A 60,948-nucleotide genomic window follows, 5' to 3' on the forward strand; every position below is an offset into this window, starting at 1 on the left:
GCAATTTGAAGGAGCTTTATCGATAATGGTAACCTCAGTAATAGATGCTGATGAAGTACCAGTCCTTTTTATATCTCTATCCATAGTAATCATGAGAATGCTCAGATGGGATTGGAAAGGGATTATTGGGCTAATGGATTGGAAGGCATTGTTGCTGATCTCAAACTGCTGAAGTGTAAAGTAGTCAATTAGAAGCTATGTTTCACAACTGAAGACAAAGTGGTCTCATTGCTGAATTACCTCTAGCTAGAGGGCCATATGCAGTCACCCAAAACTGTATTTGCAAATCCTGGTTAAAACGTCTTCCAGCTGCATCATCTGATTTCAGTTTACTTGCATTTTGATAAAGGAAACACAAAAACATTGATGTATGTCAAAAGTGAGTAAAGATAGTTTTTGAGTATATATGAGGGTTTGCTTGAACTACTGTACATTGCTTGCCTGAATAGGCTGAATGAGTAACAAGAGCAGGTTTTCCTAACTAATTCTCTACACATGTGAAATACTTTCTTGCACCTAAAGAAGATATACAGGGATGAGGAAATAAAGCACAGTAAGTTGGTCTATGGATAAATTTGTGCTCAACTAATGCGGAAGGTGTCCTAGTCTAGTTTTAAAAAGTTTCTAGAAGACATTAAGTAACTGTTGTCTTTTAATTCTTTTTCCAGACTGGCAGGCTTGTGGTTACAATTTATTGACATGATTAACCTCCTTTAGAAATGATGTGTGATTTATTCAAAAGAAAAAAAAGTTTTTAAGTCTGAGAAGTGTCTATGTGTTATCATGCCTGCATATCAAATTGCCTACATTGTAAATAAATGGTCTCCAATAATAAATGCAATAATTTATTAGTAAGCATACTATTTCAGTTGCATTAACATGATGAAGATGACACAAACATCAGGACAGATGATAACAAGAGTCATGCTATATGTCAGAAAAATATACTGGGGGTTAAAGTGATGGTTTTAGAAAAGACAAAGGATCACATAAAGAAGAACTAAGGAGATATAAACAAGCAAGATGACAAATCTGAATCTTCCTCCTTCCAAGGCCATTAATAAGTTGGGAACACAAAGAGCAAAACAATATTCTTGGTCCATCTGTTTGATTTACCCCTTTGCAGAGGTGATAAGATGCATGAACTGGCCACTCATGTCAGTATCAAAGAGTCCACCAAACAATCCAACCAACTCCAAACTTTGGTTGATATGTAGATGGAAAGCTGTTATCTCTGAGATTATGCAAAGCAACGAAGCACCAAAAAATCAATCAAACCTCTGAAGCATTATTAGATTTCTCTGAAGTGATTCAAAGGCACCTGATCCAATTCTATGTCTCTGATCCATTTGAAGAGTTGGTTGAAAAAAGGGCTTCTCATCTGGTCATGCCTTTTCAAAGTTTGCACAATCCAAGTATGGCACGCAGAATTATAATTTTATGTTCCATAGACTCAGCTGTATTGAGTCTGTCACATGCCACAAATCTGGAGCTTTCCTAACAACTCAGTTGAAATTAGAAGCTATAGTAAACCCTATGAAGTAAGTGGGGAAAAATCCTATCTTTTCAAAGTTTTTCTTCTCTTTGTAATTTTTTTCCCATTGGGCCAAATACTTCTCACTTTTTTTCCTATTTACCTAAATTATTCCCAGGCTCATCAGATGAAAAAAGAATCAAATGTTATGTTTGAGTTCAGTTTTTTTCCCCTCTCATTCTGGCAGCTAGCCAGAAGATCCCAACCTTCTTGGAATAGTCTTAATATTATTATTTTCCATCCAGATTCAGTCAGAAGGAACCACATTAGAAATAATAACGTTTGATTTGGAAAATAAAATATGCCAAGCTGAAAAGCTACAGAAACCATTCCTGACCCACTGGTGGGGACTAGTATTTCAAACCTTAAAAAGAAGAACGGAAAAATAAGAATGTGAAAATCTAAGTAGAATTGATGGAAGAAATTATTTATTTTTTCCATTATCTTCATCAGTTCTATATGGCTAGTCACTTGACAAGGGATCTGTGCCTTATTTACAATTGCACAAAGAAACACAAAAAGATGCTGTAGTGGAGCAGAGAATCAAAGAAGGCAAAACCATATGGCCTTTGAAGGCTAGAGACAGAAAAAAATATGGTTAGGGTTAGGATTACGGTTAGGGTAGATGGCAGTCCTTTTTGAATACTACAAGGATGCAGAAAGTCCTCACCTTCTTCTCATGAAGTGCTTAAAACTACCTTATTTTGACTGGGTTTAAACCTTAATTTAAGGCTTAAATCCAGGAACCCCACACTGGTACTTGCCTAGCAGCTGCACTATGCTAACTTGATGTAAAATCCCAGTGGAAAGTAAACTGGATGAGTCCAGATTCCATAAAAAATTATAACTGACCTGATACAAAAATTAGTCGGTTTCGATGCCAGATGCCAAAGTGCTGGAAAACTTTGAATTGGGTTAGCCCCTTGCCTGGCATCTGCCAAGACCCTCTGTTTAGAGTATGAACAGTAAGCAGGGTGAACTAGAAATTCAGGTAAATGAGGGCGGATATGATATTGTTGCCATTACAGAAACATGGTGGGACGAAACCCACAAATGGAACACACAGCTAGAGGGATTTAAATTATTTAAAAGAAATAGACTAAACAAAAGAGGAGGTGGAGTTGCTCTATATATAAGAAATAACTTTATCTCTACAGAAATAGAGCACAACAATGATGAAAACTGTAAACTTGAATGAAAAAATGACATTGCCATAGGTGTATACTATAGGCCGCCCAACCAAACAGAGGAAATAGATGAACTTTTTGCTAGTCAGTTAACTAAGGTATGTAGGAAGCGCATCACAATAGTAATGGGGGACTTTAATTACCCTGATATCAACTGGGAGACAAATTCTGCACTAAGTGGAAGATCTAACAGATTCCTGACAAACCTAGCAGACAACTTTCTCTCCCAAAAAGTAGAGAAGGGAACTAGGGGATTAGCCATATTGGATTTAATTCTCACTAACAGAGATGAAATGATAGAAAGTGTCAAAGCCACAGGAACCTTGGGGGGAAGTGATCACGCAATATTGGAATTCAACATTATGGAAGCACAAGCAATAGAATACAGCCAAACTAGAATCTTGGACTTTAAAAGAGCTAATTTCAATAAACTTAGAGAGACTTTGGGAAGAATTCCATGGATGAGAATCCTAAAGGGGAAAACAACTCAAGAAGCTTGGGAAATTTTGAAAAGTGAGATAATAAAGGCCCAGTCTAGTACAATACCAACAAAGAAGAAAAATAACAGCTTTCAAAAGAAACCAGCATGGCTGCATAAAGAACTCTCTGATAAACTGAAAGATAAAAAGGACAAGTATAAGAAGTGGAAAGAGGGGCACATAACTAAGGCAGAATATCAGCAAACAGCCTGTGCCTGCAAAGGTGAAGTGACGGAAGCTAAGGCTCAAAATGAACTAAGGCTTGCGACCAAAGTCAAAAATAACAAAAAAAGCTTCTTTCAACATATAAGAAACAAGAAAAAAGTTAAGGAAATGATTGGTCCATTAGTGGGGGAAAGTGGCAACAAGGTGACAAGCAACAGGGAGAAAGCAGAACTATTTAACTCGTTTTTTGCATCTGTCTTTACACAAAGGGAAAAAACAGTCCAACCTACCAAAACCAGTGCCATAAAAAACAGAATAGAAATGCAAGTTAAGATAGGAAAGAAAATGGTACGTGAGCACCTGTCCAGCCTAGACGAGTTCAAATCACCAGGACCAGATGGATTACATCCCAAGGTTCTCAAGGAACTGGCAGACGTGATCTCAGAACCACTGAACTATATTTTTCAAAGATCCTGGAGCGCTGGGGAACTATCAGAGGACTGGAAGAGAGCTGATGTAGTTCCCATCTTCAAAAAAGGGAAAAAAATAGATCCAGGAAACTACAGACCTATCAGCCTGACCTCAATACCTGGGAAGATTCTGGAAAAGATAATCAAACAACAAATCAGCAAACACCTTGATGCGAACAAAGTTATCACTAAAAGCCAACATGGGTTTGTCAAAAACAGATCGTGCCAGACAAACCTTATTGCATTCTTTGACCAAGTGACAAAACTAGTGGACCAGAGGAATGCTGTAGATATAATTTACTTGGATTTCAGTAAGGCATTTGATAAAGTAGATCACAACCTACTACTTGATAAGATAGAAAAATGTGGGTTAGTTAGCATCACCACCAGATGGATTCGTAGCTGGCTGACAGGCCGTACTCAGCGCGTGGTCCTCAATGGAACTGCATCTACATGGAAGGAAGTGTGTAGTGGGGTGCCCCAGGGCTCTGTTCTGGGCCCAGTGCTCTTCAACATCTTCATCAACGATTTGGATGAGGGGATAGATGGGGAACTCATCAAATTTGCAGATGACACCAAGCTGGCAGGAATAGCCAATACTCCAGAAGATAGGCTTAAGATACAGGAGGATCTGGACAGACTTGAACACTGGGCACTATCTAACAAAATGAAATTCAATTGTGAAAAAAGTAAGGTTCTACATTTAGGCAGGAAAAATCAAATGCACAGGTATAGTATAGGTGGTACCTTGCTTGATAGTAGTAACTGTGAGAAGGATCTCAGAGTCCTAGTGGACAATCACTTAAATATGAGCCAGAAGTGTGCTGCAGCTGCCAAAAAAGCCAACACAGTGCTAGGCTGCATTAACAGAGGGATAGAATCAAGATCACCCACCCCGTATGGGGACGCGTCACATGCTAAGCAAACTAGTTTAGACTCCTTGAAATGAGTGATGGTGGAACTGACTGACAGAAGTGACTTCAGTTCCTGAAAACTTTTTTCATGGATGCTAGTCCACTTCCAAGAAGCATTTTTATCTAAGAGCCTGTGAAGTGGCTCCGCCACTGTGGCCTTGTTAGGAAGGAACACGTGGTAAAAATTAAGGAGGCCCAAGAATGCCTGTAGCTCTCCTTTTGTTTTAGGGCTAGGTGCCATCTGAATGGCTTTTACTTTAGACTCAGCGGAGTGGATGCCATCAGCATCAATGCGAAACCCCAAGAATTCAGTTAAGGGAACCCCAATACTGCACTTACTCTTTTTAAGTTTGAGGCCTGCTTCTTGCAGCCTTTGCAGGACAGCTCTAAGCCTCCTTGCTAGCCCTTCAGTGGGTTCTCCGGCAATAAGCATGTCATCAAAATAGGGGCAGACCCCTGGAATGCCCTTGAGTGTACATTCCATGATGCCCTGAAAAATTCCCGGGGCTACACTGACTCCAAATTGCAGGCGCTTTACTTTAAATGCCCCCCGTGGGTTACGATTGTTTGTGCTGCGGCCATGGCCTCATCAACCGGCAGTTGCTGATAGGCTTGAGCCAAATCTAATTTTGCAAAAATGGTGCCACCCTGCAAGGATGCCAGGATGTGGCTTACCACTGGGACTGGGTATGTGTGTTGTTTGAGGGCCGGGTTAATTGTGCATTTATGATCTGCACAGATTCTGACTTCCCCGTTGGCTTTTAGTGATGTTACAATAGGGGTTTCCCACTCCCCACCATCTACTGGTTGCAAAATGCCCTGTTCCACAAGTTTAACTAATTCAGTGTCTATTTTGTGCTTGAGGGCAAATGGGACCCTCTGAGGCTTAATCCTGACTGGCACTACATTTGGGTCTAGCTTGAATGCTATGGGCGGGCCCGTGTATGTTCCCAGAGCTGAATCAAATACATCTGTGAATTCCTCGCATATTGTCGCAAGACTCGTGACTTGTGTCTGGTTGATTCCAGTTACCTGGATGCCTAGCGCATCAAACCAATCGAGCCCAATTAGGCTTGTTCTCTGGCCCCCCTACTACGACAACATCCAGGTGCCCTGAAAACCCCTTAAATTTAACAGTTAGAATGGCTTCACCCTTGACTGCAACTCTGGCATTCTGAAAATCAGTTAGAATGATGTCAGGGCCTCAGCTTGGCCCATTTCTTACTACGACTGCAAATGAAATTAAACGTTTCAAGGGAAATAATAGAAATGACAGATTCTGTGTCCAGCTCCATCTTACAGGGGACCCCTTGCAGCTCCACCTGAAGCCTATACTTGGGCTTAATTGGGCGGCGGGCCCCGGTATGGCAAACGCTCCTGCGGCTGGAGCAAAACCCCACACTGTACGGCCCTGGGGCCCCACTACCTCTCCTGGTCAGATCTTCCAACTGGTGATTCACTGGCCGATCCCTCTGGCGACCTCTGCAGACGGATGCAATGTGGCCGGTCTTCCCGCAGGCCTGGCACGTGGCTGTCCAGAACCTACAGTTCAAACATGGTGGCCGCCACAACCTGGACATCTAGGTAAGGGAATCTGCCTTGTAAGTAGTCTCTTGCTGTTTGTTGCTGCGACGCTGATGGTCGGGCTGTCTGTGTAATTTGTTGACTTCTGTGTTTTCTTTGGGGTCTTCTGTGTGCTTGGCATCCTTGAGGTGGACGGCTTCTTCGCGTTGCACCGTTTTGGCTGGCTGAATGGCTCTTACGGCCCTGCCGGTGGCTTTGTCCGCCATGACTTCCTTCTGTGCATCCGAAAATGATAGGACCTCATGGGTGAAAAGCTTCTGCTGCAGCTTACGGTTGCAAAGGCCGCAGACAAGCTGGTCCCGTAATCTCTCCTCAACGTCGGAGAACTGGCACAGGCGTGCGGCCTGCTTCAAGGCCGTGATGTATTCGGATGCAGTCTCACCCATTTGCTGTATTCTCTGCTTGAAGGTGTAGCGCCATGCAATCCCCGACATCTTTGGTTGGAAATGTTCTCCGAGCTTCTTTTTCAAGTCTGCGTAAGATACGGACTCCAGCAGCGTTGGCTCGAACAGGTTTTTGGCCAAGTCGAACATTGCTGGGCCGCACACACAGAGTAGCGTGGCAGCCTTCAGTCTGACCTCAGAGACCTGGTTCGCTCGAAGGTAGTTCTTGACCTGGGACATGTATGAGGGCCACTCTTCTGGCTGCTTGATGTTGAATTCTCTCAGCTTTCCGACCTTAGGCATTCTGCTGGTCTTCGCGGCTGGTTCTCAGCGTCTTTGAATCCTGCTCCTCTGTTGCCCAGGGACTGGTCCTCTGAGTGCATGGTCGCTAGCGTGGCTGAGCTAGCTGACTGTGCGGAGGGAATTTGCTTTTCCTGCCAAGCGTGCGCTGCCTCTCCCCTAGTGACTTTCAGGTTCGATGGAGAAGCAGAATCCCACCTTCGTCTCCAGTGTTGTGTACTGGGTTCATTCTGCAGGAATGAAGACGAGGTGAGTGAGTTCAGCAAGATCATGGTTTATTGCTTGCAGGATCTGAACTAGAGAACTGGGCTTGCAGATGCAGCAATTTATACCCTGGCCCCTAGGCGGCGGCCAATAGGTTTGAAGCAACCTATTGCTGCCCTAGGGGCAACCAATAAAAGCGCTGGAGATGGGTTGTCTGAGGAGCTGGGAGCCGTTAGCTAGCTTCCCTGCTCAAACAGCCTTCCAGCAAATACCACGTGGTGTTCCCTTAACAAAGCAATCCCAATACATTACACAAGGAACATTTTATGAATACATGTTTCCTAACAACCAGGTGGAGCCAAGGAAATGTACTTTTTGTTATGACCATTTTGTATTGCTGTCTAGTATTGTTATAGCTTGTTATTGTGAAAACCATGTTATTCTCTAGCCCAGCTGTAGGCAACTTTAGCTCTTTTATGATTCGTGGACTTCAACTCCCAGAATTCCTGAGCCAGCTCATTCTGGGAGTTGAAGTCCACGAGTCATAAAAGAGCCAAGGTTGCCTACCCCTGCTCTAGCCTATCCTGTTTGGCTATAGTTCTGAAAAATTATTGTTGTTGTTTGAACTGTATAAAGCTTGCAAATTTCTCAAATCACAGGATGCAGTCTGCTTATTCAGACACTTACCTGGTGCTCCAGATATTTTTTGCAAAGGGAAATGTTTGTTTGTTTATTTGTTAAATCTTCATAAATTCTCCATCAAATTCACAAGCAGTTGTAAAAGAAACACAAACACAAAGAGAGAGGAATATGCATACATACGGTTTGATCCCTCTCTTTTTTTCCCATTGGCCTTAGGGATACTCAACTTCACTTTTTTTCCTCCTGGAGACTTAGAAATGTGTGACTTCCTTCAATTTTTGAGCCTTGCCTACCTTTTCATCCCTACCAAGTGAGCCAGGTCTGGACATTCACATGCATCTGGGCCACATCCTTAGCTTGCCACTTCTATTTTTTAGTCTCTGTATTTCCCTTAATTTCTCCACGTTTCTCATCTTCATTCTTTCCTGTGTAAAATATGCCATCCTTATTTCCTAAATTTCCTGGTTCCACCTTTAACCTTCTCATATGTTAGTACTTAATTCCAAATGACTGCATGATCTGGACTCTTGCCAAAGACTCTCTTCCTTCAATGGCCTCTTCAGAAGCCGCTTCCTGGATCACTCACAGTCGAGTTCTACCACCATACAAATAGCAGCTGTCTTCAGTAAATCCAAATTAAAAAGCATGGAAGGTGATCCTCATCATCTGCTCCTTTTGTTACACAATTTCATCTCTATTATTATTCCTACCGTCACAATCTTCAGTAGTCAGCTTCTATAAAGTAGTAAGAATATTTGCTTATCCTGTTATAGAAAATGAGCATGATATGCTACTTTTCAAGGGAGAAATGCTGAAACAGGTGACACTGGCCAAAATGGTCCGTGTGGAGCTTTCACACCAAAATGTTATGATTCTATCCAACCAATACTAAGAATTATGCATTCAGTAAGGAACACATTCTCTTGCTTATCTGAAAGCAACCAGGAAAAATACTTAGATTTTCAGTTACATAGGCATAGAAGTAAACAGCCTGGAGAATTATCATAAATATCTGAACAAGAAAACTTGCATTTGAGAAAGCCCACAGTAATTGATATTACTATATTTTATTATTTTTACTTTGTCTTGGTGTCTGAAGATGTTAGGGCTCCCCCTAATGGTGTTAAAGAAGATTCATAAACTGTAAAATGTTCCATGGAATATAAACAACCAACCAAATAGGAATTCTCCATTATGTATGTTTTCATTTTCATTTATACAGCCTGTGATTTAATTTTCTCTCACATTTTTTGTTTCATGTATATTTGTACATAACACCCTTTTTTGTTGAAAATGCATCCCCTTAAGGTAGCTGAGCTATATCAGCTACTTAATATCTATTTTTCACTCTCCTAGGCCTAATAAAATATTTTAAATATGAGATGATTAATCCCCTGTAAATCATCTCTTTAAATGAAAAATCAAATGAATAATGTGAAGAAGTTCTATGATCAAATTGGAAGCATGGGCCAATGAAATTGTCTTTCAATGATTTTTCAGGAATGCTTGCAAAAATCTTGGCATACAATTTATTTGAATTCCCTTTGCCCTCCCTCATTTTTGCATTTCAGCTCTCAAGCCTTTGAGGGATGCCATTAGGTTGTCAAACATGATTGACAAAAGGATTTTATATCAGTCATTCACTGCAATGCTCTGTTAATTCTTTGCTATAATCTCCCATGCCCGCAATTAATCTTGGAAACATTAACTTTATACTCGGCTGACTTGTTCCTGAAGAACATACAGGTAGTTCTCGACTTATAACAGTTCATTTAGTGACTGTTCAAAGTTACAACGGCCCTTGAAAAATGACATGATCGTTTTTCACACTTACGACCATTGTAGCATCTCCATTATTATATGACTAAAATTCAGAACCTTGGCAACTGACTCATATTTATGACAGTTGTAGTGTCCTGGAGTCATGTGATCAGCCTTTTGACCTTCTGACAAGCAAAGTCAATGGAAGAAGCCAGATTCATTTAACAATGTTAACTTAACATGTTACTAACTTGACAAATGCAATTACTCACTTAACAACTGTGAAAAGAAAAATTGTAAAATAGGGCAAACTCACTTAACAAATGTTTCACTTAGCAACATAAATTTTAGCCTCAATTATGGTTGTAAGTCAATTGTGGTTGTAACATCTTTACAACACTAAAGCTGGTGCTGTATGGCTATATTTTCTTTGCCACATCCCAGCTTTGATAATCTTTCCAGATACAGGCATTATTCATGAAAAAATGAAGGTTTCAAGTGCAAAGAACACCCTGCTGCTAATATTAATAGCACCTAGTTTTATATACCACTTCATAGTGCTTTATAGCTCTCTCTAAGCAGTTTACAGAGTCAGCTTAATTGCCCCCAACAATCTGGATCCTCATTTTACCAACCTTGGAAGGATGGAAGGCTGAGTCAACCTTGAGCTGGTCAGAACTGAACTCCTGACAGTAAGCAGTGAGTTAGCCTGAAGTACTGTGTTCCAATCACTGTACCACCACAGCTCTTGATCTCAAAGAGAAGATTTGGAAGTAAGGCAGGATTAAAATGGGAATGATTATTTGGTAGGGATAGTTAGCCTGCAACACAATCTTATGCAACCATTAACATTACAATCTGGGAGTCATTTGCATTTCTACATCTCGACATGCACCAAGATTATTTCAACAGTTTTAGACCCTGCTCATGTCTGGAATTACATACTTTATTGTAATGCATGTAATGGAGTTTCCCAAGCTTTGGTCTTCATGGGCTGATGTATGTTATATCCTGTCTCCATAATGTAAAAAATAGCATAGGTGGAGGCAATGACACAAATTTGAAGGAGAAAGGAAGGGAAGGAAACTCTGACTGAAGTTAGGAGTGGGAAGAGTGCTAATGCTTCATATATTGTTCCCTGGTGAGGTTTTGGATTTGAGTTCAAACCCTATTACTATAGCCTTCTGATATAGACAGATGTTGAACTGCAGCTCAAAAGATGTTAAAAATCTTTCCCTAGGAAGTATTTGGCTGGGAAAACAAAGAAAAAGGATTTTTTTTAAAAAAAATCAATCGAAGATTTATTTGTAACAGAAAATCTTTATGCAGGCCATCCTCTGACATCCTTCCCCAATTGTACAAAGATTTCCACCCTATTGGGGAGAAAAATGTATACGTGTTTTGATTGCTAATATATTTCAGGTGTGAGGAAAGATATCAGGTTGTGGGTTGCAGTGGCCACAACTACATATGACTTTTCCTGGAAGGAAGGGTATCTGTTCTCACCAAAAAAGGTCGTCTATATATTCTCTTAGAAGGGAACCACATTTTTAAAACCATTTCCAAAATCTGCCAGTAGACTTTCTTCCTTCATTATTTTTGCCTGCATACCAAGTGAATGACATGCATTAGTAATCCCTCAGTAGGACAAAGATATAATCCTGTACATAACTACACAGGAGATGGACAGAAGGAGAAAAGCATACATCAAGCGCAACAATATCCCCCTTCTCGGTGTAACTAGGTTCATTGGAGTATGATTCATGCATACAGCAGTGAGGGATTTGATTGAAATTTAATGATTTAGAATTTTAAATTAGTATGCAGTATCAAAGCTTTGTTGTTGTTGTTGTTGTTGTTGTTAGTTGCGAAGTTGTGTCCGACCCATCGCAACCCCATGGACAACGTTCCTCCAGGCCTTCCTGTCCTCTACCATCTTCATCAAAGCTTACTAATAGCTATTTTGTGCATCATTTCAATTTTTTAAAATTTCCTTTTTGTTAAGATTTCCCTAAATAAAATGTCCTTTCTGTTCTCAAATGGGCTTTGTTTCATGATTTTTCCTCAATATGGACATGAATTATTTTAAATACTGAAACAAGGACCAACAAAAGCCACTGAATCCTATTGTAAACTTCCCAAATGAGATACAGTTGGTTCCCATTTAATGACCACAATTGGGATCTGAAACTCAGTCATTAAGTGAAACAGTCACTAAATGAAACTGTGACTGTGTTTATGATCTTTTTTCTTCGTTCCTTTGCTTTACAGACTGGAAAGATCATCAATATGAGGACTGGTTACTTTTTCATCACTGTCACTCATAACCATGAACAGATGCTAAACAAGGCCTATACTTTGTTTGCTGTGCGGCAAGAATGGAGAGCATGTGTAACTCACAGTTAAGATAGTGAGATCTTAGTATTCACTGAGCCTGGTTCTCTTCTTGCAAATGTTTGATTACCAAACTAGATATCATGATCAGGACTTTGACATCAGAGAGTGTGGTTTGCTGGCTGGTTCAGCTGCCACACATAAAAATCCATTGTATTAACCTCAGCTTGGTCCTGATTTGCTTCCTCTCTTGTGGTCCTTGGGTATAATTTGAGGATAGAGAAGACACGTGTAGTATCAACCACAAAATGGAAGCTCTGCCCCTTTAAACATGCATGTGTTGCTAATGACTATACAAAAGGGGCAGGGCCTTGAACATGTAACTGAAACCACCATCTTTACTTTTCTGATCCCCCTCAGATACTCCTATGTTCTCGCCTTTAAACTTAACTGGGTTTATACGTCAATAATTCTGCTACAGTTCCTATACTGTATAAAGGAAACCAGGGATGTTTTTCATCGAATAGAAATATTCTTCAAAATGAGATCTACATCATTTTTTTAAATAACCCAACAGATTTGCTCAACCTCTGTCTTCTCTAATTTAATGCCCTCCAGATGTGTGGGGATTACAACTCCCCAAATTCACAAACAGCCAGTTTTGAAGTTGCAGTTCCATTATATCTGAAGGACCCCAGACTACAAAAGATGTCTCTTCGCTAAGCAACCAGCTCAGGGTTTGGATATATCAGAAAGAATGTTGCTTGGTTCCCTTTCTTAAGCAAACAGATGTCTGGTGAGAATTGATCTTTTCTCACATAACAGTTTCCGGCTTTCCTGCCCCAAAGGGATCTCCCTGGACCCCATTTTGAAAACTACTTTGGGAGCGGAAACTGAAGGAAACTGAACTAAAATTATTACTTACCTCTGTCTATTATTAAATTATCATTTTGATTATTACTGTCTGTTACAAAATTGTTGGCTGAGACCCAAACAACTGTGTAATAAGTCTAAGGGTCTTACGATCTTGCTTTTTTCAAGTATCCTCTTCAAATATATCTGGCAGGGGGGAAAAAGTGTTTGTCATATGCTGAAAAACTCAGCCTTTAGGGAAAAAAATGTAAAAAATCTGTCTGACTTCTGCTCAAACTTAGATAAACTTATAATTAGTTCGAGTTGTTCCTTTTTATCCTCTCCTCTATTTTGGATTGTTGTACAGTTGTCTCATTAGCTACCTGTCATATGAGAAAGTTCAAATACAATATAGAATCTAGCTAAACAGAAAAAAATAGCTATTAATATCTTTTTTAAGATATAAGGTTAAGAACTCACTATGACTATATTCCCACATATGATAGCTTACCTATGGTAACAAACATGCTTTAACTGATTCTTTTTTCATGACATCCAGAACTGTAATCAGATTTCACAGGCTGGATTTGTATAAAACTCTAAGCTAAAATGTAAATTAGCCAACTTGTGGTTCAAAGGTTGGCTACTTCATGGAAATGTTTAATAGGGATGCTCCCAATAACCATTTTTCAATGCAGAAATCCAAATTAAGGCAACTCCAATGGATGGTTGGTCTAACCACTGCCTGGACACATTCAGTGGAGAATTTTATCTCTTTTCTGAATACAGATAGTTCTAGACCTACGACTGTAACGGGGTTATATGTTATAATGGTCAGTGGTCGACCTTATTTTACTATGCTTTTTGCGATGGTTAAATGAACTCTGCAATCTTTAATAATCAATGGTTTGCTATGGTCACGGTTTTACTGAAAACTGGAAGTGCAAAACTGTCATAAAACACTGACAAGTAGGATGCTACAAACAGCCATAAATGCTGCCAAGTTGCTGAGTGCTCAAAGTTTGGTCGTGTGACTGCAGATAGGGATAGACCATTGAAACTTCAAATCTGGGTTGTGAGTCCCCCTTGTTGGACTGATTGATTGAACAGTTACTAAGATACTGGTCATAAGTTGAGAACTACATGTAATTGGTAAATGCTCCTATTATAAGGTTGACTTGCAAAGGGAAAGTTTGCATTGGAGGCTTGAGATTGTAACTCCAGGGGTGCCAGACTAGGAAATGCCTGTGTTACTTCAGGCAACATAATGGGAACGGAAGTCTTCTCTTCCCTGCTTCAAAATTGACATCCTTCCAAGCTTCTGAGACTAGATCAGTCTTTCTCAATCTTGGCAACTTTAAGATTGCTGGACCTCAATTCCCAGAATTCCCCAGCCAGCATGGTGAGTTGAGAAAACTGGATTAGATGCTCCTTGCTTCTGGTTTCCAAATTTCAAATCTATTCACCAATTTCTTACACTTGTTTCTGTCTTCTTCTTTTTTCATTTGCAACCCTGAGATTTTGTGTTGAAAAAGTAGGGCAATGACATCTAACATTAAGTATATGCTGCTTTTTCATAAGCACATTCAGACATATACACAAACAACCCTCTTGGAAAATATCACGTATAGCTTCTTACCATGACTCTTGATCTTAATTTAGAAAGTCATTTTTGGAGCTTTTTGGGAAAATCAGCACTTAATGAAATGCTGTTTTAGGCCTTATTATAAACATAGGAAATTGTGCTAGGGCAAAAACTCACTTCCTAACAGAAGATATTTGTTTGCTTCTTTTGAACAGACAAAAGAAAATCAGCCTTTTAAAGTGAATTGCAAAGGATGTGATTCTTTAATCCCCAAGAGCCATCTAGTGGAAGTTTTTAAATAATGCATCTTGCTTGTTTCAATAAGCAACCAGCTTGAGTGATGTCCTCACATAGTCAGGTGTATAGTGGCTGCTATCAACTCTGGTATACTGGTTACCCACAGTTTTTGCAACTCAGATCAGGGGCTCCAAGTAAATTGCAATCACACTTTCAAGACCTGCTTTTTACCACTTTGTGGTGCTTAGGACAATACAGTTGGACCATTGATAGTGCTTTCACTGACTGCTCCTTATCATGATTGTTACTTCTATAGCAACCATATATACTTCTGTAGGGACCAGGGAAAGTAGGAAAGAGGATACAGAATTTCATTCAGTCAGGAATTAGGAAAAATTTCCCAAGTTATGAAAGAAGGAGGAACAGTATCAGATGCAGTTGTGAGACTTTTGCTGAGATGCAAACCTTTAAAATATTGCTTCCTGCCATTACAGATAGATTTGATACGTTGTTGAATCATTTTCAAATAACACATAGATTTTTCTCTGTCTCTCCCTAACCTGGTTTCATCATTTCTGTAACTGAGTCCATCCACCTTGCTGCTGGCCACTCTCGTTCTTCACTTTCCTTCTAGCTATTAGTTTTTTTTTCCAAAGATCTGGGTCTTTGCATAGTGGTCCAAAGTAGGATACTTTCAGTCTGGTCATTTGTGTGTCGAGTGAGAAATATGGGTTGATTTGTTCTGTCAAAGGATAAGGGAATTAAATGTGTAATTCTAAAACAAGCAAACCTGATTTACACAACATGCTAGAGCATGTCTAATTACTTTGGGATTAGTGTGATGCTTGAAATCGTTTGCTTGTTTAATTATTTATAGTGCTTATAAGCCATTCCAGTCAGTCAACTCTGAGACTCCCCAATAAGTAATTGGAATTAAAACAAACAATACAAATCAAGATAAAAATAATATTATACATTGTAATTGTTCTTTTGACCAGGAGTCACGACCAAAACAATAACTTCAATGCATTGTTCCAAAGGATATTTATAACAACACAAACTCTCCCACCAGGCTGTCAAGGGTCTTGTATCCTAATCTTCCCTTCGCTTTCTTCTTGATATCATTTGCCTCTGAGAATTAGCAGAAATTTATTTCACTCCTTTCGTGTTCTTCCCCACATTCCATTCCGGAACTCCTTTCGAATGTACTTTTCACATCCTACTTCACTATTTTCATTACATTTTGGGCCACCTAAGGGAAGTCTCAGTCCTTCAGTAAAAGAATTCTTAGGGTGTAACATCTTGGGAAACCCAGAGTTGGTTTTCATCTAAACTGAGATTAGTAACCTCAGATTGCACTCCAGATCAAAATGCTACCAAATGAACTAAAACCAATTGGGATGATGTAATCAGTAATAAAAGGGACGCAGTGGCTCAGTGGGTTAGGACGCTGAGCTTATTGATCAGATGGTCGGCAGTTTGGCGGGTCGAATCCTGAGTGCCGCGTAACAGAGTGAGCGCCTGTTACTCGTCCCAGCTTCTGCCAACCTAGCAGTTCGAAAGCACATAAAAAATGCAAGTAGAAAAATAGGGACCACTATGGTGGGAAGGTAACAGCATTCCGTGCTCCTTTGGCGTCTAGTCATGCCGGCCACATGACCACGGAGACGTCCTCGGACAAGCGCTGGCTCTTCGGCTTTGAAACGGAGATGAGCACCACCCCCCAGAGTCGGAAACGACTAGCACGCATGTGCGGGGGAACCTTTACCTTTACCTAATCAGTAATAATTATTAAGGCATGGCTTTGTGCCTTATTAAATACATAGTAGTGCCATATTAAATACATATTAGAATCATACGTTATGCCTGCTGAATTCCCAATATATTAAGAATACTCTAATATATTTGCAATATACTTTTTCCTTATAAGGCAACCTTTGTATGAAACCTGTGACTTATCAATTATTCATGCTTATTACTGGTAGACAGTTTGAACCTATTATAATCTAACTCTCTGTCCACTAAATCATACCAACTTCCAGTAAATTCATTAACAAAAGAAACAAAGTCCAAAACAATCTTGGTTTTTCAATCTTAGAGAATGTACTTAATCACCCGAAAGTCAAATGTACAATAGGTACTGTTCTTTTGTCCCTGAGAGAAAAAGTTGATTACGCTTTCTAGTTGCTTTCTAGAAGCAGACCAGTGATCAGAAGAATGGAGTTGAAATCTTCATCTTGAATTAACCCACTATGCATTAGGCTATTTTACCAATATTTTGCCTGAGCAATGTGGATAGAGTGCTAATTGTACCAAACCAGTAAAGGCTGTATATTTTTATTAAGGAAATTTCAAATTAATGAGTTAGGAAGTGTAGTAGATATATTATTCCTTGAAAGTAATGCTTGAGATGTATAGCAATCTGTTTGGAATGTGGATGCCTTAGGATGGCATCCATTGATACTCCACTAATAAAAAGCATTTCAATAGTAACAAAGGAGGCACTGTTCAGCTGTCTCTCTTTGCAGTCTAGTGTTGCATCCACTAGCTCTGCTAAAGAGGTTTTCCCCAATTTTCTTGCCTCCTTAATTACATGATTGCACATGATTGCTGGCTACAGAGCTTCAGATGATTGCTTCCAGTTCACAGAGGATGGGGTAGAGGGCACCTTAAATCATTAGCGTAATGTGAGGAGCCATGTAAATTAATTTAAATAAATAAATATTTATCAGTACCTTAAAAAAGCATTATTCTAAATATTGCTCTTTAACTCTACATCTGTTCTTACGACTAAAGTATTACAGAAGAATCATATATTTCAGGGATTACTCATTTAAAAGGAATCAAAATTTTAAAAGTATCTCTCTTACAACTTTTCATTAATTAGGAAATAAGAACTGCATAACATTCTAGTTCTCTTTTGCATCTGATGTATTTAAAGTAGAGGTGGGAAACATGATCTTTCAGATGTTTCCAGAAGCCCAGCCAGCATGGTTAATAATGAGAGATGCTCAGAACTGCTCAGGACATCTAGAAGGTTTAGATTCCCTACCCTGCATGAAATAAAAAAGTTTCATAGTAAATTATACAGTAAGTATGTCCTATGCCTTAAATGTGGGATATAAAAGGGCGGGAGATTAGTATTCCATGTGTCACAAGCCAAAAAAGCAAAAAGTTGCCTTGTAAAGTCACCACTGCTTTTCAATTTCTGCAGAATCACCCAAAAGAGGCTTTCAGTATAGAAAGCAGCATTCTTTTTTCTCAGATTATTCCTTTTGTCACTTTTACTCAGAAATATAGTAAAACTTTGAATAAGGAGTTTGCATAACATTGCATTTCCCTTAATAACCAATGTTCTGTACACAACTGCACAGCCTCGTGATTGGCTAATCCAGCCGGCGGGAATTCCTGGACACCGGGTTGGGTGCCTGAGGCAAGGCGGGAGATTCCAGTCGGCGGATTGGCTAGCGCCCGGCACTTGCCAGACATATAAGCAACACAGGGCCATGTGGGTTCAGTTCTACCACGTGCAGCTAAAATAAACAGTCTAAACCCTGAACCGTCTCTGTGTTATCTGTCGCCTGACCGGACACAACAGTGGCAACGAGGATGGGATTGCGGCAGAACAGTGGAGAAAAGGACGCGTGAGCAGGAAGCACGTGGAGCGGGAAATTCAAATAGCCATCAGCAGCACGAGTCTTCAGCCCAGCGGCACAGAATCGCGGATGGGAAGCAAGAATGGCTTAAGTCGGCTCGGTGAGAGAATTCGACCCCAGACACCTGGAGGACTGGGAGGAGTACGTCAGCCAGGTCGAGGGGTACATGTTAGTGAACGGCATAACCGAAGACCGGAAGAAGGCTGCCGCACTACTGACAATCAGCGGTACACCGGTTTACCGGGCCGCCGTTGGCTTGTGCCAGCCGGTCGCAGTTGCCAGTGTGTCATATGCCGAGCTCTTAGCGAAACTCAAAGAGCACTTCACACCCAAACGATCGGAGCTTTTCTGGAGAAGAATCTTCAAGAAAAGGAACCAGAAGCCGGGGGAATCCATAACAGAATTCGTGGCTGCAGTGAGGGAAGCCGCACTCCGTTGTAAATACGACAATCTGGAGGTGCGAATTAGGGACAGAGTGGTCCTAGGGCTACGTGATGAACAATTGCAAAACAGAATCATTGCAAAGCCCACGGGAAACTTACAAGAAGTTCTGGATGAACTACTCACTTACGAAGCCACGGGGCAACGCGACCCCCCCACAACAGCAATGGCGCAGCGGGAGCCATCAACCAAGAGTGCCTTGTGGATGGTGGGGTGGAGGACTACCCGTGGGAGACGGACATCAATGACATCACCCGGAGATTCAGAAAAATCCCGGCGAGGACAACCCGATCGGAAGGCGCTGACCGTCCCAGGAGACCACCACCACTGCAACTGCACAAATCACCGAGAGAGGCCCTGAACTGACAAACAGACCCCCCAGATAATGTCACCAAGGATGCTGAGATGGTCAATATTCCTATCAGCATAGTGATATACATTTTCCATCAATTATAGACCGGGGAAAGAAATGGGCCATGCAGATGCCTTAAGCAGGCTACCCCTACCTGACACCGACACAGACCCAGCACCAGTGGGACAATCCTCACATTACAAGAACTCCCAGAATGCCCACTAACAGCCAAAGATATTGCCAGTGCAACCAGCAAGGATCCAGTACTAAGCAGAGTAGCAGCATGGGTCCAAGGGGGGTGGTCAAGGGAAATCCCAGATCTACAATTCCAGCTGTATTTCAGGAGAAGGGATGAAATGTCATCACACTTAGGGTGTTTACTATGGGGGAACAGGGTAATAGTGCCAGAGAAACTTAGAGACAAGGTCGTCTGCGAATTACACGAAGGGCATCCGGGTATCGTACGCATGAAAGCTCTGGCCAGGAGTCACCTGTGGTGGCCAGGGTTAGACAAAGCAATCGAGGAAAGGGTAGCAGGGTGTTATCAATGCCAAAAGTCAAGGCCAGAACAAGCCCACACACCAGTACACAGGTGGGAGGCGACACACAACCCCTGGTCCCGAATACATATAGATTATGCGGGGCCTTTCCAGGGTCAGACATTCTTAATAGTAGTAGACAGCTATTCCCAGTGGTTAGAGGTAGTGCCTGTTAAGAGCATGACATCAGCAAAGACAATACAGGTCCTGAGGGGACTCTTTGCCACTAATGGGTTACCTGACGTAGTTGTATCTGACAATGGCCCTCAATTCACATCTACTGAATTTCAGGATTTCCTCAAGGCCAACTGGATTAGGCACGCAACATCGGCACCCTTCCACCCCTCCAGCAACGGATTGGCAGACAGGAACATGAGGACAACCAAAGACACACTGCGCAGGATTATTGTTGGGGACTGGCACCAAAGACTGGCACAGTTTTTGCTGGCACAGCACACAACACCGTGCACAGCAACTGGGAAAAGCCCAGCGGAAATGAGGTGGGGCAGGAGACTGACAACCAAATTAGATAGACTCCACCCAGATAGGATAACAGCTGAAACTGAACAGGACTGCTTGGCCAGATCATTGAGCATTGGGGATTTAGTGTGGGCCAGGAACTACAGCCAAGGGGATAAGTGGACACAGGGAGTGGTAATAGACAAGCTGGGGCCGCTATCGTACATCATAGAGGGGGAAGGGGAACGCCAGGTCAGGAGACACATTGACCAACTCAGGAAAAAAGCCCCTGAGAACACCCCACCGGCACCCAGAGAGACTCAGCCGTCGCAAAGCCACACACACTACGAACCACTCCCATATCCAACGTCTACACCCCAACCTAACCCAATGGGCAGGGCCGGACCAACAGAGGCCGGATCACCAAGGTCCACTACAAGGGGGTCAGAGTCTACAGAGCCAGCCACAGAGACAGTGCCAAGGGATCATCACAACCAGCGGGGCACCAGCAGAGTGGGGAGTTGCAACAGCCCACAAGGCCAATCCAGGAGAGAGAGACTAGGCCGGACAGTCCACCAGGGAGATACCCTGTCAGAGAACATAGACATATCCGGCATATCTAAGGGACTATGTAAGGAAATAATCAAAGAGACCTTGGAGACCTGGGTATTAGGGGGTTCACAATTGGGGGGAAGGGGTGTTCTGTACACAACTGCACAGCCTCGTGATTGGCTAATCCAGCCGGTGGGAATTCCTGGACACCGGGTTGGGTGCCTGAGGCAAGGCGGGAGATTCCAGTCGGCGGATTGGCTAGTGTCCAGCGCTTGCCGGACATATAAGCAACACAGGGCCATGTGGGTTCAGTTCTACCACGTGCAGCTAAAATAAACAGTCTAAACCCTGAACCGTCTCTGTGTTATCTGTCGCCTGACCGGACACAACAACCGAAGTTAAGCTTTGTGGCAGAGATTATAACATAGAAAGTAGAATGACAAAAAGAACCTGAACCTTATCTGAGAAATCTGCACCCAGCAGATTTCTGGGTTTTAGAAAAATAAATTCTAAAACACAATTCCTTGGTGGAGCAGTGGGCTAATGCCTCCTTAAGTAACACCAGCTGCCTGCAATTAGTGCAGGTTCGCATCCCACCAGGCTCAAGGTTGACTCAGCCTTCCATCCTTCCGAGGTAGGTAAAATGAGGACCCAGATTGTTGGGGGCAATAAACTTTGTAATAATGCCGCTTGGGGGGGCGAAAGCCCTAATAATAAGCAGGCATATACATAGAATGAAGGCTATTGCTAAGCACATTGATTTGTGCTTTAAATTGTAAGCCGCCCTGAGTCTTCGGAGAAGGGCGGGATATAAATGTGATTAAACAAAAATCCCAACCAAGGCTGATATTATCCCCCTGGGAAATCTTCCAGTTGCTTTTGGGTTTTTTTTATTTAAAAATACTGGATACAAGATAGCTGCCACTTCCTCTCAGATCCCATTTTTTTGTGTATTCATAGTTATTTTTTGAAGTTCATGGCAAATGAATGCTTCTGTTAACATCTGTAACAAAAAGGGTACTTCACCTCCCACATATGCTTAAATTACAAAAGAATGTTCTGCTTTCTTAAAGTTTGAATTCTAGATGCATGCCAATTGCTTCTTTCTGATATTATCATCGGTTATGTTCCCTGTATGATAAAGGCTACTTAGTTGATTGCAATTTTAACAGAGAATGTATTTGAACCAAATTATGTTGTTAAAAGTGGCTTAAATTGGTCATTCTGAGGGATGGATGAAATGGCAACAATTTGAACTTCTCCACCGATTGCTGTTCCTTATCTAGGGCTGTATCATCCAGTTATCATGTTTTCTTCAGCTTCTGTTCTAGCTAGAAAAACCATTTTTAATGAAGGTGTGCATTCACTTTTTCCCAAAGTAATTTTGGGCTAGCTTTTCACCTTTAATTTGTATCCCATTGCTAGTCAATAGGTAACCGAAGAGGGAGATTTTTTAATGTGTCTCAATTTTTCTGTAAAAAATGCCAAGAAGCATAGAATTTAGACACTGAAATAGGCTGTCACCACCCTTTTTCTTTATTCATAGAGTGAGAGAGTTTCTAAAAGTGCAAGCTACTGAACTGCTTGGGGATGACAGCCAATACAGCTTGCTTTTATTATTTACCCATAAACACCATAAATGATTCTGTACATTTTAGTACAGGAGGAGGAGGAGAATCGATCCCTTAGAGATGCAAAGAAATCCTCATCAACCTTCTCCAATCTAATTACAAATAAAAGTTCACCAGAAATAGAAAGCAGTGAAATGTAAATCATAAAATAAACATAAAATCCTACATGATGACTGCCAGATTTATATGTTAAAATAAATTATCCTACTTCAATAGATTTAGAGGGTCCAGAATCAGTAGCATCTCACACACTAGAGTTACCTGGCCCCATGGATTGACCAAGGATGCTAAGAATAGACCAAACAGCAAGAGACAAAAACAGGACTTTGCTAAGTTCTGTCACCATGCTGCATGCTGGCTGCTATAAACCATAATTTGAGCTGCACCATTTCATCCTGATTGCATAACTATCTAAGCCACTCCTTCACTCACAAAGTAATATAGTGAAATACATTTGGCAGGCTGGCTAATGTTTTACATTAGTCAGAAATGAATTTAAAAAGTGCAGGAACTCTTTTTTATATTTAGGTGGTAATAATAGCTCATTTTGAGATGGAATGCAGAGCAAAGTGAAGTTAGTGTTTATTTTTGTTTCTATGGAAATTAAAAATATAATCACAGTGTTGATCAGATGTGGCCTATGCAAGCAATAAGATGATTCTATAATTTTTTGTGGTTTTTTTTCTGACATTCTACTGTCTGATTTCTTTTTAAAAAATCAGCATTTCCTTACTCTTTAGCTGCATAATCAGATCACAATGGATTGTCTGGAGAGGGAGGATGCTACTCACCCATAACTGAAAGAGGGGTTGGAAAATAGATGAGGGAGGAGGTTTTCTCCAACAAATGGTATTGGAGATACAAATGCATCTCCTCCAAAATCCATCAAGTTGAAAAAGATAGTACTTCATATCAAACTATCCAATCAAATAGGCTCAAGTATACTTTATTTATAAAATATTTATAAAATATATAAAAGTATCCAACTCTGTTTCTATTCTATTCTATTCTATTCTATTCTATTCTATTCTATTCTATTCTATTCTATTCTATTCTATTCTATTCTATTCTATTCTATTCTATTCTAAATACATAAATACAAGATTTTCATTAATTTCTTCCTTTGACAAAGTCACCATAAAACTTCCAGCATGATATAGGTAACCATTGTGTCATGTCATGAATTATGGCTCCTTTTTCAGGAAGTATTAGAATGGTCTATTCTTTGATACCGAACACGTGTATAGATTTCTCTTCTGTTCCATAGTTTGTGCCAGCATATATTCCTTTGCAGCAACCTGCCAAAACAAGGAAGAGATCAATATGGATTTACCATGCCCTGCTTCAAATTATCTATGATATGGGCAAAATACTTCTGCATTGTTCAATGTTAGCAGTGACAACTATTGTAGCCAAAGCCCTCTAGGACATACCGCTTTTTTGAGAACTGATGATCTATCTCTTCCAGAGACTGTCCTTTGGTTTCTGGTACAAATAAATAGATAAATACTACAGCCGCCAATCCTACCAGTCCATAGAAAAGGAAGGTCCACGACAAGCCGATGACATCTGCATAGAGAAACATTACAAAATCAACATATGACATAATGCCACATTTGCTGGGATAGATAAAGGCTATCATGAAATCAGGAGCTTACCAAAGGCTACTTAAAAGGAGCTGTAAAATTTCCTTTCAAAAGTAAATTTACACTTTATTAGACTCATGCATTCAGCAAGATCAGAAGTTTCATCTGGACATTATTTCAATAATGGGTGCATTGTAAAAGGTGCCAGTCATTTTAATTAAATTGAGTTAAAATGATCATTTTATAGCATTTTGATTGCAAACATTCTCAAGGATGAGGTAGTAACAATAATTAAAAGGTTTTAAAAACATTAACAGCATGGTTTTGCAGTATTTCTCCACCTTTAGTATCTTGGAGATGGACAATTGCCATAAATACTTTTCGGATGGGTTTTACTATTAACAGCAGAACCAGATGGCTTTTCTCTATGACACACAGGCTAATACATATCTGGGCTACAAATGAGTGCTGACATAATATTTCTGGGATTAAAATATTTGGCAATACTTGAAATATTTTGATAATATTTTAAAATATTACCCAAACACAAAAATAATTCTAAAAACTTCTGAAGGAAAAAATGTCTAAACTAGCTAAATTAACTGAAGAAATACAACCTTTCCAAATATACTTTTTGAAAGATGCTTTCCTAAAAGCCAACTGGATTTTCTTGGTTTTTTTAGTTCTTTGAAAATGTTTTGCTTCTATAGTTTCTTCTTCAACCATGACCTGGATGATTGACAATCTCCATCGACCTCATAAAATCAGATAGATTATAATCTTACTTTTTCAAGTGAGCTTCAAAAGTAGCTTCATATTAGCTTCAGAATTGTCTTTATTACTGTAATAGGAAACAACTGGCTTTTTAAAATTCAGACCTGGGGTTGCATAAGTCTGAGTCAACAGCTGTTTCTTCGTTTCAGACTACTAGTTGTAATTTTTTAGTTTAATAGTAACTAGTGACTTAATACATTCAGTCTGCAATCCCACTTTTGTGAATGACACTAAATGGCAAACCACAACATCTGGTGTAATTTTGGATTTCCCCCCTTCTTCTGCAGCCTATTATCTCCTCTGATGCTGAGTTCTGGAGCATATAAACATTTGTTTGCTCTTTTGTTAAGAAAATACCATATTGTCTAATAAATACATTATCTAGCTATGGATTTTGGATTTTTTTCCTTCTAATAACACTATTATGTTATCTTCTTTTAAATGTTAATTTTGTCCATCCATAAAAATCATGAGAAACACCATGACTTCTGGCTTAGAGTAGACTAAGACTGCCTTGAAATGAGTTTTCTGGTTTGGCAGATTTGAGTCTGGCTTCCTTCAGTCTAAATTTAACATTCTAGCGACTATATATGGCTGATCGTGACTCCAGAAATGATATAATAAACAGGAGACAAGATCCTCAAACAAAGGCAGTGACCCTTTGTTGGGTCTAGATCAGTTTCTCAACCTCAGCAACTTTAAGGCATATGAACTTCAACTCCCAGAATTCCCAATTCTGGGAGTTGAAGTCCATACATCTTATACCTGTTGAGATTGACAAACACTGGTCTAAATACACCCTATTATCAGCTCTGCTATGATTATCAGCAGCAAAGAATGTCAACAACAAGCCAATATTATACATACCAATGAGGTCAAGGAATGTAAGACTGATCAGTAAATTGGCAGCCCAGTTGAAACTATTGCAGAATGCAAAAGCTCTTCCTCGTATGCTAGCTGGATAGATCTCACTGAGGACCAGCCATGTCACTGCAGGAGGAGAAAGGAAAGCGCGTGGAATTAGGCAGGAGAAATAAATAAATCATAAGCAACATTTTGTACAACCGTAAGAAGAAACTAGAATGGGATTATAGAAAGAAAGCTTGAACTGTTGAGTTGGAAGATGCAATTATTCAGAAGTTTCAGTTAAAACACAATGAATCCTTCAATAACTAGCTAAGATATGAAGAGACATACTGAGGATTATTATTATTATAATGATTACTACCACTACTACTCTTGCTCCTAAACAGACTTTTAAACTCACATATGAAATACATATTTGGACATGCATGTTACTTTTTTACAAGAAACACTGAAAAGATAGGTAATATACTGTTTAGAAAATTCTAGGTATATGGATTGCGAGTGGACAAGACAGACATTTTCACTGAATGGTGAAGTGAATGGAATAATTAAAACAAAAAACAAAAAAGAAGCTTCTCTATTACTTGTTACAATAGGTTGCAGTACCTAGATGAATTTGGCTCATCCTAAAGAAGCTGAGCAGAGTAAGTAGTTTGTAAGTAAATTCAATTCCTGGAGTGGACTGGGAACTAATGAAACATATTAAAAGGTAATGCAAAATAACTTCCATCACACTGGTAATAAAACAATATGGACATGGACAGGTAGTCTTCAGATGTCAATTCAAGTTAGGGGAGATTTTATCTTTGCTCTTCATTCTGGAAAATCATATTACTAGGTGCATTATTAGTAAATACATGTAATTTTAAAAACTAAGCAGGACCCCAATGGCTAGAAATTCTGGGAGGAACAGTTCTAATCCATCTTCTAGAGCACGTATTGTGTAGTGGGTTTTAGACCGCATGGAAGACGCCAGGCCACAGAGTACAGCATAGCAGCTCTTTATTGTGGGTAGGACTCTACTGGGGATTTGGGGTTACCTGAGTCCTTATATATACCTGGCCAAGTATCCACCTGGCCAATCCATTTGAACCTGGTATTCCCACTGAAAAAATAGCCCAATCTGCATCAGTCCCGGTACAGCGCCACCTGGTGGTATAAGTAACGCTGTTGCTATGTTGTAACCCAAAACCATACACAACACCCGTTCCCTTTTAAGAACAAACAATAATGATTCACACAACTACACACTAAAATGTTTTGTCTCGGAGACCACACACCAGGCAATCGCGAAGCCGTTCTTCTAAGTTGCTGAATTTGCACAGGCAAGCAGCCTTTCTCAGGGCTGCAATGAATTCAGTGGCTGACTCTCCCAGCCGTTGGAAATGCTGTACGAACTGGCCTCGCCAAGCCAGCTCCGACATTCGCGGTTTGAAATGTGCATTTAGCTTCTCTGAGAGGTCCTTATACTTTACAGTCTCAATCGCTTCTGGTGCAAACAGGCTGACGGCCAGATCATGGATCGCTGGCCCGCTCATGCAGGTCAGAACTGCTGCTTTTTGATTGTCGTCAGTGATCCGGTTGGCCCATAGGAACCCTTCAACCTGGCTCAGGTGTGAAGCCCATCTCTTGGGATGGCAAATGTTGAACGCCAGAATTTGGCCGAACTGTGCCATGGCGTGTCCAGTCCTGTGGAATCTGCTTCGGTGAAGGAGTTGGGGAAAGATGCCTCTTTCTCCGACCCTAGTGACTTCAGCTCTGAGAGAAGCAGCATCCCACCCTCGTCGCCACTATTGTGTAGTGGGTTTTAGACCGCATGGAAGATGCCAGGCCACAGGGTACAGCATAGCAGCTCTTTATTGTGGGTAGGACTCTACTGGGGATTTGGGGTTACCTGAGTCCTTATATATACCTGGCCAGGTATTCACCTTGCCAATCCATTTGAACCTGGTATTCCCGCCAAAAAAATAGCCCAATCCGCATCAGTCCCGGTACAGCACCGCCTGGTGGTATAAGTAACGCTGTTGCTATGTTGTAACCCAAAACCATACACAACACCCATTCCCTTTTAAGAACAAACAATAATGATTCACACAACTACACACTAAAATACATTGAGTACAATTTGTAGTTTTTTGTCTCGGAGACCACACACCAGGCAATTTCTAGCCATTGGGGTGGGTGTGGCCTCCATATGATGCAACTGGCCTGCGGGCCAGCAGTCTGACACCCCTCTTCTAGTAGCAGTAACAAGGCTGGGCCAATGAATGCATTATACCAGAGTGCACCTGTGGATTAAAGGCTGCTTTGTCAAGTACATGAATATCCTGCTTCCTTTCAAAGGAAATTACCAAGAGAAAGATCAACATACTGACCATGGTAAATGGTTGGATTAATGAACAGTGTCAGGCCTACCCCAGCTGGATGGCCTCTTAGGAAAGAAAGACCCTTGACTCCATTGGATTTGAAGTGATAGGCTCTTTTGCTAAGGGGTGCTGGTTGCAGTAAAGCCAGACTAGAACTAAATTTCCTGCGCAAAAGCATACAGCTTTTCCCCTCAATCTGACCCTACCCCCCTTGACCGGTCCATTTCCAGACAATGGGTGAATGGCTAGGTGCTTTGGGAGCGTTCAGTGCTTGGAGCAATCGGCATTCCATTCCAAAGCATCTTCGGCTTCTCATTGTCCTTGAAGATTGGTACACTGGTTTAAAGCATCCCTATTCTTCCCCAACTGTCAATCCTTCCTCCCAATTTTCCAGCACTAGCTCAATATATGTTTATTGCCCATTTATTCCCTCTCTCCCTCTTAGCTATTGATGGCAGGATGCCAGTGAGGCATCGAGGGAAAGATGGAAGAACTGACAAATAGTATAAAATATTGTACAAGTCAATATAAGATTCATTAATTGAAATTTATATCAATTCCTTTGTGGGTGAATAGACATGCCTTGCAGCAGCACTTATAGTACTTATAGCATTCCAATTATGGAACTTCAAAAAGATGTTCAGCTGATTCCTATGTTATCTTTCCCAAAATAATTGTAGACATGTCTATTCACCCAACAATTTATGAGATAACAATTACTCTAGGAATAGATTCACTGTAAGATGACCAGTGTTTTTATTCCTTTGTTAAAAACTAAATTTGTTTGAAAGTTTGTATTTATTGGTTTTTAAACATTTCTGGTTTTATTATGACAGCTTTATTTAAGACTGTTTTAAAATTTTTTGTAAACCATTCTGTTTGCTTCTGAAAGGAAGAGTAGTAATACTCAGAAATCACATTAATCAATTAAATTGTCAGTCAATAAAAACCAGCTAGTCTGATCTTCAACTTTTCTTAAAATAATACTGTTCTTTTAATCAAATGCAAACCTCATCTGATTAAATAATCTTTTCTAGGGCTTCTAACTGGCCAATACAGGTTCCTCTTTCGTTCAGGTAACTTCTAAGTATTTGAAGCAGGCATACAAAATATGTTGGGGTTACTGTTCGTAGTATTAATGCCTCAACTGATAATATTGACGTTTTATTTGCAAACTGTGGCATTATAAATTGGCAAATGTATGTTTTCCATAGTTATGTTTGCTTAACTGGGTATGTAAATAACATTTTAACACAGTGCTTACTTCCTGGAACAGATAGGTAAAAGGAACTCTTTCAGAAAGTGTCTCTGTGTGTGTGTGTGTGTGGTAGAACTCCAGTAATTGAATGGAACAAAACTAGACACTTAGCTTAGCTGCAAAGCATAGGAGAAAGCTTGTCGTTAGCATGTCCAGTTTAAAGTGAGATAGAGCAGTAGTCCAAGACATACTGTAGCTGCATAAACCATGGATTCATTATGTGTCCCATCCCAACTTCTTTCAGTTCCCAAAATATATCCAGAATGGGAATTGGACAAACTTGCTGCTTGTCTTTCTGCAGAGTAATGTAATTTAAATATAACCCTCTCCCCAAACTTCTCATGTTACCTGCCATAAACCTTGTGGCCTTTGGAAGCCAAGGGTTTCATTTTTATTTTGCTTCTAAATGAAGCTCCTGGCCACAAGACTGCTATCCTGGTCTAAAATCAGCTCTGAAGTGAAGTGGCTATGGAAGATCAGAAGATTATCCACTCAGAAACCTATTCATGTTTAGCCGGAATAAGCCCTATAAAATATAATTAAGGGGGCTAATGTCTGAAAATTAACAGTTCTTTTCCTGGCTTATTTTTTTAAAAAAATGAACACTCTTTTTCCCCCCATTCCTGACTCTTTTTATTATGGAGTATTCTAATGAAGAATAGGAACTCCTGCTGAAACCACAAATGCATTTATGGTTTGCATGTATAGATTTGTGAATCAAAGGTCTTACTGCACTTATTCCATTATGGCATACACAACTATATTCTACTTATAATACTGTAAGGAGTAATTGTAGGTCATTTCAGAGCCAAACCGATTGGGCAGCACAGAAGCCCAACAAACAAACATAAAAAAACTACTTAGTAAGACTCAAAACACATCCGTGCATAGACAGGTCCATTTATGTAAGAGGGCCCTAGGATAAGAAATACGAAACCAGGAAGATACTTACTTGGTCCAAATCCAATTGAGAATGCACTTACAAAGGCCATCAAGCTCAGGAGTGTAATCCAGTTTAGGAGCATGTGTCCCTTGGAAGATGCCCCACTGACTGAAGAATTGGTATCCCTTTCTTTTTGTTCCACTGGCTGGGTGAGAAATTGGATTTGCTCATTTTCTAATGTAATGGTTGCCCTTTCCCCCCTACTTTTATTATTGGTAAGCGTTTTGACTGCTGGTCTCACGACAGCAAAAGTTGATTCCACTTGTATTTCACTGGTATCTTTCGTCAATAAGAAATAGGAAGCAGCTGGTTGGGGAGACACTGAATTTATGTGGAGATGAGGTGAACCGAAGGAAGTATTGTTTGAATCTATGAGTGTTTCACAGTCTTTAACCATATCTAACGGAACAGAGCAGCTGACCAGGCCAATAATCATAACTGAAAAAGCCATCACCAAACATCCAGCCATCAACAACACCCTTCGGCCAACCTTATCTGCAAAAAACATGGCAAACAGAGTTGCAATAACCTTCATCACCCCTAGACCAACAGAGGCGAGGATAGCAGAGGAATCCGTCTGAAATCCCACAGAACGGAAAATAGTAGATGCATAATAGAGGGCATTGGGCTGTCCAGTGAACTGCTGAAAGAGGACCAATCCTAGGCCAATGAAAGTCCTGTTTCTCATATTGTCCTTTGATCTGAAAAGATCTACAAGGGAATAATTCTTCTCCATGGGGCATGGCAATATTATGTCTTCACCATCTTCATTCTTAGAAGGTTGAATGAGGTTACTATGAGTCACACTGTAGTGTACCTTGAAAGTCCTGGAGTTGTTGGGGAGAAACAGGATGCTGACAAACTGGATGACTGCCAGGGCAATAACCAAGCCAAACATGTATCGCCATCCCTCAGGTGTGTCAGTAAAGATATAATTCAGTGCATATGAAAGTAAGATGCCCATGGTGATGCCAGCTTCATAGAGGGATACCAATAGCCCTCGCTGATGGGCAGCCACCATTTCAGAGACATATATACAGCATGCCATAGATGATAAAGAAATGGCAAAACCTACAGTCAGTCGCCCACCCACCAGCCAAATAAGTGACCTAGCAAGTGTCAGGATGAGACTGCCACACAACAAAACAGCATTGCTGACCAATATTGCTTTCCGTCTTCCCTGCCGGTCAATAAAGATTCCTCCAACCAAAGAAGCTATGAGAGCTCCAATGAGTAAGGCACTCACGAGGACTTCTTGTTCAATACAACGAAGATGGAAAACCACCTGCAGCTGCAACAGTGCTCCTGAGATGATTCCAAGTTCATATCCAAAGATCAGTCCTCCAAGGAGCGAGATTGCTGATGTCAACAGGAGGATGAACAATGCTTGTCCTGGAAGTTGAGAATAAGAACAAGAGTGAGATCTGAGAGAACTTCTTCTTTAAGTTGGTATAGCTTACAAGGAATAACTTCAATGTTATAAACCAGGAGTCTGCAACCTTGACAGCTTTAAGACTTGTGGACTTCAGCTCCCAGAATTCCTCAGCCAGCTATGCTGGCTGAGGAATTCTGAAAACTGAAGTCCACAAGTCTTAAAGTTGTCAAGGTTGCAGACCCCTGTTATAAACTACATCACATTTGAAAGCAAACTTTGTTAATATTGTTTTAAATATAGTCAATCCAGGAATAATAGTCTCCAATACATCAGCATGTTCATATAATGATATTGTGATTTTTTAAGATCCTACCTATCTCCCCTATCTACTAAAGGTAATCTGAATGTCAATGTTTTGAGGTCAGAAATGGCAGAATTTTCTGAAATGCAAAATACTCTTTTGCGGGGAAGAGTGGTGTTAGGAGAACCTATGTCACAGCCCAGTAAAACAAGAGTTTTGCAAGAGTCACAGAAGTATGACTCAATGTTGAAAAACATGGAAAACCTGCTAGGGCAGAAAACAGCACCATAACCAGATTTAATACATTCTCCTGTGCAACGTATTTTGAACATCCCATTGGTTCCTGGAAATGTGGCCGTTATTTTCAAATTATTAAAAATAAATAAAGTTGAGTTTTGAAGTTTTCTAGGCCTCAATCTGAACCTGAAATTGTACCTAGATTGTCCCATTTTGAACAGAGAGGACCGCTGTTTTGAAAGAGGGGTCAAAGAGGCCATCTATGTCAAAACTGAACAGACTTTTCTCAACAGAGAGGGAGGGATACAACATCATCTATCTTCAGTCTACAACACAAGTCCTTTCAACAATTCCAAGAAAGCTCCACATCCATTTGCACCACTCAGGTGACCCTGACAACACAGATAAACCTCCAGATGGCATCAACAACTCATTAAAAGAATGCAAATGACCAGCTGTCTGCAAATATAAATCCTTCCATTCCCCACCATCCAGTCGGAGCTGAAGAAGCTTCTTGGATGAGAAGCAAAACAACTTCAAAGAGAAAAAAGCATGACAACCATGATCTGAATGACTAAGAATCTCCATAGACATGTACCTAGATTATGATAACATGCAGCATTTCTTATATCAAAATAAGCATAACAACATATTAAGGAAAAACAAGGATATATTACTTGGGTGCATATTTTGCTCTGAAGGGATTCCTTCTGTATAACTACAAATCTGTATTTACCATTTATTTATACTGTGACCTTCTTGTAAAAGTAGAAAGTAGCAATTATCTCACCATAATTATAGTGAACATATTTTCTTGGGGAAAAACAAGGACAAGCCTGAAAAAGGGCAAATCTGAAAGAGGTTCATGAAGATAAAAACTATTCATTGCTTATGTTTGCTTTATAAGGGAAAGTTCAAGAGCAAACCAAGAAAAGCTACAAAAATGCATATTAAAATATTTAAAATCAAAGATATATGTACATTTATTTTTAAAAAAGAATTCAGTTTCCTATTTTTTCACATGAATGTGAAACCTTGGGCATTAAGTGGTACCATTTATATGATAAAAGTTAAATGACCAAAATAAAAGATAAATGTGAATGTTTGAAATTTAAGTAAATCTGAAGGACATGCGGTCACTGTAACCATTCATTTTATTTCACAACCATCTTGTAAAATAAATAGGCTGGGCAGAGAGACAAGAACTGTCTCCTGGCAAACTTCAGGGCTGAGTGGGAATATTTGTAGATTTGGTCTAACCTTCTAGTCTCTGTGATGGATGTACCCTTAGTGTTGTGCAGAAGTTGAATTTCAAATTCCTTAGCAGCAGATTGTAAAACAGTGTTATTGCCTGTGAAAGCCATTTGCTGGAAATTAGGGGGGCTTCCTTGGGTAGCTGGTTGGTCATTAAGAGAACAGATTGCTAGGCTAGATGGCAATGTTTACTATACGTTATTATGAACAGTTATAACGTAACACCTCAGGTCCTGTTAGCATGCTAACAGCCACTGACATGTTAGTGTCATACTAATGAATGTCACAGTACCAGAGGACTGTTTAGTAAATCAAGGTTTCTGTTTTAGAGAGAATATTTATAAAACATTATTTTTCATTCACAAAATAATTTAATTCTGGATCCAAACTCTATTCTGACTGTCCTGCATGCAATAAGCAGAAACACTGCAATAACTTTTAACATTCAGTATACTGGAACTAGAGCAATTGACTTGATCTAGACCCAATCTTTACAGCCCAACATTATGTATATTTGTTTTCAAGCATATATCACAAATTAACTTGTTTGTTTTTATCCTTGATTTATTTTTTCAAACAAATCAAGGCAGCAAACATATCCATCACACTTTCCTCCTCCTATTTTCTCCAAAATAACAAACCTGTGAGGTGGGTTGGGCTAAAAGATACTGGTGCAAGGACACCCAGCAGACTTTCATGGCTAAGGTAGAATTAGAACTCGGGCTCTCCCACTTTCTTGCCTGGTGCCTTATCCATTAGATCAAACTGGATCTTTTACTAATAGAAAACCAAGAAGCTGGAAAGTAATCTTGCTTTTTCAACTCAACATAGTAGGTTTTTTTTTTTAAAAAAAATATTCAGACAAGTAAACATCCTATAAACATGAACCAAAGCACGAATGTACTTGTCCAGCTGGAAATTACATCAAAGAATTGTAACCAGATACTTTCCAGACTGTCAACTTGTTGATCTAAAATTCTTATACCAGAGACTTCAGCTAGCACACCCAATGGTTATGATTATACCAGTCTTTTACACATTTGGCATCATCAATTAACTTATCATACTATATTTTATGGGTGCTCCTTGAATTTTTTAAAGCATTATACACTAGATTCATAAAGCTATACCCAATTTTCAACAATGAAGTGATAGCTTTTTTTTTTGCATATCTTCATTTTTTTCTATCAAAGGTTAAGGAAGCAGGTATTTTAACATTATCTAGTTTTAGGGAACTAGATAATTTTGTTTGACTTTTTTGTTAATTGAAGAAATGAGCATCCTTCGGGAATAAGGCAGTATATAAATTCAACTAATAAATAAATAAATATGTGCGGCAAACTTAATAAGTAAATAAAAATAATAAACATATCTTAAAATGCATTTATTATGCTACCTTTAGTGCATCACCTTTATTGGCTTTCCCCTTCTAATATTATGTTGAAAAATCCTACCATTTGTATAGCTGCCCAAGCTGCTTTCAATTTTACTATGCATTAAATAGAAACTATTATTAGAAACAACTACCGTGTTTTTCCAAAAGTAAGGCCTACCCTGAAAATAAGCCCTAGTTTGATTTTTGTGGGGCAAGGCACACACCTAAAAATCAAGCTAGGGTAGGGGTGGGGATGTGGAGCTGCCCCATGCACCCCGTACCCAATTACCTTGTAGCCAGGACTCTCCGCGCTGATGGTGTCTTTGCAGCCAGGCCTGCATTTCTCAGTCGTAGGCCTTTCCGGAAGGCCTCTGCAACTGAGAACCGAGCAATAGATTCAATCCATAGCTCGGTACTCAGCTGCAAGGGCCTTCCGGAAAGGCTTGACTGTGAAATGCAGTACGGAATGCAACTGCAGAATGAAGCTGCTTGTTCGGCCGCAGAAGAAGTGGATTGGCTGGGTGGGGCTGCAAGTGCTGGAGGTGAGCATAAAAGACATCCCTCGAATCAATTAGATGAAAAAGTTGAATCAATTAGATGAAGAAGTTGAATCAATTAGATTTTACTGAAGCTCCCATTTCCCATACTGTTGCTAACAGTCCATACACTTTTATTAAAATGCAGCTAGTGGAGGAAAAAGATATTAAACAGATATTAAATCATTCTTTGTTAAGGAGAGAATTCTCACGAAATCTATAAATAATTGCTGAAAAATCCCAATTACAGCTGATCACACCAACCAGGTTTTGTTTTTGAACAGTTCTGTACATACCTACCCTGAGATACAAGTACTGGGATTTACTCCCCACTAAGTATCCATAGGAGTGTTACTCAACCTTGGCCAATTTAAGATACATAGATTTCAACTCCCAGAATTCCCCAGCCAACATATTGACGTCTATGTGACTTAAAGGGGCCAAGGTTGAGAAATACTGGTATAGAATTGCTGACTGAAATTATAAGAAAGCATGGAAGAAAGAAGTGAGGGCCTTATAGGGGCATCAGAGGGAATGGCAGAAAAAATCAAGTTGGCCAGGACTGTGCAATCAAAGGCCTGAATCTTTTTATACAGTTGCCACAAAGGGGGTGCCACAAATAAGAGGGAGACTTTTTCATATTTGGCACCATCAATTAACTTACCATACTATATTTTACAGATGCTGCTTGAATTTTTTAAAGCATTATACACTAGATACATAAAGCTATACCCAATTTGCAGCAGAAGTGATATTCTATTCTATTCTGTTCTATTCTTTTTTTGTAAGTGCCTGGTGTACAGCATGTTGTCTTGCTTCATAATTTTTTTTACAATCAATAATAGTTAATTAACAGTCAATAATTTTATATTTCCATAATTAGTATATCAATTGATAATATATTTCCTTGATCCTCTCTTCTGCCAATAGTATTCTCCTTCTTCAGCATTAAACAAATATAATTTTTGATATTTGATATTATCCATATATAAATGATTAAATAAAAACATTTTCTTCTATATTTATACCAACAACAGCATCCATATATAGCATTTTTTTCTTATCAACTTACTTTATTTTCATAAAAGTCATCTTACTGATTCACCATATATCTTATTTTCATAAATCTTGTTTAAACTCAATTTCTCCATAATATTCAAACAATTCTTATCAATCATAATTTTCTCAATAATTAACATCTAAATATCCAAATTTTCCACTTAAATATATCATCCCAGTATTTTCACATTTCATATATTATAGAAATACTATACTACTTATCTATCATAACATCTACCTATAACATCTTTTTAATCAATTTATATTTCACTTCTATTTGTAAAAAATAATTAAATCAGTATATATCCTTTTTTCAAAGTTCTTATTAAATCTAATTTCCCCTCAATATTTCAATCATTCCTTAATCCTAAATCTTTTCAAATTTAATTTGTCTTTAAAGTTCAAACTTTTCCTTCACTTTCATCATCCCAATATTTTTACATTTTGTATCTTATCAAAAAATACCATATTACTTATATCTTTATCCCACTTTTTCTAAAGCCCCTTTATAGCCAAAGTTATTTGTTTATTTAGCCATATTCAAACAAGTGTTTGCTCATATAATATTCCATCTGGTAGGGCGAGTCGAGTCTCTTAAGCCCGTCTCAAATCTTCTTCCTTTGCCAAATTGTTTTCCAAATTAGTATTTTGACTTGTCAAACAGTTCTTGTATTTTTGTAGTTGTTGTTAGGTGTAGAGGACACACAATACGTAAGATATATGCTTTTTGTCTCCCAAAACAGTGATTCTCCTAGCAGTGTCCATTTTGTTAAGTCTTCTTTCTTCTCAGGTTTATTTTGATGTTCTAATGCATAAGGTATCTTTTCCATATTTATTGTTGTATCCAAATCTTGTGAGATTTTTCTTGTTTGTATTAAGTTATAATTCCCTTCATTTGTGACTTTGCCAATTAAGTCATTTTTTTCTAGTTCACATTCCGTTATCTGATTTCTTTGTTCATTCTTTACCATCATTCTTTGAATGTTTTTTGATTGTAGATTTAAATTAGAAGTGTATTCATTTATGTTATCAAAGTTGTGTTTAATATCCTCGTGGTTTAGAGCTATTGTGATTTGTATCTGTTGTAGCATTGCATAAATTTCTTCTTCAAAAGGATTTGTCTTGTCTTGAAATGTTGCTTCTAGAGGTCTTTGATCTTTCCGGCTGAATCCTTCAAGAATAGATATTAAGTGTGGCTTTCTATCATTTTTTTGATGAATATGTCATATCCATGTTGTCTCCCCATTTTGAGTAATCTGTCATAAGTGCCATAGTCTCTGTAATTAGCCTTGTCAAGCTGGTGAGAACTCAAAATCCAAACAGTCCAATTTTGTATAGTTCTTGTCTTTATATATAGTTATTATAATCCACTGTAATTTTCAATTGTCAAGGTTTCAGTAAAATCAATTTTTTATAACAATTCTTTCTTTCAGGAGTCAATTGTCAACCAGTCAGAATTGTGATTTAATATATTTAGACACCTTAAATCCTTCCTGCAACTTTCCCTCTCAAAAATTAGTCATAGATAAAAGTTTTTAAACAATTCATAAGTTTAGGCCACAATCAAAATATTTATTTTCCTTCAAACACTTTCTAATCTTATAGCTGGCCCAGTGTACAATCTCTTCTTTGTTCCCTGGCAACTATCTTCTTAAAGGTTATTAGAGTTCATGGGAACAGATTTTTTTTAATTTCTGGGCGTTGTCTTTAATGTGCTATATTCTAATTGTCCACTAAATGTCAGCAAATATTTGTTTTTCAGCTCTTTCAGGTAAGAAGTTCTTATTGTTTTTCTTTTTTATAATTTCATCAAAATCCTTTAGAATATAAACTTAGCAGTTTGTTTTAGTTTCTAAGTTTGTTCAGATTGTAGTATTTTAAATTTAATTTCAATGTTTCTTTCTTCCTTAAATGTTAATTCGCTGCTTCTGTCTATGGGGGAATGGGAATATGTCCCCTCCCTTTACTTTCAGAGGTTTTTTGCTTTGGGGATCTTTTCCAGGGACTTAGTTGCAAAATAAGGGAGAGAAGATCAAATACTCTCACCAATTCCAAGCACACTGTTCACCTTTGTTCTGGTCAATGCTCTTGGACTTTGGCTGCAGGTTAGGGTTAGGGTTAGATGCTGGCATGCGGCTAGCTTTTCTCCTGTCAGGTTTGGAGGGCTTCCCCTGGATCAAATGAAGTGACTGCCCTTTCTTCACGGTCACCTCTTCAGGGCAACTTCAGACCCATCTAGGGTCCCCCTGGCAGGATGAAACTAGCCATGGGGAGCAGAGGTCTGCTCTCGCACGGCCATGCACTACAGGCACAAAACCAGAAGTCTCTATTCTATTCTATTCTATTCTATTCTATTCTATTCTATTCTATTCTATTCTATTCTATTCTATTCTATTCTATTCTATTGCATGTGAAAAAGGGCTCATGTTGATTTCATTTCCCTGCAGATACCCCAGGGGGTTTCTCTTCCAAAAAGCCCTCTGTTCACATTATATCAGCCAAGTGTATGGAGGGAGAGGATTCAGTCCTTTGGTCAGATTTGGTTCCATTCTTCTAGCTTGGGGAACATTTACTCATTACCAGGAAGATAACAACATCATAAACACATCTTTGGAGAAAGAAGTTTCCAAAGGTGGTGAGTTGTAATTGAGACAGCTGAGAATAACAGAACAACAAAATTACAAACTTTACAATGATAATAATAGAGTAATAAAATAAGTAACAACAGAATAACAAGAGATCTTGGAGATCTTCTAGTCCAACCCCCCATGCTCAAGCAGGAAACCCTGTACCACTTCAGACAGATGGTTGTGCAATCTCTTCTTAAAGAGCCATCATGAAGCAGTGGATAGAATGCATTTTGTTGTTGTTGTTAGTTGCGAAGTCGTGTCTGACCAATCGCGACCCTATGGACAATGTTCCTCCAGGCCTTCCTATCCTCTACCAACTTCTGGAGTCCATCTAAGCTCACGCCTACTGCTTCAATGACTCCATCCAGCCACCTCATTCTCTGTCGTCCCCTTCTTCTATTGCCCTCAATCTTTCCCAGCTTTAGGCTCTTCTCCAGTGACTCCTTCCTTCTCATTAGGTGGCCAAAGTATTTGAGTTTTAGCTTCAGGATCTGGCCTTCTAAAGAGCAGTCAGGGTTGATCTCCTCTAGGACTGACCGGTTTGATCGCCTTGCAGTCCAAGGAACTCGCAGGAGTCTTCTCCAGCACCATAGTTCAAAGGCTTCAATTCTTTGGCGCTCAGCCTTTCTTATGGTCCAGGTTTCACTGCCATACATTGCAACTGGGAAGACCATTGCCTTGACTATACGCACTTTTGTTGACAGGGTGATGTCTCTGCTTTTTAGTGTGCTGTCTAGATTTGTCATGGCTTTCCTCCCGAGGAGCAAGCGTCTTTTAATTTCTTGGCTACAGTCCCCATCTGCAGTGATCTTGGAGCCTAGGAAAATAAAATCTGTCACTACCTCCATTTCTTCCCCATCTATTTGCCAGGAATTGAGAGGGCCAGATGCCATGATCTTGGTTTTCTTAATGTTTAGTTTCAACCCAAGTTTTGCACTCTCCTTCACCCGCAACAAGAGGCTCTTTAGTTCTTCTTCACTTTCTGCCATTAGAGTGGTATCATCTGCATATCTTAGGTTGTTGATGTTTCTTCCGGCAATCTTAATTCCAACTTTTGATTCATCTAGCCCTGCCTTTCTCATGATGTGCTCTGCATATAAGTTAAATAGGCAAGGCGACAGTATACAGCCTTGCCGGACTCCTTTCCCAATTTTGAACCAATCAGTGGTTCCGTGTCCAGTTCTCACTGTTGCTTCTTGGCCCGCATATAGATTTCTCAAGAGACAAATAAGATGGTCTGGTATGCCCATCTCTTTAAGGATTTGCCAGAGTTTGTTATGATCCACACAATCAAAGGCTTTAGCATAGTCAATGAAGCAGAAGTAGATGTTTTTCTGGAACTCTCTAGCTTTCTCCATGATCCAGCGTATGTTAGCAATTTGATCTCTAGTTCCTCTGCCTCTTTGAAATCCTGCCTGTACTTCTGGTAGTTCTTGATCCACATACTGCTGGAGTCTAGCTTGTAGAATTTTAAGCATAACTTTACTAGCATGAGAAATGAGTGCAATGGTGCGATAGTTTGAACATTCTTTGGCAATGCCTTTCTTTGGAATTGGAATGTAAACTGATCTTTTCCAATCCTGTGGCCACTGTTGAGTTTTCCAAATTTGCTGGGAAATTAAGTGTAGCACTTTTACTGCATCGTCTTTTAAATTTTGAATAGCTCAGCTGGAATACTGTCACCTCCACTAGCTTTGTTGTTGCCCAGCTTTTCTAAGGCCCACTTCACTTCACATTCTAGGATGTCTGGCTCGAGGTCAGTGACCACCTCATTGTGATTATCAGGGATGTTAAGCTCATTCTTGTATAGTTCTTCTGTGTAATTTTGCCACCTCTTCTTAATCTCTTCTGCCTCTGTTAGGTCCCTGCCATTTTGGTCCTTTATCATGCCCATTTTTGCATGAAACATTCCTTTCATCTCTCCAATTTTCTTGAAAAGATCTCTGGTCCTCCCTACTCTATTGTTTTCTTCTATTTCTTTGCATTGTTCATTTAAGAAGGCATTCTTATCTCTTCTAGCTATTCTTTGGAATTCTGCATTTAATTGGGCATATCTTTCTTTTTCTCCCTTGCCTTTCGCTTCCCTCCTTTCCTCAGCTATTTGCAAAGCTTCCTCAGACAGCCATTTTGCTTTCTTGCATTTCTTTTTCTTTGGGATGGTTTTGGTTGCTACCTGTTGTACAATGTTGCGAACCTCTGTCCATAGTTCTTCAGGCACTCTGTCTATCAGTTCTAATTCCTTAAATCTATTTGTCACCTCTACTGTATATTCAACAGGGATATGATTTAATTCATACCTGACTGGCCTAGCGCTTTTCCCTACTTTCTTCAGTTTAAGCCTAAACTTTGCAACAAGAAACTCATGGTCTGAGCCACAGTCAGCTCCTGGTCTTGTTTTTACTGACTGTATAGAGCTTCTCCATCTTTGGCTGCAGAGCACATAGTCAATCTGATTTCTGTGTTGACCGTCTGGTGATGTCCATGTGTAAAGCCGTCTCTTGGGTTGTTGGAAAAGAGTGTTTGCTATGACCATCGTATTCTCTTGGCAAAATTCTATCAGCCTGTGCCCTGCTTCATTTTGTACTCCAAGGCCAAACTTGCCTGTTATTCCAGTTATCTTTTGGCTTCCTACTTTAGCATTCCAATCCCCCATGATGATAAGGACATCATTTTTTGGTGTTAGTTCTATAAGGTGCTGTAGGGCTTCATAGAACCGGTCAATTTCATCCTCTTCAGCACCGGTGGTTGGGGCATAGACTTGGACTACTGTGATATTGAATGGTTTGCCTTGGATTCGAACTGAGATCATTCTGTCATTTTGAGGAATGTATCCCAGTATTGCTTTTCCTATTTTTTTATTGACTATGAAGGCTACTCCATTTCTTCTGAGGGATTCTTGCCCGCAGTTGTATACCTGATGGTCATCTGAATTAAATTCACCCATTCCTGTCCATTTTAGTTTGCTGATACCTAAGATGTCAATGTTTAGTCTTGTCATCTCTTGTTTGACCACGTCCAGCTTTCCTTGATTCATGGATCTTACATTCCAGGTTCCTATGGAGAAAAAATCTTTACAGCATCGGACTTTCCTTTCACCACCAGACATATCCACAGCTGAGCGTCCTTTCGGCTTTGGCCCAGTCGCTTCATTCTTTCTGGCGCTACTAGTACTAGCCCTCTGCTCTTCCCCAGTAGCATATTGGACGCCTTCCGACCTGAGGGGCTCATCTTCCAGCGTCATATCGTTTTGCCTTTTGGTACTGTCCATAGGGTTTTCATGGCAAAGATACTGGAGTGGGTTGCCATTTCCTTCTCCAGTGGATCACGTTTTGTCAGAACTCTCTGCTATGACCTGTCCGTCTTGGGTGGCCCTGCACGGCATAGCTCATAGCTTCATTGAATTACGCAAACCCCTTCGCCACGACAAGGCAGTAATCCATGAAGGGGAGAATGCATTATTGTAGGCTAATTCTGCTGACTGCCAGCAGTTCGATTCTCACCAGCTCAAGGTTGACTCAGCCTTCCATCCTTCTGAGATCGGTAAAAGGGGGACCCAGATTGTTGGGGGCAATATGCTGACTCTGTAAACTGCTTAGAGAGGACTATAATGCACCATGAAGCAGCATATAAGTCTAAATGCTATTGCTATTGCTAAAAACCTCCAGTGCTGGAGTAGCCACATCTGGAGACAAGTTGTTCCATGATTAGTTTCCAATCAGTTAATTTATTAAAAAAGTAGATGAGAACTCAGGTGAGGATACCAGTAACCTGGTAAATTGTATATGAGGTGATGGTTCAATTGGCAGGAGAGTCACTGGGCTTTCTAGGAGTTCATGTCTTAGTCTAATTCTTAAATACTCTCTCGTCCCCAACAGCCCCAAACTTAATTCTCAGCTACTAAAATTCCTGTTAAAAACCTTATTCTTGTATAGTATCTCTTCATATTGTTAGTAGACTTTCAGTGTCAAACTTTGCTTCTGCCCTCCCCAAATTGACAACATGTAGATCAGAGCAAATAAATGAGCAGAAGTTTCATTGTTGCATTATTTTTTCCATATGAAAGATTTCTTGGTCTGCTGGAGCATTCATTTCTACAAAAATTACTTCCAGCTTTGGACTGAGACAACTGGACCGTAACTCGTGAAGGACTAGGCCTATATTTAAATACATTAAGTTCTAAACTTAGTATGCAACACGTAGACTGACGAGAAAAACTAAAGATAAGAACTCTTAGCCATGTTTGCTGTTTCCTTCCCTTTTGTTAATGGCTGAATCTAATTACTTTTTAAAACTTTAGTTGTTTTATTTTTATGATTAAAGATTTATTACATATTTATTTTTATCCACCTTTATTTTGTGCAACTCAACATGACATACATAATTCAACGTGACATACATAATTCTCCCTCGTCCTTTTTTCACCACAGCAATCTTTTACGGTGAACGGAGGAGAGAGAGAGGGGGGGGGAGAGATATGGAGACTGGCCCAAAGTCACCTAATCCTATATGGTTGTTATGCATAAGGAAGGATTAGAAGTCACAGTCTTATGGTTTCTAATTCAAAACCTTAAGTGCTGTATTAAACTGACTCAGTTTATTGATTATCTAGTTTATTGTGCTGGTTTATTATTATCATCTACCTAGAGTTGGAACTGTACACAAGACTTGTAAAATAAATGTCTGAATGCAGGAACGAATTGAAACACTTAATGGAGTGTATATTCCCGGAATTAGGAATAACAGCTCAGAGACTGAATATTGCAACTTTTAATAAATAAAGTAACCAGAAGGTTTGGAGCTAGAGATTGGACAGATCAGTCATGGGATATATAATAGAGTTGTGGTATACATATATGTAAATTCATATGTTAATCCAGAAATTGCTCAAAGCAGAAACAAAGGAACAGACATAACAGTGTTAAGGCATGTTTCAAACATGTTTTGGAAGAAATGTTCAGACGTGATGCAAGCACAATGCCTCTATTATTCATTAAAACAGCTGTTTCCCTTCTCTATGCCTATTGAAAAGCTTTCAGATTTTATTTATTTTATAATTGAGTTTATAGCCCAATCTGTTACAAAGATTGAGGGTAACTGAATAAAAAGAAGTACTTTTTTCTCCTTTACCTAAGGGTCATGTATGTGGTTTGCTTGGGTTAGAGTTAGCTCAATGAAGTTTGAAAACTATGATTTTGCAGTTTACATGTGAACTGGGCCATCCTACCTTATTCAACAACCAAGGCCTGGTGTAATCCGTGAACTTTAACCTTCAAACATCAACCCTTGAAAATTGTGTCAACAGTTGCAATCCTGTATTCTTTGAAGTACTTTCAATTTCTCCCCCTGCCCATCACCTCACCATCCTATTATAAAAAGGATAGAAAGCCATGTGAATTTTTAACAGAAATAAAATTTGAAAACTGATACACAGGAGCAAATTGATTTCAAACTGAACTATCATTAATGGTTGTACTAAATGTTTTCCTGATATTAGCATATTTGTGCTAGAGAGGTAGACTAAACTAGGGGCCACATTTAATTGGGGAAATAACTGGCAAGGTGTTTCATTCTGTAGATGATGAAAGATTAGGAACGGACTTGCCTTCCATGTAAACAAAACCCATTTGATAGAGCAGGTCTTATTCTTGAGCCAGCATGTAACATTTATTAATGAATGACAACAAAAGGCCATCTGAATATCAGGGGCAGACTATATTCTCATGCCCTGCCTTCTTATAAATTATTCCATGAAACCAATTTTTTGGAATTGCACAATATACTGAAATGTAAATTAATCCCATGGGATCCGTTCACAGAATACGCTGGGCTAAAATGTAGTTGGCAAGTTGATAAGTTTGCCGATTGCGCCAAGAGAACTATAAACAAGTCTTAGACAGCAGTCTGATGAACTACTTGCTTAGGTTCACAATGGACTGTGGCATTGCGACCCAATCCTATCAACTCTGCACTGTGAGAGGGTAAAAGAATGCAGCTTGATTAGGAAAGTGAGCGCCATCGCCACTCTTAATAATGGAATTCCTGGCTTTCAGTGAAGCCAGTTCCCCCAATCTGGCGATTTGACCTCAACTCCTATAATCCCTGGTCAGCTATAACTCAATGCTTCCAAGGGGCATCAGACAGAAGATGCCTAAATTAGCGCTTCTGCTCCTAAACCTAATACTCTCATCCAAGATAAAGAACGACTTTTTCTTGAGATAATTTTAAAAGCGTTTGGCAAAGCCCGATATAGACACGTACATGCGATGTTAACTCATTACTCTGGCAGAGGAAAACAACTGAGAACACAGGACAGAGATTTGGGAGCAGAGAAGCCAACTGCAAAGGCTAATTCAGGGGTCTTCAAACTTGGCCCTTTTATGACTTGTGGACTTCAACTCCCAGAATTCCTCAGCCAGCAAAGCTGGCTGAGGAATTCTGGGAGTTGAAGTCCACAAGTCATAAAAGGGCCAAGTTTGAAGACCCCTGGGCTAATTGTTTTAATTTACAGGAAAAAGTCAACTCTGCATTCTCTCCCTCCATCCCTACAAAGGACCAACCGAATCCATCCAGAGAGAGAGAAGTCCCGTCCCCCCCCCCCGCCCCGCTTGCCCCTTCCCTGCAAGGAACTCACCCATGCTGATGGAAGCGGCGTACACGGCTCCCCCCAAAAAAAGTTTGCTTCCCAATTCGAGAGCGGACGAAAAGAGAAAGCCCAGCCCGGCCCGGCCCGGCCCGACAGCCCCCAGGGATCGAAATCTCAATTTAAGCGCTTCCCAGCTACGGGCTTTAAGCGCCGAGAATGAAGAGACGTCCAGCATTCCGACGCTAGGGGGGGCTCGCGGCTGGGAGGCCCCCGGGGGCAAAGCTCTCGATTTTCCAGGATCGCATCTTGGATGCTCTCGCACCGCCGCAGAAGCAGAAATGTCGCTCCTTCGGAAGCCCCGGGAAGCTGCAGGCTCCGCGAGAACTTAACTTTCCCTAAAGCGCACAGAAGTTTGGGTCTTGGGGGGGTGTGGGTTGTTTCCCCCCCCCTTTTCGTCGTCGGCAGACGGGACCGAAGAGCGCCACGTTGCTCCGGACCTGCCTACTCACTGCGGCGGGGAGGGGGGAACCCCTCGCAGAAACGGGAAATGGATCAGCGGCGCTGGGGAAAGAGGCGCGCCATCTCGCTCGTTCTCCCAGGGGCTGGGTGGGTCGGGTGGGATCCGGGAAAGCAGGGAGACCAGCAGAACGGGCCCCCTCGCTCAGGTGTGCTGGATCCCGTCCCATTCCGGAGATGTTGCGTAGACCAGCGTTTCCCAACCTTAGGAACTTGAAGATGCGTGGACTTCAACTCCCAGAATTCCCCAGCCAGCATAGCTGGCTGGGGAATTCTGGGAGTTGAAGTCCACGCATCTTCAAGTTCCTAAGGTTGGGAAACGCTGGCGTAGACCAGGGGTGTCAAACTCAATTTCATTGAGGGCCGCATCAGCATTGCGGTTGCCCTCAGGGGGCCAGGTGGGCATGGCCAGGGTGGGCGTGGCCTACTGGGTGGGCATGGCTAGAGTGGGTGTGGACTACTGGGTGGGCGTGGCCAGCTCTACATCGTTGGCATCAAGGGTGCCTATGGGGGCCTGGGCAGGAGTGGGACAGATCTGAGGGTCTCTGGCAGAAGGAGGGTCTCTGGGCCAGGGCCAAGGCAGCGGGGGCCGTTCCCTCCCTGTTTCCAGGATGGCTTCGCGGGCCGCATGAAAGCACTTCGCGGGCCGGATCCGGCCCCCGGGCCTTGTGTTTGACATGTCTGGCGTAGACTAAACGCCGCCGGTTCTGGTCTGCGAAGTCAACTACCGATTGTTAGGAAGAGCCAAGCATCGTGAAAAGCGGCTTTGGCACCGGGGGGGGGGGGGGTAGCTGTTTGATTTCTGTTTCACTCTAAAGCCACCCGTGATTTCGTGTCTAATAGGCACTCTTTATAAACTGCAATGGCTCCATTCAGCACATTAAAGGAGTAGGAAATGAATCGCAAGTTGGCTTAATGCAGGATAAGGTGACCAACGTCCACAGAGATTCCACGGCGTCCAGCCGTGGCCTTCTAAGAGCACCGTGATTGCTCTTAACTTTGGCAGCAAAAAAGGCTGATTGGGGAGGGGTGATTTACACTTGACAGGGGAGGTTGGGGTCAGTTTTAAGAGTGGGAAACGCACCCATTCATCTCTTATATAATTGCTCCCAAACAAGTAAACCACAATCCAACATGGGTGTTCAGGTGACCTTAGAAGGCCTTTTGTAGCTAGCTGACTGGTCAGAACGAAGTTCTGACTTTATGATACATGTGAATTCAGCCGCTTAAGTCAATTTGACATAACAATACTCTGCTGGTGTTTCCTGATTGTACCCAAAGTTGCCTGGAATTAAATCTAAATCAGAGGTGGGAAGCTAAGGCCCTTTTATGACTTGTGGACTTCAATTCCCCAAAATTGGCTGGTTCAGGAATAATGAGAGTTGAAGTCCACAAGTCATAAATGGGCCATAGTTTCCCACCTCTGATCTTAACTTTCAAATTGTTATTAGCCTGAACAGAATTCCAACTTGGAATTGTGACCTGCCCAAGTTGTTTGCCAAGATGGGCAGCTATAGAAATCAAACAAACATGCAAACATGTCACTTCCCAAACCCTTTACCAGTAGTGGTCACAGTATACAATATTGTGCATAACAAGTAATGTGTGCGCGCGCATCTGTGTGTTTTAATCAGGATGGATGCATATGTCTTACCTCTGAATGGTAATTAGAGAAAAGTAGAATATATATATTCTGCTGGAGAGTAACTATGCTTCCTTGATTTGAATTGTAGTTGAAGTCTTGATTCAAAATGCCAAGTCATGATTTGTTTCATTGTGGTTTGCTATATAAGCCACAGCTACACTATGGGGATGATCTTGCTTAGAGAATGGAGACTCAGAAGATATACTGAAGGTGTCCCCCCCCCCCGCTGCCCCAAGGAATCATGTTAATGTTAGCAACCCATTTGTGAAGCAGCCATTACAACGAAAGAACTGGAGAGGCATTTAAACGTAAGAGTTACAGTAATGAGTAATTTCAGCCTTCCTTGGCCAAGCTTGATAAATACATGACACAGTTATTACAAAGAAATACTATATGTACTAGGCTAGAACATTTGCAACTCTTTAGTTTCTAAGAACCGCTATTAAAGGGGGACAGTATTAAGATATATGATACAATTATCCATGGAATAATATGAAGTGGATAATTTATTCTTAAAATACCCAGTGAAGCTTTAAAACATATTTAAAATAGACAAAGAAAGGCACTCTGATGCACACAGAAAAAGGTGCTTCAGTGTGTGCTGATTAAGATCTGTTGGCAATTGCTTAAAGCTGCTGAATCTTCTAGATCACATGGCTGCCCTCTGCAACTGTAGGATGATCCCAAGAAAAGATGTATTTACATTTAGTGGTTGTAGACAAGGATCAGCTATGGATCTTTTGCACACTGAAGCATCTTTTCCCCTTCAAAACTGAGGTCTTGCACAGCCTTAAAAGAAAGCATTTCTTCCATTAACCTATGGGATTCATTAGCATGTGAGGGAAACTTACATTTTTTGTTGTTAGCTGCGAAGTCGTGTCCGACTCTTATGGACAATGTTCCTCCAGGCCTTCCTGTCCTCTACCATCTTCTAGAGTCCATTTAAGCTCACGCCTACTGCTTCAGTGACTCCATCCAGCCACCTCATTCTCTGTCGTCCCCTTCTTCTATTGCCCTCAATCTTTCCCAGCATTAGGCTCTTCTCTTGTGAGTCCTTCCTTCTCATTATAGGTGGCCAAAGTATTTGAGTTTTAGCTTCAGGATCTGGCCTTCTAAAGAGCAGTCAGAGTTGATCTCCTCTAGGACTGACCGGTTTGATCGCCTTGCAGTCCAAGGGACTCGCAGGAGTCTTCTCCAGCACCATAGTTCAAAGGCCTCAATTCTTTGGCGCTCAGCCTTTTTTATGGTCCAGCTTTCATTGCCATACATTGCAACTGGGAAGACCATAGGCTTGACTATACGCACTTTTGTTGACAGGGTGATGTCTCTGCTAGATGTTTTTCTGGAACTCCCTAGCTTTCTCCATGATCCAGCATATGTTGGCAATTTGATCTCTACTTCCTCTTCTTCGAAATCCTACCTTTACTTCTGGTAGTTCTTGATCCACATACTGCTGGAGTCTAGCTTGTAGGATTTTAAGCATAACTTTACTAGCATGAGAAATGAGTGCAATGGTGCGGTAGTTTGAACATTCTTTGGCACTGCCTTTCTTTCGAATTGGAATGTAAACTGATCTTTTCCAATCCTGTGGCCATTGTTGAGTTTTCCAAATTTGCTGGCAAATTAAGTGTAGCACTTTTCCTGCATCATCTTTTAAGATTTTGAATAGCTCAGCTGGAATACTGTCACCTCTACTAGCTTTGTTGTTGCCCAGCTTTTCTAAGGCCCACTTCACTTCACATTCTAGGATGTCTGGCTCGAGGTCAGTGACCACCTCATTGTGATTATCAGGGACGTTAAGCTCATTCTTGTATAGTTCTTCTGTGTAATTTTGCCACCTCTTCTTAATCTCTTCTGCCTCTGTTAGGTCCCTGCCATTTTGGTCCTTTATCATGCCCATTTTTGCATGAAACGTTCCCTTCATCTCTCCAATTTTCTTGAAAAGATCTCTGGTCCTCCCTATTCTATTGTTTTCTTCTATTTCTTTGCACTGTTCATTTAAGAAGGCATTCTTATCTCTTCTAGCTATTCTCTGGAATTCTGCATTCAATTGGGCGTATCTTTCTTTTTCTCCCTTGCCTTTCGCTTCCCTCCTTTCCTCAGCTATTTGCAAAGCTTCCTCAGACAGCCATTTTGCTTTCTTGCATTTCTTTTTCTTTGGGATGGTTTTGGTTGCTACCTGTTGTACAATGTTGCGAACCTCTGTCCATAGTTCTTCAGGCACTCTGTCTATCAGATCTAATTCCTTAAATATATTTGTCACCTCTACTGTATATTCAACAGGGATATGGTTTAATTCATACCTGACTGGCCTAGCGCTTTTCCCTACTTTCTTCAGTTTAAGCCTAAACTTTGCAATGAGAAGCTCATGGTCTGAGCCACAGTCAGCTCCTGGTCTTGTTTTTACTGACTGTATAGAGCTTCTCCATCTTTGGCTGCAGAGCACATAGTCAATCTGATTTCTGTGTTGACCGTCTGGTGATGTCCATGTGTAAAGCCGTCTCTTGGGTTGTTGGAAAAGAGTGTTTGCTATGACCATCGTATTCTCTTGGCAAAATTCTATCAGCCTGTGCCCTGCTTCATTTTGTACTCCAAGGCCAAACTTGCCTGTTATTCCAGTTATCTTTTGGCTTCCTACTTTAGCATTCCAATCCCCCATGACGATAAGGACATCATTTTTTGGTGTTAGTTCTATAAGGTGCTATAGGGCTTCATAGAACTGGTCAATTTCATCCTCTTCAGCACTGGTGGTTGGGGCATAGACTTGGACTACTGTGATATTGAATGGTTTGCCTTGTATTCGAACTGAGATCATTCTGTCACTTTGAGAATTGTATCCCAGTATTGCTTTTCCTACTTTTATTGACTATGAAGGCTACTCCATTTCTTCTGAGGGATTCATGCCTGCAGTAGTATACCTGATGGTCATCTGAATTAAATTCACCCATTCCTGTCCATTTTAGTTCGCTGATACCTAAGATGTCGATGTTCAGTCTTGTCATCTCTTTTTTGACTACGTCCAGCTTTCCTTGATTCATGGATTTTACATTCCAGGTTCCTATGGAGAAAAAATCTTTACAGCATCGGACTTTCCTTTCACCACCACATATCCACAGCTGAGCGTCCTTTCGGCTTTGGCCCAGTCGCTTCATTCTTTCTGGCACTACTAGTACTAGCCCTCTGCTCTTCCCCAATAGCATATTGGACGCCTTCCGACCTGAGGGGCTCATCTTCCAGCGTCATATCATTTTGCCTTTTGGTACTGTCCATAGGGTTTTCATGGCAAAGATACTGGAGTGGGTTGCCATTTCCTTCTCCAGTGGATCACGTTTTGTCAGAACTCTCTGCTATGACCTTTCCGTCTTGGGTGGCCCTGCACGGCATAGCTCATAGCTTCATTGAATTACGCAAGGCCCTTCGCCACGACAAGGCAGTAATCCATGAAGGGGGAAACTTACATAGACAGCTATAAAAAGAGACTAGATACATTCATCAAGAACAGATCTGTCTTAAAAGACTCTGTGGTAACTCCAGATTGAGGTTATCATGCCTCCAAATACCAGTTGCAAAGGGGAATAACTGTAGCAGTAGATAGATCACGTGGTTGGCTACGTTGAAAAACCAGATTCTTGATTAAGATGAGCCTTGGCTTGATCTAGCAAAGCGATTCTTACATTCTTATAAGTATCTTAAATACTTTTACTCTAAGACCAGGGAATCTTGGGGCATAGGTCAAATTAGTAAATGGCAATGCAGATCCTATCCTTTTGAACATATCTGTATGATATTAACAAGTAAGCAAAGGGGATGAGGAATAATGAGGAGGAGGAGGAGGAGGAAGGGACCTTGGCGGTCTTCTAGTCTAATATGCTGTTCAGGCAGGAAACCCTATACCATTTCAAATGGTTGTCCAGTCTTCTTAAAAACTTCCAGTGTTGGAGCATTCTGGAGGCAGGTTGTTCCACTGATTGTTCTGTCAGGAAATTTCTCAATTCTAGTTTGCTTCTCTCTTTGATTAGTTTCCATCAATAGCTTCTTGACCTAACCTCAGGTGCTTTGGAGAATAGCTTGATTGCCTCTTCTTTGTGGCAACCCCTTTGTATCACGACATTCTGTCCATTATCTTGCAGTTAATAATAACCTCCCCCCACGGCACCCCCTACCTAGGACAGTTTGGTCATGCAAAGGGTCGAAAAAGAGTCAAATATGTCAAAAACGTGATTGAAAATAGTGATCACCCTGCTCTCAATTTTAATGTACTGTGTATGTAAAGGGGAAACAACAAAGGAGCTGCACACAACTGAGATGTGACTTCAGGGAGGATACTTTTAGAAAATGAGAAAAACAAAAAATGGAAAAGTAAAATCAAGATCAAATCCTTACTCATTTTAAAAGATTATTGTAAACCATAATAATAGCTCACCTAGAATGTATGCCACAGGTCAGAAATAACTGATTTATTCTTTATTTTTCTTTCTCTATATATAGTGGGTTTCTTTCTTAAGAATCCTTCCTTTTTTTTTCTTTCTGCCTCCCTCCCTTCTTTCCCACCTCTCTTTACACATGTAATAGTAACAAAAAGGAAAAAAATCTAAGAGCTCATTTTTTTTATCTCTCTCATAATAAAACTCTTTACTTTCTGCTAATATCAGGTTTCTTTTAGAACATTACAGGTCCAGACTGGACTAGGCTAGGATTGTCTTTTGGTTAGCAAACTTGTTAAAAAAGCAGAACTGTATAAATTCAAGGGCAAACAAAATAAACTCAGCTTTTCTGTAACAGCTTTTCAAGTATGGTTTAGGATCAAAGGATTCCTAGGAGTAACATCAATCTACTTGCTGTTCTTGAATTGCTGCTTTGTGCCTTAAATAAAGGCACTTTGTTTTCAAAACCTTGTTTTATTACAAACTGCTGCTATTCTACAATGTCTCTTTGGAATTTCACTGTTTTTTCATAATTCCTCTGAGTGTTTGAGAATACAACTAAAGATAAATCTGTTCTAGTCAGAGAGGTTATATCTGAACTTGGTTTTTTCATATTTCTAATTCATATTTAAATGAGCCAGCTCTTTATATGTTTTATAGATTAGCTGTTTCCTTTTTCAAATTTCAGTTTCAGAGGAAATATTAAAAATGTTTATCTGAACAGTTGCATCTTATGAATGGTTCAAAAGAACTTCAAATTAGATACTGAAGAAAACCCATAAAATCAATAAAATTGAAGGAAGTAGGGTTTTGAAAGATGGATTCAGAAATGATGTTGGAAGGATTTGCTAACTAGAGCAATTGCTTTGTAATGCTGATCACCATGCTTGTTGGTCTTGCACTTAATATGACTTCACAGTGACACTATTCCCAGGCAGATATTTTAGTTTATTAGGATTTGCTCCACATCCTGCATACAATAACTGGACTCACACCTCAGATTGGAAGTAAGGGAAATCAAAGACAGTTCTATGAAAACAGTGAGTAGACCACTTGCTTGGAATCTCTTAATGAGAATGGAAAATCACTTATTTGCTTCAGTCAGTTGATCCTTGTGAGGAGACTGCAAGTCAATGATTTTCTGCAAGTTTCAACATTCAGACATTACAAGATTACCATATTGTTTGAAACTGGCAGAGACTTTTAAAGGACTGCTTTTAAGCTGTGAGAGAACTTTGGAATTAACAGATTTGAAAATGCAGAGTGAGTCTATCTTCAATCCTGAATGGAAAAAAAATTGATCAAAAGTTTTAAGAATTTAAAGAATCTGAAATAAACAGCAAGGAGCTAAATAAGATTTCAATTTCAGAATGTTATAAACAGAGTAAAAATACTAAAATTTTTACAAATACAGTAATTATAAAGCACTGTTTCTTATGGGAAATAGACCAATTTTGATTATTACAAGACATATTTCATATATTTCATGATTTCAAAAACTGGATGCTAGAGGGAATTGTTTTTTTAGGTAGAGGAATCATACAGGCACATAAGACGATGCAAAACATGACAATAAAAATATTGAAGGAAACTTTTGAAGAATGGAATCAGAAAACAATAGTCTCAATATCGACAATGTCAGTACTGTAATAATGTCTGCTTCTATGGATAGACTATATCCAAAAGATATTACTACATAAATTTCAGATGGAGAACAAATCTTATGTGACAAAATAGAGATCATATTGAAAGTGAATTTACAACCGATAGGCTGAAAGAATGATTTAGAAATGGATGTTCTACAAAAGAAACTGGCTGAGGTGTTGAAATTTAGGAGGGAAATAAAAATGACAAACCAAGAGTGTGACTTAGATAATTTTTTCCAATTAGATTTACAAAAGAGGCTTGTTAAAATATTGAAAAACTCCATGCTATGGGGCAAAGAAGAAATGAAGAAAAATACAAATCCTACAACAATATTTGATTAAGAAGTAAAAGGAAGGAATACAAAGTTGGTTTATTAGACCAAACTTAAAGCAAGATGTGTTGGTATTTCTGGTTATCTTTTCTGGACTTTCTATTGACACTAGGACTAAAAAGATGATGTTTTATAAATTTGTCTATAGATAAGAGATGGGACATGAGATGAAGAAATAAATATTTGTAACTTTAGAGAGGGGAAGAAACCTACGATAATCCACTGTCCATACGTTTGACAAATTAATTTCTTATATAGGGAAGGCAGGAAAAGGGAAACAACAATTTTAATACCATATAATGACTGAATAGGAAAAAAGATAAACTTGCCATTTTAATCATATGCAAATTATTGTACAAAGGTGTGACTACAAACTTTTAAGATGCATCATTCATAGCAAAGCAAGAAGAAAAGCATTTCTAAATACAAAGTATGGCACTGCTTTTCATGTCCATTTCGTTATATCAAATAGTAATTTATTTTCAAATAAAATTTGAGAAGAATCCTGCAGTAGCTGAACAGCCCATTTAGTTCAGCACTTTGTGTCACATAATGCTTGACCAATTATTAGTTGTTGTTTTTTGAAAGCTTACCAACTAGGAAAGGAGGATGGTAGCTCTTCTATACTGTTATTCTCTGACAGCTAATAATCAAGACACACAATACTTTGTTCTTAAGCTAGTAGCATCAAGATAAGTATCTCTTGGTAGCCCCAAACTCCATGGATATGGTGTAGAACACGGGTCGGCAACCCGCGGCTCCGGAGCCGCATGCAGCTCTTTGAGCCGCCTCATGCGGCTCCCAGTCGCCTGGTGCGTGCGCACCTCTCCGAACAGGTGGAGGTGCGCGCGCAGCTCTCCAAACCATCAAGGCGGCGCTCTGCCCAGAGAAGCGGGAACTGCCCAGAGAAGCCTCCGTTCTGCCTGGCCCTGGGAGGATAAGGACGAATTAGCAGCAGTGCTCATTAGCAGCAGCGCCAGGAGCGTCCGCCGGGGCAAAAAAGGGGAAGGGCGGCTCCCCCAGCCTCGCAGATCCTCGGGAGCGGCAAGGATCGGGTTTCTGCTCGGAGGGAGGGGGGAGCGCAGCTCGCACGGTCCGGCTTCGTCCTCTGACCTGGCCCAAACGCCGCCTCTCTCGCCCCCTGCGCCGGGACCAGGCTGGGCACGCAAGGCGTTCCCCTCCCGCAGGGCAGCCGCGGAGCAGACAAAGAAGGGAGGGACGTGCTCCCTCCTTCTGCCCCCCTCTGGAAAAGCGGGCGGGGGGTGGGCTTCCTGGCTGGGCTTCCTTGGGATGCTGGCGCCTGAACAAAGGGCGGGAGCCGCCCAAGGTGGGCTGCAGCAACTCGCTTCTCTGCCCCCCCTCCAGGCAAGCGGGGCTTCGTCCCCCGCCTCTCCGGACCTGCCCGCGGCGCTCCGACCCTCCCACTTTTAAAAGCCGCTGTTCTTAGGAGAAAAGCCCCCGTCGCCCCCTCCCCCTGCGCGCGCCGGCCTGGCCCCGTTTGACGAACGCGGCAGGTCTCCGGACGGGACGGCGCGCACCTCTACAAAGGGGAGACCCATCGCCGCGCAGGTGCCTCCCATTTTGCGCATGCGCAAAATGTTTTTTGCGCATGCGCGTGAGTGGACGCACGCGCATGCACTTTTTGCGGCTCCCACTTTTTTGTTTGTGCGACGGAACCGGTTCTGAGTGGCTCCTTTCCTTTTTTCGGTTGCCGACCCCTGGTGTAGAATGTAGATTTACCATGTCTGGGTCACAACTGAATGACCAACCACTAGATGGTGCCAAAGACATACTAATTCTTTGGGTTGAAGGCATCTAGATTTTCCCAGGCCCTATTTGGGGGTTCCATACATACAGATTATTTTTAAAGCCATCTAAACAATTAGCATCCTGTTTGCTTTCTTCCACTACTAGGGATGGCAAGAGGATTAGGGACAAGGTTTCTATAGCTTTATAGCCAGATTTGTACAAAAAGTGTTCAAGTCATAATGTAGTTTGTTTGGATTTTGCTTAGCATGTTGCATGAATTTGCTCAATAAGGATGCTAACTTATGGTTTATGGATTAATATGTTAGCTAATTAATTTGTTCAAACCATAATAAAATAAGCATGATTTAGCAATGAGTACAAGCAGATCCTAAAAGATTCAACATGAGCTCAATGTACAAGTTACATCTGCCAAAATTTTCCCTTCCTTAGATATGGAAGATGCAGATATTTTTTATACAATACCACCCACACTTGTATCTGCCCAAATAAATAAAAAGCATGAGAGGAAGCAGATACTAATTTGCAGTGAACACTGCTGAGAATGAAACATTATCTTGAAGAATGCAGACAATTACCTAATCTGGCTTTATGACTATGTGGGGCTGTAATTCCCAACTTTCGTAATCTGTATAACTTTGAAAAAAATAGGATTAATGTAAGCTATAGCAGTAAAACAAATATAACAATAAAAACCAAACAGGTACATGAGTTCTCTGAGCTTGAATTATAGAAGCATTTCTATTTCATGTATTCTGCAATGGCCTCTTCATTTTCTGAAAAGTTTCCAGAAACTATCTTCTGTCCATACGACTAAGAAGGAAAAGATTTTTACCCATTACATTAAACATTAAAATCCACTGGTAATTCTTGATACTACACTGAAACGTGGGAGTGGGGAGGCAACAGGTTGTACAGCCAAGGAGATTGCAGTCGTGCAATTATTTTATATAAAATTCAGTAAATAATCCAAGCCTGGGTCTACCCAGGACTAAGTCCAAATAAATTACTCTGAGGCAAACAGAAACAAAATCTTAATCTATAGCGAACAGGTTGAGGATAGGTTGTAGTAGACCTCACTGAACCAAGCAAAACATACTTCCAGATAGATATGTCAGTCACTATCCTATTACTTTTGTATGTAATTTAAAGTCAGCATCAGTCTACAAATGACATGAACCTCCTCCAGGTTTTTAAGAGACCTTTTCCAGATTATGAATTTTGACAGCAGTTGACTCCATACTCACATACTAATATACAATAGTTTTACAAACCAGTCTTAGGTACTGTGATTTTATAGGGTGTCCTAACTCTGTTCTTTTTCTTGTTATTTGTATCCTGCCTGTTTATATATAATTCGAAGCAACAAACACACCTGATCCACCTATTTTCTCCGCAATAACTTCTGAGGTGGTTGGGCTGATAAAGTGACTAGCCCAAAGTCACCCAGCCGGCTTTCATGCCTAAGGAGTCCTAGAAGTTTAAGCTGTTGCTTTAAAAAGACTATTTCCACTGAGCTTTCCCTCTCCCGTTTTACATTGAACCTTGCATTTGTTTAAATCCTGTGCAAGATATTCTGAGTGTGGATGATCTAGTAAATATTTTCACAGTAGCAATTTTCATCAATAGTAGGCATGTTCAACCTTTTGGCTTGCTGGGCCACAATGAGTGGAGAGGAATTGTCTTGGGCCGCATATAAAATAAATATATAAAATCTGTACCTATATATCTATCTATATCCCTATCATTCTAGAAAGAACGTAGGAAAAATTTGCTCTTTATTACGGCTTACAAAATACGAATTTCAAACACCCAGCCAACCACAAGATGTCAGACTTTCCTTATTGACATGTTATGGTCTTCTAATCCAGCGTTTCCCAACCTTAGGAACTTGAAGATGCGTGGACTTCAACTCCCAGAATTCCCCAGCCAGCATAGCTGGCTGGGGAATTCTGGGAGTTGAAGTCCACGCATCTTCAAGTTCCTAAGGTTGGGAAACACTGTTCTAATCCTTGCAATCCAAATAGCGTTGCTCATTCAGATGCAGAATTTGCGCACGGCACATGCGCCACTTAGTTTAGGATTGCGCATGCGTAGTAAAAGAGGTGGCCTGGCCATTTTGCTATCATGGCAGGATCAAACTCCGAGGACGGGTCGGTCGAAGCTGATTCATCAGGAATCCCTCCTCCCATGGAGGGTCTGCAGCTGATCCAGCAGGGAGCCGAAGCCCGCCTCTACCGGGGCCAATTCTTAGGCAGGCCGACCGTGATGAAACTCCGATTCCCGAAACATTACCGGCACCCAACGCTGGATGAGAGGCTCAGCCACAAGCGAACGGCGCAGGAGGCCCGTTCGTTGCTACGCTGTCGACGAGCAGGTGGGGCGGGGCTTAGCTAGGGATTGGATGAGGCAGGAAGTGGGTGGGCTGTTCTTGACGGCCAATCAAAGAACACCAGATCCGCTCTTCCCCCCCCCATGAATAAGTAAAAGAGCAGCAATTGTACTGTGTTCTAAAATAGGCTAAAGCAGGGAGATCGCAAAAGCGCTTGATTGACAAAGGAAAATATATATATGAATATATATGTTGTTGCCCTTGGGATATTGATCCGTTTTTACTAAAACTTGATTCAAGTTTTTTTCACTTCCATTTATTGGAGATGCTATCTGAAATACGTAGCTAAGGAAGTAGATCTAATTTTTTAAAATGTAATGGATAGGTTAAACACGTTTGAATGTGTCTTATTTGGAGAAGATATACCACCACTTATTTGGAGTATTACAAAAATCCCTTTTCTATAATACTTTCGAATTTAATGTATTTTATTTGCTGTCATCAATTTCTCACAGATATTGCCATAATATGGGAAGTGTTAATGGTAGGAGCCAGTAATGTATTGAGTATCTTCCTGATCAAGTATGGCTTGTGTTTTACATCTTCACAATTAAATTTACTAAACCAGTTGGATATCAGACTGCTAGAAGTTGGATTTTTGCTTGGGGTAGTGGTTATGACATTATGACCTTCATTCTCAGCCATGGAAGCTCACTGGGTGATTTGGAAGCAGCTCTTCATTTCAGCCCATATTCCTCTTTAAAGGCGTTGGACAAAAATGGAGGGTAGAGTGCTATGTTAGTGCCTTGAGCACCTGGAGGAAAGACAGGATGCAAGTTTTAATGAATAAAACTTGCCAGCCTTAAAATATTTTTTTTCTGTTTTCAAACATTTCTTAGCCATATCTTGTCAGTACATGAGCATTCCCAGTTTCTCCTGTATTTTTTTAAATTCTGAAAGTTCTCATAATAGCCAGCTGTAGATAACATGGCAAGGTATTGATTGTTAACTACTTTAAAGCTCAAAAACAAGAAAGATAACACATACAGTAGGACATGCCTGTGATAAGGGAAAGGGTAGAATGGTAACAGTTTTGTCTGGAAGAAGGGTGAGCACTGAACAGAATATCAGTCTATCTCCTATTATGATATAATACACAGGTGTCAAACTCACCGCGTCATGTGTTGCATCATATCGTGACTTTTTGCATTACTGGAGCTGAGGTGGGTGCGGCCTCCATATGATGCAACCAGCTCGCGGATCGCCAGTTTGACACCCCTGGTATAATATATTCCATCCAAAACTAATGGTTTTTACTGTCCTCTTTTTAGGTATTTCTGCACCCGTTGTGTACTTTGTGGACTATGTTGCTAACTGTATATATCTTGAAGATATTGTAGGATCAACTACTGTTCGGGACTATATAATCTCCCAGCAGCAATCTGGTGAAGGGATCAGCAGTCTTATTCAATTAGCTGAAAAGATAGGTGAGATATTGGCACGAATGCATGATGAAGACCTCGTCCATGGGGATCTCACAACTTCTAACATGCTTTTGCGACCACCAGAGGAGAATCTGGAGTTGATGTTAATAGATTTTGGACTAAGTTTTATTTCTGGCCTTCCTGAGGATAAGGGTGTTGATTTATATGTTTTAGAGAAAGCCTTTTTGAGTACCCATCCAAACACAGAAGCTCTGTTTGAAGCACTTTTGAAGAAATACTCAGCTGCATCTAAAAAATCAATTCCGGTGATTAAAAAGCTGGATGAAGTACGATTGAGGGGAAGAAAAAGATCTATGGTTGGATAAAGAATGTAGACAACACAGGGAGAAAAGGAAGAAGAATAATTTTATATGTGTTTTAAATATTTCCATTTATATCTAATAATAAAATTGAATTTGGCCATTTAATTTCATATTTATGTAGTAGAACTTTATTACTAGGATTTATATAATGATAGTAAAAAATTCAACAACAGAAGTTGGTATTTTCTTCTTTGTAATCTGTTTATTTCCTGAATCAGTCGGAATTTGACCCACAATCCTATTGTGAAGATGTAAATCCTTGACGTAATATCTTATACAACTCAATCATATGTTTCAAGTAGTTTGGGGCATTTCAAGGTTTGCAAGTGCCTATTAATCTCTTAAGATTTTATTTGCATCACTCTGTTTTATGCCAAGAGTACATTTATGGCCGCAGTAAAAAGTACTGTTGGATATTCCTAAGTCTACTGCCATCTGTGGTGTTAGACCAGTTTTATTATGTACCATGTACTCTCAAGATTCATTTCTTAGATTTGCTGCCCATTTTGCCTTGGGCAATTGGATAGGAATATGCCTGTGAATATCCCTTTTTTCCTGTCAAGACTTCCTGTCCCCTTGACTACTTACTCCTTTGATAAGTATTTTTAATAGGAACTGCATAATGCAAAACAAAAGGTCAGCCCCATCCTCATATTTATTTCCAAGAAAGTTTCTGATTTGCTTAATTTTTTATTTCTGCAGTTCAGTACTTTGTCTTGATGCATATTCATCTGTCTAGAATTAAAAGATAGCTAAGTGTACTTGGGGAATGTGGCAGGTATCATTCTGGTATATGAGTAAGTGGGAATGTCATTCATAGTACCTCTATTGTGAATATGCCCCTGGGGTTCTTGATATTTCAAATGCATATTATTCCAGAGAGGTTGAGGGTCATAAGTCTATCTTTCACGTAAACCCACTTTGAATCGAATGAAGTTTGTTTCTAAATATATCCATGGAAGATGAACTATCTGACTGCAGTTCTGACTACTGGAAGAAATGAAGTAATGTTTTGCCTCTTGTTTATTTTTGTCTTTTAATTTAAATGAATATCCTGTTGAAGCTATAGGAAAG

At 40.2% G+C, this 60,948-nt stretch overlaps 2 protein-coding genes across 2 annotated transcripts; one reads left to right on the plus strand and one right to left on the minus strand.

Annotated features, from left to right (window-relative positions):
- Positions 1-23,009: 23,009 nt before the first annotated feature.
- On the minus strand, positions 23,010-45,906 carry SLC2A10 (solute carrier family 2 member 10). The gene is made up of 5 exons (XM_083358815.1): positions 45,454-45,906; positions 30,065-31,447; positions 25,489-25,611; positions 23,695-23,830; positions 23,010-23,559 (listed from the first exon to the last, which is right to left on the minus strand). The coding sequence occupies exons 1-5, from the start codon at positions 45,638-45,640 to the stop codon at positions 23,460-23,462; spliced, it is 1,929 nt and encodes a 642-aa protein (XP_083214941.1). The 5' UTR covers positions 45,641-45,906; the 3' UTR covers positions 23,010-23,459.
- Positions 45,907-57,723: 11,817 nt separating this feature from the next.
- On the plus strand, positions 57,724-60,028 carry TP53RK (TP53 regulating kinase). The gene is made up of 2 exons (XM_083361059.1): positions 57,724-58,112; positions 59,399-60,028. The coding sequence occupies exons 1-2, from the start codon at positions 57,863-57,865 to the stop codon at positions 59,875-59,877; spliced, it is 729 nt and encodes a 242-aa protein (XP_083217185.1). The 5' UTR covers positions 57,724-57,862; the 3' UTR covers positions 59,878-60,028.
- Positions 60,029-60,948: the final 920 nt, after the last annotated feature.

Source organism: Vipera ursinii, assembly GCF_947247035.1.
Source record: "Vipera ursinii genome assembly, chromosome: 3".
Classification (NCBI taxonomy): Eukaryota; Metazoa; Chordata; class Lepidosauria; order Squamata; family Viperidae; genus Vipera; species Vipera ursinii.

What these genes read in the sequence shown, in the direction of transcription:
- SLC2A10 (XM_083358815.1), bottom strand. Translation starts at nt 45,640, where the DNA reads ATGCTGGACGTCTCTTCATTCTCGGCGCTTAAAGCCCGTAGCTGGGAA. An exon ending in TACATTCCTTGACCTCATTG is followed by an intron (nt 23,831 to 25,488) that starts GTATGTATAATA and finishes TTCTCTATGCAG; the next exon opens with ATGTCATCGGCTTGTCGTGG. An exon ending in CATCAGTTCTCAAAAAAGCG is followed by an intron (nt 23,560 to 23,694) that starts GTATGTCCTAGA and finishes TTGTTTTGGCAG; the next exon opens with GTTGCTGCAAAGGAATATAT.
- TP53RK (XM_083361059.1), top strand. Translation starts at nt 57,863, where the DNA reads ATGGCAGGATCAAACTCCGAGGACGGGTCGGTCGAAGCTGATTCATCA. An exon ending in GCTACGCTGTCGACGAGCAG is followed by an intron (nt 58,113 to 59,398) that starts GTGGGGCGGGGC and finishes TCCTCTTTTTAG; the next exon opens with GTATTTCTGCACCCGTTGTG.